Raw genomic sequence first — 71,871 nt, forward strand, 5'->3', positions numbered from 1 at the left:
AGTAGAAGGAGGGAAACTTTGTCTGAACATCTATAAAACACATGCAGTATGCCCACAATCAGACAGCTGAGGGATGGAGATATCTGCTCTCTGTATTGGCCTGATCCTGTCTCTGGGTTTGTGTGATCTAAACTCAGCTCTTGCCTTGAATGGTTCTGAGGATGGTGTTAAACAAAAGGCTGGGCTTACAGAGGATAGGACTGGTGCTGGGGTCAGCACTCAGACTTCATCTGTGAGATGTAAGCTCCAGGGTACCACTCGTCTCCCTGTGTTCTCAATGGATGGTGACTATGTTATTGGGGGTGTTTTGTCCATACACTACTACATGCCCACAGTGAAGCATGACTACGCCACCATGCCTGAGCCACTAAGATGTACAGGAAGGTTAGTAAGAGGGTGAAGTGGGGGATAAGAGGATGTTAGACTGTGTGGCGATATAATTATTGTGATTTGTATCATGTGCTTACAATTGTGTTGCAGGTTTTGTGTTGGACTGACAAAAAAATATATATGTATTTCACATAAAGTGCAAATTCAGTATTTAGTCATATCTATTGCAGGTATTGTATTCACACATTTGAAATTTGAGTTTGATATGAAAAAAAGCATTTTTGAATACTAACTGAAAATGTTTTTGTATTACAACTGGCGTATATATATTTAAGAAGATACAAACAAATTAAGACTATTGACTATAACTATTTTTTAACCGTGTAATAGGATTCTTGTACATTTTGGACTCATATTTACTCTTTTGAATTTTGGTGTTAAGGCACTCTTTGATGCCTGTACAATATTTTGTTCACATATGGGCAACTATCAGGCATTGTCAATAACTATGAATTGCAATTTCCCTTCATTATTACAACTATTTCTCTTTAATTTGTGAATGTCCTTGATTAAGAGACTTGAGTGTCTGTGTGCAGCATTAACACCCGTGAACTGCGCTTCTCACGCGCAATGATCTTTGCCATCGAGGAGATAAACAACAGCACGGAGCTGCTGCCGGGAATCAAACTCGGTTATCACATCTATGATGCGTGCGCCTCGGTGCCCATGGCGGTGCATGTGGCATTCCAGCTTTCAAATGCCCTGGACCCGGTGTTTTACACCGCCGACAATTGCTCACAATCTGGTATGGTGATGGCTGTCGTTGGTGAGTCTGAGTCCACGTCATCCATCAGCATCTCGCGCATCATCGGGCCCTTTAACATACCTCAAGTAAATATTCAGAACTTCTGGGGAAAAAAATTGCAAATAGAGACCATGCAGTGCTTATTTTTTTGTGTGTCCTGTTAAAATTTACCCTGTTATATTCCTTCAGGTGAGCTACTTGGCCACTTGTGCATGTCTGTCTGATAAACAGCAGTACCCGAATTTCTTCAGAACAGTCCCTAGTGATCAGTTCCGGGCTGACGCGCTGGCCAAAGTGGTAAAGCACTTTGGCTGGACTTGGATAGGTGCTGTCCGGTCAGATTCGGATTATGGCAATAGTGGTATGGCGTCTTTTCTGGACGCAGCACGCAAAGAAGGGATCTGTGTGGAATACTCTGAATCTTTCTATCGGACCCACCCACGTAGCAGGATCCAGAAAGTAGCTGACGTTATCCGCAGGTTTGATGTTCCCTGTGTTGACACTAACCTACACACAAAAGCACAACAAAAATGTTCTGTAAATGTAAGATACATGATTTTTTTCATGTTCAGTGGCAAATTGGAAATGTTTCTTTTTTTCATCACGTTTATGCATCACTGATATTGTTATAAAAATGGTCAGTCAGACCAAATAGCCTGCTAAAGTGTCATATAGGCTATCTCATCTTTATTTGTGTTTACTTTCTTGATATGTATTTTAAAACGTATACTGTATTTATTTTAAATGTCTCTTCAGGTCGACAGCTATGGTTGTTGTGGCATTTACATCCCGTAAAGACCTGATGTTCCTGCTGGAAGAGCTGTCACTTGAGCCTTCTCCACCTCGCCAGTGGATAGGCAGTGAATGGGTAACCGACCCAGACCTGCTGAGGTTCAGCTTCTGTGCTGGAACCATCGGATTTGGCATTCAGAAATCTGTCATCCCAGGTCTGAGAGACTTCTTGCTGGATCTCTCTCCTTCTAAAGTGGCTGCCTCTCCAGTGCTTACTGAGTTCTGGGAGGATGCATTCAACTGCAGGCTGGGAAAAAGTGAGATATTTGTATTTATGTTTAACATAAGAGAGGCACCCACAATTGTGTCCTTGTGGTCGTGTTTTTTTTGTTTTTTTTATTGTTTGAGTGGAGCTTCCTGTGTTTCTAGTTATATTAAGGCTATCATACTGTCAGTGATATCAGATGATTTAATTTAATTTATTTTAAAAACGTTAGGCTGATCATGTCAGTATTTAATTAATTTGTTGCCTTTTTTAATTGTCTGATGACTGATTTGTGTTGCCGTGAGCTAGTATAAATAAAGATTTGAAAAAAAAACTAAAATATGTCCAGATACAAACTGAAACAGCAAAAATGAAAAAGACATATCTACAAAACAGTTCTTTGTATTGTATTGTGTGTATTGTAAAATAATGTTTTACTAATAAATTAGAACAATGTAGATATATGGATTTCTGCAAGGCACATTTTGCAGGCTAAAAAAAAATAAATAAATCAAAGACAATTAGAAGGTCACTGACAATATTAACGAAAGGGAAAACTAATTAGCGTATCTGCCCTGTGATTCGGATCTTATCAACAATTTAATGGGGTTTTCCCCAGCCCATGATACAACCTTCTACCAAGTTTCATTAAAAACAGGCCTGTTCTGTACTCCTGTGGACAAACAGATAAACAAACCGAACCAAAAACATAACCCTCCTGCCGGAGTAGACTAATACATAACACATAGGGAAGAAGAATAAAGTAATATCACATATTATTGTCAAGGCCTTTGTCATGTGTTTTAGGGGCAGCCATAGACAAGAGATTATGTGATGGAACTGAAGACATAAAGACACTCCAGAGCCCGTACACTGACACATCTCAGCTCCGGATCACTAACATGGTATATAAGGCTGTTTATTCAATAGCTCATGCCATTCATAAAGCAGTATGTCAGGAAACAAATTCTACAACTCAGTGTGACAAATTCACCAGGACAGAGTCCAAAGAGGTCAGTTTAAAATAAGTGGAAACACCAATCCCCTTTTTTGCCATAATGTACCTTTTCTGACATAAAATATTTGTTTTTTTATGTTATTTCCTTGCTCTCCCTCACTGTTTACCTTTATTTCATCTTTGCAGGTTCTTGCTCACCTGAAAAAAGTAAATTTTTCCCGAAATGGTTATGAAGTGTCATTTGATGCCAATGGTGATCCTGTGGCCAGATATGAACTGGTTAACTGGCAAAAAAGTGAGAGTGGCAGCATTAAGTTTGTGACAGTAGGGCAATACGATGAATCACTGCCAGTGGGCCTGAAGTTCCAAATAATCAGAAACATCACCTGGGTGGACGGTGGCACACAAGTAAGAAACACAAAAGCAATACTTTTACATAAATATGGCAATCTTGTAGGGTCTGATATGTGTACATTGAAAGAATTTTTGTTCACTGTAATTTTTCCTCCAATCACTACCGAGCCTGCTTGTAACCAGTAGGCTACTGACAACGTAATCTACTTTAGAATGGCAGTTTATTCAATATTAAATAAATTAATAAATACATAAATAAATTAAAGCTGCGAGCAGTGATGGACGGGCCCTCGGCATCGGAGTTACCGGTGGACGCCGCTCCTTGTGACCGTGCATTTGCGCAGCACTCAGACACCGCAAATCATCACCAATGAAAAGGGAACTCCCCGCCGAGTACGATACCTCACACAAGATTCTACGTCATGCGGTTAATTAGCTGTGAAAGGGGGCGTGGCCAAAGCATAGGGGGCGGGCCAAGCTATCACCAATTAAAAAGGAAGTCTCTGCTGAGTTCATTGATACCTCACACAAGACTCTACCTTAGATGGGTCAGCATGCATGAAAGGGGGCGTGGCTTAAATATAGGGGGCGGGCCAAACCATCACCAATGAAGGCAAGGCAAGGCAAGGCCAGGCAGCTTTATTTGTATAGCACATTTCAGCAACAGGGCAATTCAAAGTGCTTTACATAAAACATTAAACAGCAGTTAGAAAACAATTAAAAAACAATAATAAACAAATTAAAAACATTAAAAGACAAGAATAAAATTTATAGTGCAGTATAAGAATAAAAGTTACAGTGCAGTATAAGAAATTAAAGTTAATAAAATAGATTATTTAAAGAAAAGCAACATCAAAAAGATAGGTCTTTAGCTTAGATTTAAAAGAACTGAGAGTTGCAGTGGACCTACAGGTTTCTGGGAGTTTGTTCCTAATATGTGGAGCATAAAAACTGAACGCTGCTTCCCCCTGTTTAGTTCTGACTCTGGGGACAACAAGTAGACCTGTCTCAGACGACCTGAGAGGTCTGGGTGGGTCATAATGAAGTAGCAGATCAGAAATGTATTTTGGCCCTAAACCGTTTAGTGATTTATAAACCAGTAAAAGTATTTTGAAATCAATTCTTTGAGGCACTGGAAGCCAGTGTAGAGACTTTAGTACTGGAGTGATGTGATCCACTTTCTTGGTTTTAGTGAGGACTCAAGCAGCAGCGTTCTGAATCAGCTGCAGCCGTCTGATTGATTTTTTAGGGAGACCTGTAAAGACACTGTTACAGTAGTCAAGTCTACTGAAGATAAAAGCATGGAGTTTGAAGTTGAAAGTTTTTCCAGATCCTGCTGAGACATAAGCCCTTTAACCCTTGATATATTTTTAAGGTGATAATAGGCTGATTTTTTTATTATGTTAATGTGGCTTTTAAAATTTAGGTCTGAGTCCATGACTACACCAAGATTTCTTGCTTTGTCTGTTGTTTTTAACATTTTCGTTTGAAGCTGAGCGCTGACTTTCAATCGTTCCTCTTTTGCTCCAAAAACAACCACCTCCCAGAAAGTTCTGGCACATCCAATCATTAATCTGTTCAATGCACATATTTAATTGTTGTATTGGGCTATAGTTCCCTGGCGATAAGGTTATGTAAATTTGTGTGTCATCCGCATAACTATGGTAACTTATTTTGTTGTTTTCCATAATCTGAGCCAATGGAAGCATGTAGATGTTGAACAGAAGAGGCCCCAGAACTGAGCCTTGGGGAACTCCGCATGTCATATTTGTATGCTCAGATGTATAATTACCTATAGACACAAAGTAGTCCCTATTCTTTAAATAGGATTCAAACCACTTTAGTACTGAGCCAGAAAGACCAACCCAGTTTTCCAATCGGTCAATCAATATGTCATGGTCTACCGTATCAAATGCAGCACTGAGATCAAGTAATACTAAGACTGAAATTTTGCCACTATCTGTGTTTAAGTGGATGTCACTAAAGACTTTAACAAGAGCCGTCTCAGTGCTGTGGTGTGGTTGAAAACCTGACTGGAAGGCATCAAAACTGTTGTTTAGCGATAAGAAAAGGTTGAGTTGTTGAAAAAACACTTTTTCTATGATTTTACTTAAAAATGGAAGGTTTGATATTGGCCTATAGTTGCTCATTAGTGTCGTGTCTAGATTGTTCTTTTTTAGGAGTGGCTTGATGACTGCAGTTTTCAGGGCCTGTGGGAAGATACCTGAGAGCAGAGATGTGTTTACAATATGTAGAAGACCAGAAGCCAAACAATTCGAAACATTTTTGAAAACACCCGTTGGTAGAATATCAAGGCAACAGGAGGAGGTTTTCAGATGTTGTATAATGTCCTCCAGGTTTTTAAGGTTGATCGTATGAAATTGTGTCATGTTGGAATTTGTTTTGCGTGCACACTGTGACAACACATATCCTGTACTTGATATGGAAGCACTGACTGTTTGTCTAATTTTCAGAATTTTGTCTGTGAAGAAGGAGGCAAAGTCATTGCAAGCCTTGGTAGACAACAGTTCAGATGCTATTGGTACTGGAGGGTTTGTTAATCTATCAACAGTAGCAAACAAAGCATGTGAATTATTGTTTCTGGCAATAATGTCAGAGAAAAAGGACCACCTTGCATTCCTTAGTTCCATATTATAAATGCGAAGTCTCTCTTTATAAGTGTTATAATGGACCTGGAGATTAGATTTTCGCCAACTGCGTTCAGCTTTTCGACACTCTCTTTTTTCTGTTCTCACAACTATAAAATTTCTCCATGGAGATCTTTCCTTACCAGAGACAGCTTTGACCTTAGTGGGAGCAATAGCATCAATAACATTCGTAATTTTACAGTTGAAATTATCTACAAGCTCAGTGACAGAGGCCCCAGTGAGGGTGGGTGTAGAGGAGAAAAGCTGAATGAATGATTCACTGGTGTTTTCAGTGATATACCGTTTTCTGATTAACTTTGTTTGAACACTTTTGGGCAGAGAGATAGTGCCGTTAAAGAAAACACAGGAATGATCAGAGAGAGCAACATCAGTCACCACAACCTTGGAAATGTTCAGACCCTTGGAGATAATCAAGTCCAGAGTGTGCCCCTTATTGTGCGTGGGCTGTGTCACATGCTGAGTCAGTCCATAGCTCTCAAAAACACAACACAGTTCTTTGGTCCCTCGGTCCTGGGGGTTGTCAACATGAATGTTGAAATCACCCGCAATAATTACATGGTCAAAGTTAATACAGATTATAGACAACAGTTCAGTAAAGTCGTCAAAGAAGTTTCCACAGTATTTAGGTGGCCTGTAGATATTTAGAAGTAGAGCTTGAGGGGAGGATCTTAGCTGAAGAGCCACATATTCAAAAGAAGCAAAATTTCCGTAAGATATTTGCGTACATTGGAATGAGTCATTAAACAAAATGGCGACTCCACCTCCTTTCTTATTCACTCTATTCTCACTCACAAAACTGAAGTTAGGGGGGGGCTGACTCAATGAGAAAAGCAGCACTGTTATTATGGTCCAACCAGGTTTCAGTTAAAAACATAAAATCAAGATTGTGGTTGATAATAAAATCATTGATTAAAAATGATTTTCCCGCCAAAGACCTAACGTTTAGTAGTGCTAGTGTTAGTGCGTTTTCATTTTTTGGGACAGACTGTGGCTGACGAGGAATGGATGCTAAATTTGCAAAGTTTGCAGTTACGTGCTTATTCACCATTCTTTTTCTATTACTTATCACAACATAAATTGTGGAAGAATCTAATACGCAGAGCCCAGGCTTGTCTTGGAAAAAGTCATGAGTGCTACTAGGCATGCAGCCTGGACCTGGCCCATATCATTTAATGCTTCCTGCATTTTGCACACAAGCATCCTTATCAGTTTGGGGAGAAGGAGTTAACTGCCGTCCTTGAGGGGGCAGAGGTGCCTGGCGTTTTACAATGGGAGAAGGAAGGGGGGCATACTTGGTTCCAGCATTTACCAGCTGCTTCATCTGGTCAGTGAACTCCAACATGGGGATGGGGGAAAGAGCGGAGAGCGACGTATCCTTAAAGAGGTCCTCAAAGCTTTTGTGGTTGTCAAAGGGGTTTGAGGAGTGTTGGACGGGTGAGAAGGGGGGTTGAGATTTCTCATCTCGGGTCTTTGGTCTCCCATGGTCAAATCTTTGCTCAGGTGGGGGCTGTGGTGGCTCACTGCCGCACTTTGTTGTGTCTTCCTCTTGTTTTGGGTCATCTTGTCTTGTGTCCTTGGCCAAGGGAGCAGATGTGTGGTGCAGAAAGTAAAGTAGGCTAGAGGTGAACAGCTTTACTCCTGGCTTGTTAAGGAATAGTTCATCTGCTTTAAAAAGATGTCTGCAGCCACAGAAAATGTTAAAATTGTCAATGAACTGCATAGAATGGTTGTTGGTACATGCAGTTGAAAGCCATCTGTTCAGTGCCAACAGTCTGCCAAAACTCTCAGCTCCTCCTCTGACTGGCGGTATAGGGCCACTGACAAACACCTTTGCGTTTAGGGAGCTTCAGCACTTCAGACTTTTGCTTTACAACATCATTTGACCCTATATGCAGTATAATGTTCTTCACAGTTGGGTGTGCTGCTACGATATCTGGGATTCTTTGGGCCAAGTCAGACACTATGTCTTTGGGAAAACAGAGTATTTTGGTGTTTTTACTGCTTTTTATATCTTTCACAGCAGAGTCACCCACAATCAGAGTTTGGGGCCCAGTCATTAGCTTTCCCTGTAGCTTTTTACTTTTAGAATTGCTCTCAGTCCTTACCCTGCTGTGTGACGATGAGACGTAATCCAGGTCATGTCCAGGGTCCTGCAGCAGAGGAGCAAATATGTTCTTCACCTGCACACTCAGTTGTTGGGGAGCCATTTTGTTGCTGATTTTCCCTTTTGCAGCTGTCCACGACCGTGTCCTGCTAAGTACAGGGGTTGAAGAGGCGCTCTGCCTGGGTGATAATGCAGGCCAGCCGGTCGTATCACAAATCTCAGGGCGCTGTGTCGTGCCCGTTAGTCCTCCCATTTCCCAGGAAAATGATTTACTCTTAGGCTTTGCACCAAAAGAGTTCCAGGGAGGACTGCCACTTGTTGATTTATTATCCGATTCCACAGCCCTCCTGTTTCTTAGTGGTCTTGCTAGTTAGCCGTGTGTTAACATGCTTTTGTCCATTGTTTTGGGTCACTGGTAAAGTGGTGTCATTTCCACATGATCCGTTCACTTCCATATTTACTTCTAACCGGTACATTTTGGTTTCCAGAACTGCAATCTTTTGAAGGAGTTTGTAGCAGTCCTCTATGGAGAAGGGTGGCATCTTGCTGCTAATTAGCTTTAGCTACAGTCACTTTAGGACAGGCTTGAGCTATTGGTAGGCCACGCTCACGCAGAAAAATGTTCAAATATGACAATAGCCTACTATGTCTACAAAAAACGTATAGTCCAGTGATTTATAAGTATCGTAGAGCCGCTGCTCATAGTTTCTCTCAGAGGAAAAGCAAGATTATCAGCAGAAATATGCAAGCAGAAGCAGGAGCAAGCAATAGAGCGTCTGCACTGTAAGAAGCAGGAAGTATGAAGTCTCTGCTGAGTTCAATGATACCTCACACAAGGGTCTACATCAAACAGGTCATTAGTTATAAAAGGGGGCGTGGTTAAAGGTTAGGGGGCAGGTCAAACCATCACCAATGAAGAATGAACTCTCTGCTGAGTTCAATGATACCTCACACAAGACTCTACCTTAAACGGTTCAAATGTTATGAAAGAGGGCGTGGCCTGAGTAAGTGGGCATGGTTAAAGTATAGGGGGCGGCATACATATCACATGTAGACCACACATTATAAGTTTCATGTAAATCGGATGATGTTTGTCATAAAAGGCGCATTTTCTGTTGCCAGCATGGGGCGCTATAACCAAAAGTAAATTTTGGCCTGTAGGTGTCCTCAGGCCTGGACCCTTGTCAATGTTGAGAAATTTCGGGCAGATACGACAACGTACACTCAAGTTACAACAACTTCTTTGTTCATCGCTAAACACTCAAAATGGCCGCCACGCTACGCCCACACTGTCTGACGAAAAGTTTTTCTTTTAATAACTTTTCATCGTTAAGGTGTTGGGATGATACAGACCAAATTTGAAGTCCATCGGATGAAATCTCTAGGAGGAGTTCGTTAAAGTATAGCACCTTGACTTTTAGGCCTACTTCCTGTTGCCACTAGGGGGCGCTATGACTTTAAGTAAATACTGGCCTTTATTTGTCCTCAGGGTTGGACTCTTATGAATCCTGAAAAGTTTCGAGCCAGTTGGACAATGTCCACTCAAGTTACAGCCACTTCCTGTTTTGATGGCGAAACACACAAAATGGCCGCCCCGCCAAGGCCACGTCCTATGACGAAACGTTTTTCTTTTAAAACATTTTCATCTTTAACGTCTTAAGATGGCACAGACCAAATTTGAAGTTGATCAGATGAAATCTCTAGGAGGAGTTCGTTAAAGTACGACATGTAGAAATGGCCAAAATCGCACTAATTTCAAACATTGAAATAAAAATGGCGGACTTCCTGTTGGGTTTAGGGTATGGCTCCAATGACGTTTTTTGTACATCTTGACATGTTACATATGTGTATCAAGTGTTGTGAGTCTATGTTACACGCACTGCAGGGGCTCAATTTTTTTTACTTTGTAAGGGGCGCTAGCGAGCAATTTTTTCCCGAAACCCTTAAAATACGTACATTTTCAACAGACTTCATGCGACCGCCAATTTTGATAAGTTTTCAATATGTTAAGCCCCTCAACAAGCCAATTCACTTACAGAAAATAATAATAATTCCTTCAGTTTCAATAGGGCCTTCGCGGCTGTCGGTGCTCGGACCCTAATAAATAAATAAATATAGCTACAGAATACATCCTAAAATTAATAAATGAGGCGATAAATATATAACTAAATGTAAAATAAATATATAAATGTGTCAGTATAGTTCAATAAATAAATATCTATCTTTAACCCTATAGCTTCAGGGCATACATGAATATGTATGAGTTTGTTTCTCTCTATGTGCCAGGTTCCTATGTCAGTGTGCACTGACAGCTGTCCTCCAGGAACTCGTAAATTGCTGCAAAAAGGAAAACCCACCTGCTGTTATGATTGTATACTGTGTCCTGAGGGAGAGATTAGTAATACTACAGGTATTTGTTTTTCTCCTAATCCGTAGCCCATGTACTGTACAAGATCAAAATACAGTACGACTGCTAGAAGGCCTTTTTGTTTTATTTTTTTCAGATTCCCGTGATTGTTTCCCTTGCCCCAAGGAGTTCTGGCCTAATGCAGAGAGAGACACTTGTCTCCCCAAGCCTGTAGAGTTTCTTTCCTACAACGAGGTCCTAGGAATCATCCTGGCTACATTCTCAGTTGGTGGCGCCTGTCTGGCCATTATAACAGCGGCTGTGTTCTATCGTCACAGGACATCCCCGATTGTCAGGGCCAACAACTCTGAGCTGAGCTTCCTGCTGCTCTTCTCCCTGACTCTATGTTTCTTATGTTCATTAACTTTCATTGGAGCACCCTCTGAGTGGTCCTGCATGCTGCGCCACACAGCGTTTGGAATCACCTTCGTCCTCTGTATGTCTTGTGTTCTTGGAAAAACAATAGTAGTGTTAATGGCCTTCAAAGCTACACTCCCAGGTAGTAATGTCATGAAATGGTTTGGTCCTCCACAGCAAAGAATGACTGTAGTGTCTTTTACGCTTATTCAAGTCTTAATATGTACTATTTGGCTGGTTCTTAGTCCCCCTTTTCCAATGAAAAACCTAACCATATACAAAGAGAGAATCATCCTGGAGTGTGCATTAGGCTCAGCTATTGGGTTCTGGGCTGTGATCGGGTACATAGGCCTACTGGCTGTCTTTTGTTTTGTGTTAGCTGTCCTAGCTCGGAAATTACCTGATAATTTTAATGAAGCCAAGTTCATCACTTTCAGCATGCTGATATTCTGTGCAGTCTGGATCACCTTTATTCCTGCATATGTCAGCTCTCCTGGGAAATTTACTGTGGCTGTGGAGATATTTGCCATTCTGGCCTCCAGTTTTGGACTAATACTGTGTATATTTGCGCCAAAGTGTTTTATCATATTGTTTAAGCCCGAGAAGAACACCAAGAAACATGTAATGAACAAAAATCAATCCTAAGACATCTGAGGTTTGGAAATAGCTAAGATGGCAAAATGGAGTATGTAAGCTGTGCACATCCAAGAAAGTCCTCACCTTGTTGTCTAAAATAGGTTATTTTTGCATTGAATATTTTCTTAATTGTCATATTGTGAATGTCCATTTAATGTTGATGTTGTATGTTATAAATATTCTTTCATCATGCGCTGAAAATATAAAAAATTAAGTGAATAAATTAAGTCTAAATTCAAAAGATAAACTTTCATTTATTATAAAATAATTTTCTTTCAAAAATTATTTCTGTATCTGCATTTTTTTAAATGGGATTGAACGTGCGCATTTGTTAGGCTTAATTCTAATATAAGCTAAATCAAAGCCAAATAGATGAAACGGTAGGACTGGACTGGATAAGGCCATCCTCTCTCTGATGTACAGTAAACTGACGTACAGTAGAAGGAGGGAAGCTTTGTCTGAACATCTATAAAACACATGCAGTATGCTCACAATCAGACAGCTGAGGGATGGAGATCTCCGCTCTCTGTATTGGTCTGATCCTGTCTCTGGGTTTGTGTGATCTGAACTCAGCTCTTGCCTTGACTGGTTCTGAGGATGGTGTTAAACAAAAGGCTGGGCTTACAGAAGATAGGACTGGTGCTGGGGTCAGCACTCAGACTTCATCTGTGAAATGTAAGCTCCAGGGTACCACTCGTCTCCCTGTGTTCTCAATGGATGGTGACTATGTTATTGGGGGTGTTTTCTCTATACACAACTACATGCCCACAGTGAAGCATGACTACGCCACCATGCCTGAGCTGCTAAGATGTACAGGAAGGTTAGTAAGAGGGTGAAGTGGAGGATAAGAGGATGTTAGACTGTGTGGCGATATAATTATTGTGATTTGTATCATGTGCTTACAATTGTGTTGCAGGTTTTGTGTTGGACTGACAAAAAATATATATATTTCACATGAAGTGCAAATTCAGTATTTAGTCATATATACTGAAGGTATTATATTCACACATTTACAAATTTGAGTTTAATATGAAAAAAAGCATTTTTGAATACTAACTGAAAATGTTTTTGTATTACAACTGACGTATATATATTTAAGAAGATACAAACAAATTAAGACTATTGACTATAACTATTTTTTAACCATGCAATAGGATTCTTGTACATTTTGGACTAATATTTACTCTTTTGAATTTTGGTGTTAAGGCACTCTTTGATGCCTGTACAATATTTTGTTCACATATGGGCAGCTATCAGGCATTGTCAATAACTATGAATTGCAATTTCCCTTCATTATTACAACTATTTCTCTTTAATTTGTGAATGTCCTTGATTAAGAGACTTGAGTGTCTGTGTGCAGCATTAACACCCGTGAACTGCGCTTCTCACGTGCAATGATCTTCGCCATCGAGGAGATAAACAACAGCACGGAGCTGCTGCCGGGAATCAAACTCGGATATCACATCTATGATGCGTGCGCCTCGGTGCCCGTGGCGGTGCATGTGGCATTCCAGCTTTCAAATGCCCTGGACCCGGTGTTTTACACCGGCGACAATTGCTCAAAATCTGGTATGGTGATGGCTGTCGTTGGTGAGTCTGAGTCCACATCATCCATCAGCATCTCGCGCATCATTGGGCCCTTTAACATTCCTCAAGTAAATATTCGGAACTTCTGGGGAAAAAATTGCAAATAGAGACCATGCAGTGCTTATTTTTTTGTGTGTCCCGTTAACATTTACCCTGTTATTTTCCTTCAGGTGAGCTACTTTGCCGTTTGTGCGTGTCTGTCCGATAAGCAGCAGTACCCAAATTTCTTCAGAACAGTCCCTAGTGATCAGTTCCGGGCTGACCAGCTGGCCAAGTTGGTAAAGCACTTTGGCTGGACTTGGATAGGTGCTGTCCGGTCAGATTCGGATTATGGCAATAGTGGTATGGCGACTTTTCTGGACGCAGCACGCAAAGAGGGGATCTGTGTGGAATACTCTGAATCTTTCTATCGGACAGACCCACATAGCTGGATCCAGAAAGTAGCTGACATTATCCGCAGGTATGATGTTCCCTGTGTTGACGCTGACCTGCACACAAAAGCACAAACATTTTTTTCTGTAAATGTAAGATACATGATTTTTTTCATGTTCAGTGGCAAATTGGAAATGTTTCTTATTTTATCACGTTTAAGCATTACTGATATTGTTATAAAAATGGTCAGTCAGACCAAATAGACTGCTAAAGTGTCATATAGGCTATCTCATCTTTGTTTGTGTTTACTTTCTTGATATGTACTTTAAAACGTATACTGTATTTATTTTAAATGTCTCTTCAGGTCGACAGCTATGGTTGTTGTGGCATATACATCCCGTAAAGACCTGATGTTCCTGCTGGAAGAGCTGTCACTTGAGCCTTCTCCACCTCGCCAGTGGATAGGCAGTGACTGGGTAACCGACCCAGACCTGCTGAGTTTCAGCTTCTGTGCTGGAACCATCGGATTTGGCATTCAGAAATCTGTCATCCCAGGTCTGAGAGACTTCTTGCTGGATCTCTCTCCTTCTAAAGTGGCTGCCTCTCCAATGCTTACTGAGTTCTGGGAGGATGCATTCAACTGCAGGCTGGGAAAAAGTGAGATATTTGTATTTATGTTTAACATAAGAGAGGCACCCACAATTGTGTCCTTGTGGTTGTGTTTTTTTGTTTTTTTTTTATTGTTTGAGTGGAGCTTCCTGTGTTTCTAGTTCTATTAAGGCTATCATATTGTCAGGGATATCAGATGATTTAATTTATTTTAAAAACGTTAGGCCGATCATGTCAGTATTTAATTAATTTGTTGCCTTTTTTAATTGTCTGATGACTGATTTGTGTTGCCATGAGCTAGTATAAATAAAGATTTGAAAAAAAAAAAATGTGTCCAGATACAAACTGAAACAGCAAAAATAAAGAAAAGGCATATCTGCAAAACAGTGCTTTGTATTGTATTGTGTGTATTGTAAAATAATGTTTTACTAATAAATTAGAACAATGTAGATTTTGCAGGTTAAAAAAACAAAAATAAATCAAAGACAATTAGGTGGGTGCTTGGAGAATGCAGACCACCATTTCTCGCAATATTAACGAAAATGAAAACTAATTAGCGTATCTGCCCTGTGATTCGGATCTGATCAACAATTTAATGGGGTTTTCCCCGGCCCATGATACAACCTTCTACCAAGATTCATTAAAAACAGGCCTGTTCTGTACTCCTGTGGACAAACAAACAAACAAACCAAACCAAAAACATAACCCTCCTGTAGGAGTAGACTAATACTAAACACATAGGGAAGAAGAATAAAGTAAAATCACATATTATTGTCAAGGCCTTTGTCATGTGTTTTAGGTGCAGCCATAGACAAGAGATTATGTGACGGAACTGAAGACATAAAGACACTCCAGAGCCCGTACACTGACACATCTCAGCTCCGGATCACTAACATGGTATATAAGGCTGTTTATGCAATAGCTCATGCCATTCATAAAGCAGTGTGTCAGGAAACAAATTCTACAACTCAGTGTGACAAATTCACCAGGACAGAGTCCAAAGAGGTCAGTTTAAAATAAGTGGAAACACCAATCCCCTTTTTTGCCATAATGTACCTTTTCTGACATAAAATATTTATTTTTTTATGTTATTTCCTTGCTATCCCTCACTGTTTACCTTTATTTCATCTTTGCAGGTTCTTACTCAGCTGAAGAAAGTACATTTTTCCCAAAATGGTTATGAAGTGTCGTTTGATGCCAATGGTGATCCTGTGGCCAGATACGAACTCGTTAACTGGCAAAAAAGTGAGAGTGGCAGCATTAAGTTGGTGACAGTAGGGCAATACGATGAATCACTGCCGGTGGGCCAGAAGTTCCAAATAAACAGAAACATCACCTGGGTGGACGGTAGCACACAAGTAAGAAACACAAAAGCAATACTTTGACATAAATATGGCGATCTTGTAGGGTCTGATATGTGTACATTGAAAGAATTTTTGTTCACTGTAATTGTTCCTCCAATCACTACCGAGCCTGCTTGTAACCAGTAGGCTACTGACAATGTAATCTACTTTAGAATGGCAGTTTATTCAATATTAAATAAATTCATAAATACATAAATAAATTAAAGCTGCGAGCAGTGATGGATGGGCCCTCGCGCCTCTGTGCGCGTCGGAGTTACCGGTGGACGCCGCTCCTTGCGACCGTGCATTTGCGCAGCACTCAGACACCGCAAATCGTCACCAATGAAAAGGGAACTCCCCGCTGAGTACAATGATACCTCACACAAGATTCTACATCATGCGGTTCATAAGCTGTGAAAGGGCGCGTGGCCAAAGCATAGGGGGCGGGCCAAACTATCACCAATTAAAAGGGAAGTCTCTGCTGAGTTCATTGATACCTCACACAAGACTCTACCTTAGATGGGTCAGCATGCATGAAAGGGGGCATGGTTTAAACATAGGGGGCGGGTCAACCATCACCAATGAACACGGAAGTCTCTGCTGAGTTCAATGATACCTCACACAAGTGTTTACATCAATCAGGCCATTAGTAATAAAAGGGGCCTGGCTTGAACATAGGGGGCGGGCCAAACCATCACCAATGAAGAAGGAAGTCTCTGCTGAGTTCAATGATACCTCACACAAGGGTATACCTTAAACGGTTCAAATGTTATGAAAGGGGGGGGGTGGCCTGAGTAAGTGGGCGTGGCCATATTATAGGGGGCGGCTCAGTATCACATGTAGACCACACATTCTGAGTTTCATGTAAATCGGATGATGTTTGTCATATAAGGCAGATTTCCTGATGCCAGCGGGGGGCGCTATGACCAAAAGTCAATTTTGGCCTGTAGGTGTCCTCAGGCCTGGACCCTTGTGATTCGTGAGAAATTTCGGGCAGATACGACAACATACACTCAAGTTACAACAACTTCTTTATTCATCGCTAAACACTCAAAATGGCCGCCACGCCACGCCCACACCATCTGACGAAAAGTTTTTCTTTTAATAACTTTTCATCGTTAAGTTGTTGCGATGGTACAGACCAAGTTTGAAGTCCATCGGATGAAATCTCTAGGAGGAGTTCGTTAAAGTATAGCACCTTGACTTTTAGGCCTACTTCCTGTTGTCACTAGGGGGCGCTATGGCTTTAAGTAAATATCGGCCTTTATTTGTCCTCAGGGTTGGACTCTTATGAATCCTGAAAAGTTTCGAGGTAATCGGACAACGTACACTCGAGTTACACCCAATTCCTGTTTTGGCAGAGAAACGCACAAAATGGCCGCCCCGCCACGGCCACGTCTCATGACGAAAAGTTTTTCTTTTAACAACTTTTCATCTTTAACATCTTAAGATGGCACAGACCGAGTTTGAAGTTGATCGGATGAAATCTCTAGGAGGAGTTCGTTAGAGTACGACATATGGAAATGGCCAAAATCGCACTAATTTCGAACATTTCATTCAAAATGGCGGACTTCCTGTTGGGTTTAGGGTATGGCTCTAATGAAGTTGTTTGTACATCTTGACATGTTACATATGTGTACCAAGTTTCGTGAGTCTACGTTAAACGCACTGCAGGGGCTCAATTTTCTTAACTTTCTAGGGGGCGCTAGTGAGCCATTTTTGTGCGCCTATTCCCGAAACCCTTAAAATGCGTAAATGTTCACCAGACTTGATGTGACCGCCAAATATGGTGAGTTTTTGAATATAGTAAGCCCCTCAAAAAGCCAATTCATTTGACGGGAAAATAATAATAATAGAAAGAAAGAAAAAAAAAAAAAAAAAGAAAGAAAGAAAGAAAGAATGAATAATTCCATCAGTTTCAATAGGGCCTTCGCGGCTGTCGGCACTCGGGCCCTAATGAATAAATGAGGCGATAAATATATAACTAAATGTAAAATAAATATATAAATGTGTCAATATAGTTCAATAAATAAATAACTATCTTTAACCCTATAGCTTCAGGGCATACATGAATATGTATGAGTTTGTTTCTCTCTATGTGCCAGGTTCCTATGTCAGTGTGCACTGACAGCTGTCCTCCAGGAACTCGTAAATTGCTGCAAAAAGGAAAACCCATCTGCTGTTACGATTGTATACTGTGTCCTGAGGGAGAGATTAGTAATGCTACAGGTATTTGTTTTTCTCCTAATCCGTAGCCCATGTACTGTACAAGATCAAAATACAGTACGACTGCTAGAAGGCCTTTTTGTTTTATTTTTTTCAGATTCCCCTGATTGTTTCCCTTGCCCCAAGGAGTTCTGGCCTAATGCAGAGAGAGACACTTGTCTCCCCAAGCCTGTAGAGTTTCTTTCCTACAACGAGGTCCTAGGAATCATCCTGGCTACATTCTCAGTTGGTGGTGCCTGTCTGGCCATTATAACAGCGGCTGTGTTCTATCGTAACAGGACATCCCCGATTGTCAGGGCCAACAACTCTGAGCTGAGCTTCCTGCTGCTCTTCTCCCTGACTCTATGTTTCTTATGTTCATTAACTTTCATTGGAGCACCCTCTGAGTGGTCCTGCATGCTGCGCCACACAGCGTTTGGAATCACTTTCGTCCTTTGTATGTCTTGTGTTCTTGGAAAAACAATAGTAGTGTTAATGGCCTTCAAAGCTACACTCCCAGGTAGCAATGTCATGAAATGGTTTGGTCCTCCACAGCAAAGAATGACTGTAGTGTCTTTTACGTTTATTCAAGTCTTAATATGTACTATTTGGTTGGTACTTAGTCCCCCTTTTCCAATGAAAAACCTAACCATATACAAAGAGAGAATCATCCTGGAGTGTGCATTAGGCTCAGCTATTGGGTTCTGGGCTGTGCTCGGGTACATAGGTCTACTGGCTGTCTTTTGCTTTGTGTTAGCTGTCCTAGCTCGGAAATTACCTGATAATTTTAATGAGGCCAAGCTCATCACCTTCAGCATGCTGATATTCTGTGCAGTCTGGATCACCTTTATTCCTGCATATCTCAGCTCTCCTGGGAAATTTACTGTGGCTGTGGAGATATTTGCCATTCTGGCCTCCAGTTTTGGACTAATACTGTGTATATTTGCGCCAAAGTGTTTTATCATATTGTTTAAGCCCGAGAAGAACACCAAGAAACATTTAATGAACAAAAATGAATCCTAAGATTCCAAGGTTTGGAAATAGTTAAGTTGGCAACATACATTATACAGCTTATGCTGTGCATACTCTTTACCTTGTGGATTTAAATATTTATATGTTCATAATGTTTGTTTTTACATTAAATATTTTCCTAATTGTAATGTAATTTTATGAATGTCCTTTTAATATGTCTCCTTTTAGAAATAGGCTTTCATCATTTAACTGAAAAATATATAAAATAAATAAAGTCAAAATGCATGACAAAAATGTGTGGTATTGAGTTTTGTCTCAACATTTTGGTTATATCATTACTATTTCAATATTTTTGTAGGATTATTAAACAAGTTCACTCAAATCTAAGTTTGATTTAGAATGATTAAGCTCAGTTATAGCATCATACAATATAAAATTAATTTTAAAGAATTACACATTGCTAGGTAGCACCAATAAATGGTGGTAGTGGTAAAAAAATGGTAGTCATCCGTGGAACTCTCTTGGTGCAACGCCTAACAGCAAAGCCTAAGAGTAAACCCTGGAAAATGGGAGGTGTAACGAGCAGAGCACAGCACCCTGAGATTACATTACATTACATGTCATTTAGCGGACGCTTTTATCTAAAGCGACTTACAATTGCTACATGTGTCAGAGGCCACACATCTCCGGAGCAACTATGGGTTAAGTGTCTTGCTCAGGGACACATTGGTTGATGTATCGCAGTGGGAATTTAACCCAGATATCCCACCCCAAAGGTATGTGTTGTATCCACTGCGCCACCCAAGATTTGTGACGTGACCAGCTTGCCTTCATTGTCATCAAGGCAGAGCACCTCTTCAACAACTGTACTTAGTAGGACACAGCCGTGAATAGTTGGGAAAGAAAAAATGTGCAACAAAAAACCCTCCCCAACAATTGAGCGTGCAACTGGACAACAGATTTGCGCCACTGCTGCAGAGGATAAGGTTGCCCAGGTTAAGGACTGACAGTAACTAAAAAAGTAAAAGGCTATCAGGAAAGCTAACAACTGGGCCTCAAATTCTGATTGTGGGTGACTCTGCTGTAAGAGATGTAAAAAGCATTTTCAGTAAAAGAAAACAAAACTACTCTGCTTTCCCAAGGATAAAGTCGCTGACTTGGCAGAAACAATCCTGCACATAGTGGCAGCACACCCAACTGTGAAAAACATCATACTGAACATGGTCAAATGATCTTGTGAAGCAAGACTCTCCAGTGCTGAAACAGGACTTTATAGATATGCTGAACAGTTAGCTCTGAATGATGAGGTGTTGGAAATACATAGCCATTAACTTAGATAAACCAAGATTGCACCAGTGAATGTGGCCGGCTGTCTGGTGCAGGGCAAATTGTTTGTGATTTTACTGTTTGTGTCACTGTTTATGCAATATATTGACTCTCTGCTGGTTAATACATTTACACATGTAAAAAAATAAAATGGGCCCTTTTAACATAAAATAAAATAAATTGTCCTTTAAGTTGACTTATTGTGTTTCCTTGGATTTAATTGAAAGTTCCTTTTCCAATCCTTGCTTCAAGTGTAAAGTCAAATTAGTCAAGTCAATAGTCAGTGTGTGGCTATCCAAAGAGTGATGACCAGTGGAGTGACTGGTACAATCCTACCACGAAGCAGATAGGGCATCCGGCTCCTTCAGTGGATAGGATTCAGTGACAGAAATCAAACTGGGTTGGCTCGAAATCTATGGAGATCGATGAATCTTCTTCCAGGACTTTTCAAATCAAACCAAAAACTTGACCTGCATTCACAACCAGGTTATAACCTTTTGTTAAGTTTCATAACTCCTTTCCCTAATGCAGGTTGCTTTTATATTCATCTATCAAATGCTCCTGTGTTCACATGTTGTACAACATTAACTCCTGTGTGTAAAAATAAATATTTACAGAACTGCATATACTTCTACATGCTAAAAAGTAATGAATACCGTTCAGTTAACCAATGCAAAGTAATCAGATAGAATACCTTGAATTCAAATAAGTACTTCAAATTACAACTGCAATAAGCTTACAATCGTACCAAAAGATAATTAGTTTGTTTCAGAATAAAGCATTGGGATAAATACTTCAAATTAACACCTTATATGCATTTCACACATGAAAACATAAACTTAGAATCAGGTTTAACCTTTCAAAACAAAACGAAAGCTTATTTCAAACTAAATATCTTTCCATTCACTTGATAACTATAAATCTACCACTCGTAGTAAAAGTACAATAAAAATATACATCTTTTATCAAGATATTTCCAACTAAAATATGACATGAGGGATTCAGGCTGTTAACTAAAGTAAGGATGAACAGGCTTACTGAGACAGGGTTTTGACAAAAAAAATTGATGAATTCAGCACCTGTCTTCATCAAACACCATTCAAAGTTTACAGTCCTTTTATTAAATGTTCCAAAAAAACTTCATTAACTTATTCATCACTTTTCAAGGTTCAGCGCCTCCAGAAAACAACTGAATATGGCGCTTGCAAAACAAATGACCGTCTTAGGATGCAGCTGACGTGCATTGCGGAGTTTCAAAATAAAAGTACCTAATTGTGACTTCAGACAGTAAAAGTATCTCTTCATCAAAATTATGTTTTTAACAATGACAACTTAATTCCTATGAACTTTCTTATCAAAATTATGATCTATATGAACATTATGACAATGTATTACTTCTCTTCTTCATGTATTTATCATCTGGGTTATACACTTATCTATCGACCTCCTAAATACAACAAGAACTTCATCAGAGATTTTTCTGAATTATTGTCTGAAATCATGCTGAATGATGACCGGATCTTAATCTTAGGAGATATGAACATTCATGTATGCTGTCCTACGAATCTGCTGGCTAAAGATTTTTTAAATCTTATCAACGCTTTTAACCTTACACAGTTTGTAAGTGGTATGACACAGAGCCATGGCCACACCTTGTTTTGTCATGCAATTTGCCTATTTTAAATATCGAAATACACAAAGCTGTCTTTTCTGACCATGCACCTATTTTATTTGTCGTTTCCCTTCCCAGCAATACTGTTAAGCAATTCGCTCCACCTTGTTTTCAGCAGGATGATTAAACCTGCTACTGCTGCCTAATTCTCCGAAATGTTTAATGCTGTTATGGAGACTATAGGGTCCTCCACTTGACTAGTTACAGATGAGTTGATTTCCTCTTTTCCATTCACCTGTAGAAACATTCTCGACAATATTGCACCACTAAAACCCAGGCGTCCCAAACCAAATTCTGAACCTTGGATAAATTACTTTACTCAAGCTGCTAGGCTAAAGTGTAGGAAAGCTGAGCGCCAATAGAAAAAACATAAATTGCAGGTATTTTAAGATATCCTAAAGGATAGCTGGCGTAATTATCAAAGAATTGTTAAAGCTGAAAAGGCTAAATACCGCTTTGATGTTATTGAAAAAAATTGCCTCCTGTTCTTTTTAGCACACTCAACTCTGTTATTCATACCCCCAATCCACAAAGCAGGAAGAGTATTCTGTGGCCTGTGAAAAATTTCTTTTTTAGATCTGCATGGTATCCTTGAGGTTCTCCATTCTGGTTTAAAAGCATTTCAGAGTCTGCACTCTGTTTTTAATGTAGTTTTTAATGATCTTTTAATCTCAACAAACTCTGGAATTTTTGCAATCCTTATGCTTTTAGATCTCACAGCAGCATTCGACACTGTCGACCACAGTGTTCTTATCTCTCGTCTTGAGCACAGCTTGGGGATTAAAGGCACTGCACTAGAATGGTTTAGATCATATTTATCAGAGAGAGTGTTCAAAGTTAGTTTTGGTGGCTCTACTTCACCCACAGCACCACTGACGTGGAGTTCCTCAGGGTTCTTTTTTGGGGCCGATTCTCTTCTCCCTTTATTTGCTTCCCCTTGGATCCATTTTAAAGAAGCATAACATCAGTTTCCATTCCATCTACTTGCCTGGGTGATAATTCCCTAAAAAAAAATGTTAATTGTTTTTATGACATTAAAGCCTGGATGGTTTTAAACTTTTTACATTTTAATGAAAGTAAAACCGAGGTAATGATATTTAGACGCAGCAGTTCTCTTGGCGCCTCCCAATTGGACCTGGGTCCCCTGACACCCTATGTAAAGTCTATGGTAACTAACCTTGGTGTTAAGATGTATAGTGATTTTCAACTAGAGAAGCAGATAAATTATGTTGTAAAAGCTAGTTTCTTTCAACTCAGGCTGCTTACCAAACTGAAGCCATTTTTATCTTTCACTGATTTTGAGAGGGTTATACATGTTTTTATCACAACTCGCCTGGATTACTGTAATGCTTTATATGTAGGTGTTAACCAGGCCTCCCTCTCCAAATTACAAATGGTTCAAAATGCTGCCGCTCGACTCCTTACCGGAAATTGTAAACAAGCTCACATTACACCTGTTCTTGCCTCCCTTCATTGGCTACCGGTTTGCTTTAGAATACATATTAAGATTCTGTTGTTCGTTTTTTAAGCTCTTTATGGTCAAGCCCCATCTTATATCGCTGAACTTCTGAAGCCGCATGCTCCTCTAAGGTGAATAAGGTCTGCTGACCAGCTAGTCTTTGTTGTCCCTAGAACACAGTTCAAAAATAGGGGAGATTGAGCATTTTCAGTCGTGGCCCCAAGGCTGTGGAATGAATTGCCTCTGCATGTCAGATTGGCCCCCAGCCTTCAGATTTTTTAATCACAACTTAAAACTCACTTCTATTCATTGGCCTTTAAACCTGCTTAAGAGTTGTATTCTGCATTTTCTAGTTTGTTACTTGTTTTAAATGTTCGTTTTGTTACTGTTTGTTTGTTTATACTCTGTCCGAAATCTTGTCAATGTCCAGCACTTTGGTCAACCTGGTTGTTTTAAATGTGCTTTACCAATGAAGTTGGATTGGACTGGATTGGATTTATAAGTGGTCATCTAACGCCAGTCAGAAGAAGAGTTGAGACAAATCCAAAACAAGAGGACGACCTAACAGCACAGCAGAAATCCATCTCAGCCCCCACCTGAGGAGAGCCATGACCACCTTGGAGTCGAGACAAGGACTCTCAACCCTTCTTCAACCCCTCTCTACCCCCTCACCAAAGCCAATTCCATTGCGGATCCATCTCCTTCACCATTCCCTATTTCCCCTTACCCCCCTTTCCCCATCCTCCCTGTTTGATTTCCAGATCAAATTAAGGAGCTGGTTACTGTTGGAACTATACTTACCCCCCATAATATGTGCAATGGCCAGGGATAATAGTCCAGGATGTGTTTTAATTCAACGTGTACTGAGGATGGGGGATTAAGAGACTGTCAGATTTGATCAGTGGGGGTTCTATTTCGTATAGGCTAGCCCTCTAAAAGCTGTTGCTATTGAGTTTATCCCTTGCGCATGGCAGTCGTGAAAATTTCTTTTGCGCTCTTGTGCCCTGCATGGTCCTCTCTTACGTTCTCAGTTACTGAATACTACATTTGCGAGAACAGAAATCTGGGGTCGCATTTATAAAACTGTGCGTAGGATCCTTACTAAAAGTGTATGTATGCCCCAAAGTCAAAAATGACGTACGCAAAAAACAATTCAGATTTATAAAACTGTGCATATGCACATCTGTAAGCAATGCTCCCTTTATAAATCACAGATGACCCACAAGTGTGCGTACGTGAATTTTTAACCATAAATAGTTAATGCAAATGTAACCCCTACCTGCACCTGTCACCTGAAGGAAAATGACCATCATAATTCACAGTATACATAACATGAATTCACATAAACGTTTCAAAATAAAGTGTTTCCTTAATATAAAGCTCAAACTGTAACCTATTTACATTAATTTTACACAATTTTACATCACCCCAGGAATTCAAAACACTCATAAGCTTAGCTGCATAACATGACTGCTGGCCTAACACTAGCGCAATACCTAATTAGCCTGCAGCAAGCAGTTATCAAGTGTTTCACACACAGTAATAATTTGAATAACAACACAAGATTAATAAAGCACATAAACACAGGCTTCAGACATTAATTCAAGTTTATCCCGACTGGTTTTAGTGAGAGTACAAGGCTCATCTTTACGTTTTTAGCAGCGTGTAACACTGCTAGCAAGTTAGCATGCAAATGTAGCATAGCAACCATTACTCACCAGGAAATCAATTGTCTACAACTCTTAACAGTTCTATGGCGTCCTAATTGAAGTTGCAGCTTGTCAATCGCCTCTTCTACATCCGTGTTAAACTTATCTGTCAGTTTTCTGACTTCTGACTTACTTTTCTTCATCTACACACACACACAATGCATCAGTCGAGGACAGAGCTGCCAACTCTCACGCATTGGCCGTGAGACACACGCATTTGATTGGTTTCACACGCTCACACGCCACACCCCCGATTTCTCACGCTGAAGTGTCAACCCGGTCGTAAAATTACAAATCCCACTATGGCCACGCCAAGACCCGCCCTACAAAGCAGCTCGATTGGTTGGGGTTAGGCATTTCACCTCGAGTGGTTAAGGTTAGGATAGCTGATTGGTCAGGGGATAGGACGCCTGGCCAATAGTAGTGTGTGAATGCTATTGAAGGGCGGCTCTTGGCGTGGACATAGTGGGAAAACATTTTTGCAACCCGGTCGGTCAAATGCCTGAAAGATGAGTTTATCTACAGATGTATTGAGCCGCTCGTGATCAACTAGTTATGCTTTCAGAGACGGGGAGGGGGTTCAAGAGCGCTCTCTTTCTGGAATTTTTGAAATGTCGCAAATGTGAGAACATTTCTTCACGAGCCATCCCAGGCGCATTTCCCCGGCTTCAGGTATGCTTTGAGTATTATACTGCCCTACAAAGGCAAAGTGCAGTAACTACGCCAACACTGAAACTGATAAAAATGGCTTCAAAGTTTTCATGCAGGCCAGCCAAACATGTTGTAGGTACAATAGTGTTGATACTTTTATGTTATACCTTTACAGGAAGGAAAATGTTATACATAAAAAAAGGACCATTGATATGACCTTTGACCCTAAAAATGTAGATACTGCACTCTGCCTTTGTCTAACCTCAAGCAACTAAAACACTATTACAAAGGCAGAGTGCAGTATCTACAATTGAAATGTGTTAATCCAATTTTTTTTTTTATTCCTTATACATTTTTATTTGTTTTAATTGGTTTTATGTTTTGTTTATGGATGTTTATAGGTTGAGTGTTGAAAGTGCTTGGTAGTAACCTTCATCCAGTGTATTCAAGAATAGTATTTTGTCGTAATGTCCCTGTTACATCAGTCTTAAATGATTAAATTGTCATTCTCATTATTTTCCCTTAAACATCCTTATAATTTTAAACACAATCAAAATGCTGGTATTTTGGTTTGTGTTTGTTTTTATGTTAATTGAAAATTAATTCATTAAATACCAAGGTTACTTATAAAATGGCACTTAAAAATTCATATACATTTAACAACATAACTCAAACAGAATAACAAGTGTGTGTGTGTGTGTGTGTGTGTGTGTGTGTGTGAACACTCCCAAGCTAGACAACATTATATAGCAGATGCGTTAGGCACAGTCACAGTATTAGGGTGACCAGACGTCCCGAAAAATTCGGCACAGTCCCGAAATCCAAGCCGTTGCCCCGAATCCTGCCCTAATTGTCCCGAAAATTAGAGCAAAGTCTCAAAAGCAGACTCTCGAGTATTTCTTTTTTTTGACTCTCGAGTATTTATTTTTTTTATTTTTTTTGACTCTGGAGTAGTTCTGGTCTGATAGAACATTCAAAACTTTTCATGGTGAGTCATCCTGCAGCCAGCTCCCATCGGCTGCAAGTTGCAATGCAAATTTTCCTTCATTCATTTTTGAAATGGAGGGTCAGACTGGTACCGGGACCCGATCAATATCAACACGTAGCTAAAAAGCAAAAACGTCTCTGCAGGTACGGGGAGGACTGGGTAGGGAAATACCCCTGGATTACTGCAGTTTTCCGCGATGCAAACAAAGCGTTTTGCAATGTATGTAGGAAGGAGTTTGGTGTTTCACACGGGGGGGGGGCTCCGACTTCAGGCTCCGCTAGCAGCAAACTACATATAGCCACGTATAGCCACGCTTTCCAAAAAACAATTCTTCATCTTGTTTAACACACAACTTTAATGAAACTGACAACTGAAAATGGATATTGACATATTAATATTATTATTGAGAATGTAGCCTATCTCCATATAAAAGAATACTCATAAAATGAAATGAAATGAAACTAGTGTAACCGAGCGTTTCTTATATTGTCTCACTGTTTGGGCTCTAAAATAAAGACACAAAGACGGCACGTCTCACTTAATTCAACCACTGACAATGGTCAGAAAATACAACGCTTTTTCCCCTTCTCTTTTCCCGTCAAAATAAAAGCTCTATGTTTACAACTTCCTCTTAAGCTTCAACTGAGAGATTACCTAATAAAATACATTACAATAGCGTAAGTAATGAAGACAACAAGAAACAAAACAGTTATGACAGCGTTTCCAGAGTGGATAGATGCTAATGTTACTGCCTTCAAGGGGAGCAGGTAAGCTAAAATAGTTTATATGCTAGCGGCTCGCTAGCTAGTGACGGCAATTTATTGATTTAGGTGTTATTTGCCAGGTTAGGTGTTCATATTTTACCATGTTCCTTACCGCTGTCTGGATACTTGCGTTTCAAAGCTAGAGACACTATAAGTTTTACTCGAGATTGTGCCATGTTTCTCTGGGTTAATGATGTTGGCTTGTTGGTGGTCTGTATCACAGTGTCACCTTGCACACGGCGTTATATCAGACTCTGTGATAAGGATGCTGTGCTCGAGGCGGACAGATTGGTAGATTTGAATGTGGCTACAGAGGCAGACTATCTACCGCGTCAAAGTCAGGTAAACAAAGGCAGAACGCAGTAACTTCACTTACTGCGGTTTGCCTTGGTACTAGCTACCGAGTCAAAGTCAGGTAAACAAAGGCAGAACGCAGTAACTTCACTTACTGCGGTTTGCCTTGGTACTAGCTACCGAGTCAAAGTCGGGTTAACGAAGGCAGAACGCAGTAACTTCACTTACTGCGGTTTACCTTGGTACTAGCTTGGATTTTGTAGTTACTGCAAATTTGACATAGTGATTTCTCTGAAACGGGATACAGTTGAACCAGGAGTTTTTGTCACAAGACGTAGGAGATTTTACAAAGCCCATTTCCAGTCTAAACTCAATTTTGACCAAATGTGTAGTTACTGCGTTTTGGCTTTGTACGGCAGTATAAACCCGTCCGTCGCTTTGTGTCCACTCTCTGTAAAAATAGAGGTGAGCAGCGCGGCTGGTAAGTGTAGTAACTTCAGTTAATTGTAGTGGACTCGCTCTGATGTGGGCAGTGACGCATTGCATCCATGCTCTACCTCTGATGAAGAGCAGCGAACAGCCGCCTCTAAACTTTGTCAGAGACCAGAGACCCAAATGGTCCTCTGTGTCTGTCAGACGGTATGAATGAGATACTACCATATCAGCGGAGAAACAACATGCACAGCAGACTAGGCCTCTATTACAACTCTATTACAATGTGCACAAAGTTGTAAACATGAGCAGAAATCTGATGTAACACATCTGAGCTATTGAAGTCCAGGGTTTATAAATTAATTAAAATTAATGTATGATTTACATGAATAAGTGCCACATGCACATTTAAAGAAATTTAGCCTACTTCCCCAACAAAAGACGCAAAAGAGGAGGGAAGAATAAATTGTTGACTCAGAGTAATAGTAATAGTTGAAAGTAATAAAGAATGCCTGAGGGCCGTATTTTTCTATATTTTCTATTTTTTCCAGCATAGGCTAAATTGATGTAAAAAAGGGTAGAAATAGGTAAAATAAAAATCCAGTGGCGGGGAATACTGGGAAACTTTGGGTAACTATTGTGCATCTCTAACCTATGTGCATCTCTAAATGTAACTGTAAATAATTCATTAAATGTTTCATAAAATGGACGCATGGGCACAGAGGACGAGGGCCAAACATTACTGGGCCTTGGCACAAAATAAGTTTGAGAAAGGCTGTGATATGACACATGCACAAAATGAGCCATGCTGTGTCTTTTGTCTTGCTGGTGGTATTTTTCAGTCTATTTTCTGCTGGATCTTGTGGTGGGGAAAGACCTTGATTGAATCATATGTCATATGCTGCACTGTCTCTTCATGTGGCACATTATGTTTGGCACAATGTATGGGTCACTTCTTATATCATAACAAGGTAATACAATGTGTAATCAAGTGATAACTGATTAACATTAATGTAAAAGCTAAATGCCCTAATACCTGTTGATACTACAACAAGGCAAAGTTTGCAGAAGCAGGGAGGAGCTCACCGAGCTGACAGACGGAGCTTGGAGTTAGATCAGGACTAATATGAGAAAATGCTTTGAGTTTGTGCCTTTCCAAATTGCGGCAACCAAATGAAGAGATATTTGAGCTTGAGTTTTCACCGTCTACAACCTCCGCAGCGGGGAGATTTTACCGTTATGGCTGGTTGCACTTGATGCGGGTACATGGTGGTGCTCGTGTGGATACTGTATCGCAATGACCACCGAGGAAGAAAGCCTGTGCTGTAAGGATACAGCCTGGTCTGGACGGGTCAACGGACATTGTTTCGCCCATACAGAAAGGTTTCCCCATCTGATCTAGAAGGATGATCTAACCGGACAGACCTGATGGCCAGCTGTCTAATGAGTGAGTACAACCTAGCCTAACCTAACCTAACCTTTTGTGACTCTGTCTAGCTTAGGTACATTTGTTTTTAGTTGTAAATACACATTCAAATCACTAATCAAAACACACCTCTTCAGATTAGCTTTCCACATACAATAATCTTACATTTCTCACCAGATAGTTACTGTTTTTATTGTTTTTAATTGCTTCTAAATATGCTTGTTGTATGTGTTGGTTTTATTGCTTATCTGTTTATAATGTGATATATGTGCTGGTTTTTACTGTGAAGTGTCTTTGAGTATGATGAAAAGCCCTCTATAAATGAAATGTATTATTATTTATTATAAATAAATGCCTCACTTCTTTAGTGAAATAACCAAAGCTTGCCCCCCCCCAGCCAATGCAGACTCGTGGCCTACCGGGTGATTCTGGAGTGGGTTCTGAGAGGAAAGCGCCTTGGCCGTGGCACCAGAAGAACATTGCCTACCTGTGTTATAGCAGCAATCAGACAAGAGTACCCACCCCTCCACAACTGGAAGTTACACAGGATTCAAAGAGGCAGAGGACATTTTCTGAGTCAAAAACTATGATTTCTAGTAATACTTGGTATGGCCATTACTAGGAATAAACAAAGCAATTGCACAGTTCTATTAGGAAAACGTAAGAATATGTATATTGTACAAGTAAAGTTGAATAAGTAAATTGTAAGAATAAATAAATTGTAAGAATAAGTACATTGTACAGATCTATACTGCACCTGTCTGTTAGTGGTTTTATAATATAACAATACACATTACATTTGTGCTTTTGTGTCTTTACTTCAACAAAAAAGGAAATAACAATATCACAATCTAGACACAATTAATGTAAAGTATGTACAGTACAGTGTGTGGTTTTATACATAATCATGCTGCAGCATAGTCTGAAGTGTGCAAAGAAAAAATTGTTCAGTCCTCTTTTCCTAGGCCTAGAACATGCTCTTATAATGTGACCTGGCTTGAGCAACCAGTTCACTCTTATCCAACAGAGGAACTGGGGCTATGTTTCAAAGCAGTCGCCTTCTTCTCTGTCCATGACGGGGCAAGGTTTTTTTTTCTTCTGTGGACTTGAAAGAACTATTTTGAAACTGGCTGGATGACCAGCTTGACGCCTTCTTGGGAGTTGACTGTGGCACTGCAGCTAATTCTGTCTCTATGTCACTGGATGGTGTCCCCTAAATAAGTAAGAAGGAGAAAGAGCATTGTAGTCAGACTCAATGGCCAAAACAGTAAAATTGAGGATGCATCTATCATAATCAGTGTTGGGTGTAAGGCAATTACAGTAATATATAAATGTTGGCTGTAACGCAGTAATATAAATCATTACTAATTACATGTCGGTAATAATATCATACACGGGTCTCAGTAACGGGAGTTACAACATTTAGTGTTTTTTTTTTTTTTCAAGAATTCACCAACACCGTGAAACATTTCTTCACAGAAAAAAAAGTGAGAATTACAATAGCCTTGGAAAGTATAAATCATAAAGACGTTACCTCCAATTTGTCTGCAGCTGGTCTTTTCGCTTTAGGAATGGCATTTTCCTTCAGATACCGGGACGCTCTTTTCGGTGAAGTCAATGTTCGCTACAAACACGGTAATCTCTCTCATGTAGCTAATGTTATCAAGGGAGCTGAAGTGCAACCAGCCACCACCGTAAAATCTCCCCGCTGCGGAGGTTGTAGACGGTGAAAACTCAAGCTCAAATATCTCTTCATTTGGTTGCCGCAATTTGGAAAGGCACAAACTCGAAGCATTTTCTCATATTAGTCCTGATCTAACTCCAAGCTCCGTCTGTCAGCTCGGTGAGCTCCTCCCTGCTTCTGCTGGCAGGCAGGCTCCGCCGTTGCTAGGTTACCTATGCAAATGAGCTGCTGAACTCTTGAACTGTAGGTCAGCTCTGCTTCACTGCGGTGTCAGGTTACAGCCTGTTGATACATGCTCATTACTATGGACAGGACCTCGGCAAATCGTTTTTTTGTGGAAAAAATACATTTTGGAATATTGGATTGTATGAGATCGGCACTCGATTGTTGAGGACTTGACCGGAAAGCAGTACATAAACAGAGGTAAGGATTAACACAACTTTTATGCCTTTTTGTCACATCTACTGCCGTCAAATTTGCTGTGTTCCCTCGTAAGGAATAACTGCACATGGCTACCCAGGTGAAAAAAAATTCTATTAAAAATGTACTTTAATAAAGTGTACTAAGTATATTTTCTAAATTTTGTACTATTTTCGTCAAATCCAAGTATAGTTAAGTGTATTCAATTATGTATTAACTTCAACTTAACATCTATTTGACTACACTTCAGTGCAATGTTATTATAGTGTAATAGTTTGAAGTATATTTCATCTGTACTTTTATCCCCATTTTGTTATACTTAAGCATGAATGTTGCTATTACACTACAAGTGTATTATATTACAATTCAGTTCAAGTGCATTACATGAACAGATTAAAAATTGCATTTCAGAAAAGGATCTTTATTATTGACACAAAAGTAAAACACAAAAGCAGATATTGGCAAAAGCAGGAACATTGAACGCAGCGTCAAGAGAAAAAAAAAATAAATGAGCGAAATCCGCCGTGCTCGAACATATACGCCGCTGTGGACGATGTCTTCCAGTTCTAGTGTTAAAAATTCCTTAGAAATAAAAGTTTATTGATCTTTGAAAAAGTGTCCCTGCATTATTATGCCATTATCATTATATTAGATGAAAATGGTCTCAGGACGACAAGATTATGGTTTATCACAATAATTTCTGGGACAATTTATCGTCCAGCAAAACTTGTTATTGTGACAGGCCTACTCGCTTCATACTGGACCAATGTCGAAGATTGTTGTTCCCATCAGTAACAACAACAGAGGAACATAGGGTCCAAGATGAAAAACCCGAAGTTACCCTTTAAATTGTGCACTCTGTTTTCAAAGTAGTTTTTCAAATGACAAAAAATGTTAACCCTGTGTAAAAAAAAAAAAAAGAATTCCATCTGGTATAGCAGTACCAAAGATGCCTGTTGGTCTTTAATGGAGTATGTTTTCTAGAGAGAAAACTTTTGCTTGGTTTGCAAAAGGTTATTTCCATGCAGCTCCATGGAAATCCTGTCCAGTTAATTCAAACAAAAAAAACTAGTCCAAAGAGTACAGCCATACCAACGATGCCTTTAGGGACAACTACGCTGTTTGGTTGACGGCGCAGTCTCTCTGGCCCTTTCACTGGAAGAGCCTGTTTTTTAGAGCAAGTGCTTTGTTGGTAAGTTTCCCTCCATCAAGTTCCATGCAAATCTTTTGGATCGAAGGCGAGCAGGGTAGCTGAAGTTCAGGGCATACTGTACATTAGTCCAAACAGCGTAGCAACAGGTAATGCTACATTATAAAGATCTTGCAACATCTTGATGCCTTCAAGGACAATACCAATGTCCACTGGTTCATCACTTGAAGCATGTTCTTTAAGAACATAAATCCCAACACTGGTTTCTTCAGTGGCCTCGTTGATGGCGTCTTCATCCATGCCCTATTAAAAAAAAAAGAAAAAGGCAGTCAATAAGACCAATTGAGAAACAAATACAGAAATATTAAATCATAAGGGAGTAGTAAGTAGGGCTAACGATTTTGGAAAATAATCTAATTGCGATTTTTTTCCACAAATATTGTGATTGCAATTTAATATGCATTTTTTAAGCTCTTTGTCTTCTGTATTATTCAACAAAGACAAGTAATACATCCTTGTATAGTATGAACAACACAAGATTAGATAGATTAAACAAACTGTTATTTCCTGGAGGCCAGGCCTGTATGTGATGATGAAATTAGGTGATGCATGAATTTATATATATATATATATATATCTTTTATTTAACTACTTCAATCACAGTAGTATATTGAGCACTGACCAAGCCTGGTGTAAACGTTCATATGAAAGTCAGAAACAAATCACACAAACTAAAGTGCAGATTGCAAAAATATGTGGCTTTACCACACTTAGTAGTACTTAGATTATTTAATTATTATTAACTGTAATAAACATATATAAACATGTGGATTGCATTGTTTTTCATATGGGTACATATTTCTCTAAGAATATTACAACATGGTTACTACAAAGGTACTAGCCTTGCTGTCAACTCCAAATCACGTAGGAAAGAGATTGACAGTAAAGACAAAGAAAGATACAAATATGAAGATAAGTAAGAAAATAAATAGAGGAAAGGTTAAAACTGAGACAAAAAGATGAATATAGTAGGAGAAAGATGAAAAATAAGTAGACGTTGGGCGTTACAATTTGTATGCCGTTCTTGCCAATAAATTGTGGTATGTAAAATATAACATATAACATTACATAACCTTTCCACAATTCTAAAATCTTAATGTTTTTCAAAAAAAGAAATAACACTAAACAACCAGTTAGTGTTTTAATGTTTCTGATATTGTTAAAGTTTAAAATGGCGATATCTGTGAGAGTAGGTCCATTTTCATTTGTAAACAATTGAGAAACAAATAAATGTTTCCATCTGTAACTTTCAATTATTTTAGTAAATATACAAAGAAAAAAGAAATATGACAGCACTTACCACTATAAAGCATTTGATTGTATATGCTGTTCAAATAGGATCCTATGAAAGAAAACATTTAGAATCAGTGAGGTGAACCAAGCACATTGATTCAATAATTAAAAGACCACACAAAATAAAGCACACAACAAAGACACAAAGGTGGGCTAAAAATTCAGTTTGAGTCCGACATTAAAAACGCTGCTTCATTTATATGAAAACTTAATGATTTACGGAGGGCTTCTTTAGTGTGCAGGAGTGGAGAGAGATTTAGGAAAATGTGCATGGTAAAAAAAAAAAAAAAAAAAAAAAAAAAAGAGTTCCCATACACTGTGCTAACGTTAGTTGCCCCAATACATGTTCATGTCAGCAGCACCCTCCCGCATATAACTGACACACACACACACACACACACACACACACACACACACACACACACACACACACAAACACACTGTAACTGAATAACTTTAGCTACAACACTTGTTCGTTCTTACCCGACGTTACATTGAACTTGTAAGCCTGTGGTCTTAGCTAGCTAACCTTAGCTATTAGCAAACCAACATATAACGTTATGCCCAAACAACTCGACGGACCTTTTTTTTGTTACATAAAGTAACGTTACAACAGCATCAATGTAATCTAAATGTTGCGAACTAAACCCGACCACTTAACACTCATTCTTATAAGGCTGACTGGCTCCTCTTCACCAGCTGCCATTAACATTACGTTAGCTACATTGAAATACCGTTGTTAGGAGCGGGACCGTCAGGGGGAGAAACACAATTATTAATGCTAAACTAAGTAGTTACTAGTTAGTGATGGTATTAGCTAACTTAGTTACAAGAAAACCGATATATTTATAGAATGCACAAACAAGTGAACGGACTTTTGTAACCGTTACATGCAGTACAAAAACATTATGAACATGAACAAAATCATTTTGATTGATGTTAACTTACTTTTTCGTGAAGGAGACAACACATGGCTGCTGTAGAATTAATCCTGCACGCAGTCAACACATGCTCAACATTCTTCTTCACATTCTTCTTGTTTTGGCGATGTCCTTGTTGAAACAGTTTGGCTGTGTTGGCAGCATAGACAGTATATAAATGGTTGGTGTCAGTGCCCGGGAAGTGCCACCTATTCCTGGCGCCATTTGATTCAAATATACCATTTCCGGTAGTGACCAAACTTAATTCGATCATTTAAAATGTTCAATTCAATCAATTTCAATCAACGCAAAAGGAATCTATACAAAAACAACTTAAGTCTACAAGATTGAACCATGTTCTTGAAAGGAATATAAATTAATTGCGTAGCATATTCTAAATTCATTTTTGTAAATTCAAAGACCTGCTATTTCCCATTTTTTCAGTGTATTTTGATATGCTAATAAAAGTACACAAGTATTTAGCAGGGATGTGATTTTTCCGGATTAATCCGGATTTCCGGATTTTCTGACCTAAAAATATGACCTATGTGAATCATGCAGATCTGTAAAAAAAAAAAAAAAAAAAAGGAGGGGGGGTTGGGAGTTGTGGCGGCGGCGGCATCTCACAGCCGCCACCATGGTAACCCGGGACAGAACCACGATCGCCGTACGTGTGCAACAGGGACACGCCGGGCGGCACGTCACCACAGTTACAGGTGGCAAAGAGATGCATTTTTTCCTTCCTTTCCAAGTATCAACAAGGACGTCACGTATTTGCGTTCAGCTTGTTCACCTGCTCAATTTCACTGCTGCGTAGTAACTTACCTCAGTCGCTCTCACTCGACTTCAGTGACAAGAACATCGCTGGATCGGATGATCTGGGTATGTATTATTGCTTGTGTCTTAATATAACCTATAATTACTAATTTGACTTTGTTGTCGATTGATTAGATGTCGAAAATCGATTTTGATTGATTTCCCACTATGGCAGGATGTTTAACGTTAAGCTTCATTAACATTATTTGTATTTGCTAGCTTTTGTATTTACTAGCTAACTTATATAATAATAAGATAACTAACTTAAATTAGCTACTAACGTTAACTAGCCACCCTTAAAACTTTGCTGTATGAATTGTATTATGTAGCAAGTCGTTTTCAAGGTTTTAGCAACTTATAAATTCATTTCTTGTGAATGTTTGTGATAAAGTTTTTTTTAATGTAACGTTAAAGGCGTTTTAGACGTCTTGGATCTGCGGGGTCGCTCTGTCAGTTAATATTTGCAGTCACGTCACAAACATGGATAACTTAACGTTACCTGGCGGGCGACAAACCCGGAAAAAATGCGGTTAGTGTGCTTCCAATCGCACAACTATTTGGCATGTTGTTTACACCTCAAAACACCAACTATTGTATATTTAAACTGGCGGCGTCCTGGCAAACAATAACCGCATTTTGTCAGCGTTTGTTGCCCGCCAGGTATCCATGGTAGTGACGTGACTGCATTGAATTCTCACACCTTGAGTGTGAGCACAAAATATGTGTGCACACATAAAGAGAGGTATATTATATATATAGTATTGATTGTAGCTCTGCTCTAGTTTTCAACCTTTCTAAAGAGCGGATAGACATAGATAGTCAAAAAATGTAAATATGAATATTTATTTTGATATGGATTCTTACATTCTAATGAAAATTTTATTATTCATCATTATTCTTGATTTCCAGCATACACAGAGTCATGGCCAAGCTAGCACTTAACAGCCCTGAATTAAAGTCTATCAAAGAGGGGGTCAAAAATGGCTTTAAATGGAGCTGGTTGCTGGAGACTGTCGAAGTTGAGGGAAACACTTTATCACTCAATTGCTTTAGCAAACTTAGAGAACCAGGTAAAGCAATTTGCAACATTTGCAACCACCCTATTAACTATGGCACAAGTGGGAAGATTGCACTCCGGAAACATATGATGCATCCAAAACATATGAAACTGTGGAAGATCCAACAACAGAACATGCACATTGAGATCGCACGAGCTGATAACATCATTGTTGCAGCTCCACACAATTCCTCCTCTATGCAACCGTGTTGCTCAGGATCAAGTAAGTGTTTTCTGATTTTGTAGTAACTCTTTTTCAGTCAACTCTTCTTTTCTTTTTTACAATGTTTGAAACAGGTGTTTATTAACTTAGACATAACTAGAGGTGGGCTGAACTTAAATAAATCTACCAATTTGCTAATAAAAAGCAGCAAATAAAATCACTTTCAATGGGGAGAATACTCAAAAACAAATACTCCTTTAAAATAATGGTTTTGACTACATTATAATCAGTGAAGATATTATAAACTATTATAAACTAATCATTATTAAAATTTTATTTAGGATGTATGGTGTTTAATCAAATTCTGTTTTTCAGGCACTTGGATTTATTGCTGAGAATTCTCTTCCCCTCTCAGTCACGTCTGGGATTATTAAATTGGCTCAAGAGTTGGCCAAAGATCCAAAAGCACTTGCTGAACTGTCAATGGACAGGACATCAGCATCATACAAGCTTACCATGGTGTGAAGAAGACTATCCTGGATGAAGTACTTGAGGAAATCAGAAGTGTCCCCTTCTCCCTCAATATTAATGAGGCCGCAAGCAAGACAAACAAAAGAGTATTAGGTGTGCTTGTTAGTGTTAGGCTCCAGTCAGACCCGGAACTGAGAAACAGGCACACAAACACAGATGAGCAGTTTACAGTGTTTATTAGAAACGATGTTTGATAGTGGAGGAGGGAGATGGCCAGGATAGCTCCAGGTAGGGTCGAAGCCGGAGATCAGAAGGCGTGTGGCCAGGCAGCGAAGATGACAGCTGGGTGGAATGGCTGGTTGAGAGCGGACTAGCGAGGAGGCAGATGAAAGCTGATGAGCAGCGGGTCCAGAGACAGAATCTGAGCAGAGAAGGAATGCGTGAGTCAGAGCATAAATGAAGCAACAACCAAACTGAAAACAGGGATAAGTCTCTCAAGCACAGAGTAGAGCCACGTTACCACGAGAATGGTTGCAACGAACTGGCGCTGAAGAGGTGAACAGCCCGGGTTGATAACTGTTGGTTGAGTACTGGAATGATCTGCAGCTGGCTGGAGCAGAGCAGGTGAGAGGGGCCACGCCCCTTGACCTAGATCCTCTTGAGTGACATGGAAGCCGGTGGAGACAGACACAGACAACACACACAAGGGAAAGGGGAACAGGAAAACAGGCAGGGACAGGGAGACAGACACTGATCCACAACAGTTAGCTACTGGTCCGATAAACACGAGAGGATGGTTGTCCAACACCTTGCAGCTTTGGAGCTCATATCTGTAACGGCAGAATATCTCTTCAGTGCACTGGATGGGCTTTTTGAAAGGATGAATCTCCCATGGGATAATCTGGTGTCAATTCTCATGGACTCCTGTGCTGTTATGAGGGGCTCTAAAAATGGCTTGGAAAAGAAGATCAGAGACCGCCGTGCCCCTCATCTCCTCGACATCGATGGTGACTCATGTCACCACCTTCATAATGCCAGCAAGAAGTTGTGCTGTCTTTTTGAGCGTTGGGTTGAGTCTTTGCTGTCAGACCTGCACACAGACCACAAATGGTCAGCTGACATGAAAGATAGCCTCAGAGAAATTTGCCGTATATTTGGAATCCATTTCTCGCGGCCAGAGTGCTATATTCCACATCGGTGGCTCTCAGTCTTGGATGTCAGTCTGGAAACATTGCGAATGTGGGATGCACTGGTCATGTTTTACTATGCCTTCCTCAGCAATGAAGATAAGTGTACATACAAGGACATTGTCAGTGCCATTCTACAGAAGCGTGAAGTACAGGAAACAGGCAGGGCCCGGATCAAGGAGTTGTGAAAGGAGTTGGGGAACAGGTCCAAGACCTTCACAAACGAGGGGAAGATGAGGAAGGTCAGGATTTGAAAGGTCAGAAAAATGCCCTAGACATCAGCGGAAGCTGTGTTGGTGGGGGGAGTGGGCAAAATGTAAAAATTCAAACATTACATTTACTTATTATCATTATTATTAATAAGATTATTATTATTATTATTATTATAGAGAATTGTAGCAATGGAGTAGTGAATATGACACTTGCCTTTGATTCCCACTGGGGACACGTCCACCAATGTGTCCCTGAGCAAGACACAACCCCTAGTTGCTCCAGAGGTGTGCAACTGTTTGCAACTGCAAAGTGTGCAACTGCAAATGTTTACATTACATTTAGCTGACTCTTTAATCCAAAGCGATTTACAATTGCAATAGATGTCAGAGGTTGCATGCCTCTGTAGCAACTAGGGGTTAAGTGTCTTGCTCAGGAACACAATGGTGTCTCACAGTGGCCTCATTTAAAAGTTGCCACATTTAAAAGTAAATATTTATTTATTTATTCAAGGTGCTTGTTAGATGTACATTGCTGTGATTGGTGCAGAGAGAAAATATGTTTCTATGTTTTAGCAGGTGCTAATTGAGGACAAGAAAACCCTCCTTGAGCTCCACTTCTATTCAGCAGTCCTTCCCATGCTGAAACATTACGTCCTGCTTTTTCAGTCCAAGAACCCACAGATTCATAAACTCCATGATGAGCAGGAGAAACTTGTCAGGGAGTTTTTATCTTGCTTTATCAAGCCAGAAGAATTGATAAACAGCAAAGGAAGGAATCTGTCCGGGCCAAAGATGAAGTTGCTTGACCTGACATCGACAGACGCCCATCTCGCAGCACCTTTTGTTGGCTCTGAGGCCTCATCCCTCCTTGACCAACTAGGGAGGGAACACCCTGTTGTGAAGGCTTTCAAAACTAAGGTATGGGATGGCTTTATTTAGGTAAAACATTGAAACATGTCATCGTTAGATGAGAATAGCCTGTGAAAGCGAATTAAACACTTATTTCCAACATGGTCCTCAATATTAGACATGACATAATGACATCACACCATAACAATACACATTTAATTCATTTAAAAGAAAAACACTTCCTAAGCAACTTATCTTGGAGCAGGCTCCACATATACTGTATGTCTTTACTTGTTTCTTAAACTGTACTCTATTTATAAAAGGTAATCCAAGCCTACACCAGCTGTGCAGGTGACCTTCAAACAAAGCTACCTCTTGACAGTCCAACCCTAAGGACTCTGTCATGCTTGGACCCAGATGCACGGGGAAGGCATTCTTCCTCATCTCCAGAAGTTGCCAAACATGTTTCCAGCTGTGAAGCTTAATGAACTGGAGAGAGCTGGATTTCAACATGAAATACACAGGTGTATATAATTGTTGGAATGCCATTTGCACAGATTTTTAATAAGTCAAATGTTTGATATTTTGCTAGTAATTGTATAATGTAGCCTGTTTTTTGTAAGGAATTATTTTGTCAAATAATGAGCTTAAACTGTTGTTTCCCATCCTAGATATGCAAGTGACATGACACTACCTCAGATGACAGAGGGGGCAAGAGTTGATTTATGGTGGAATGTTGTGAGAAAGACTCAGAGGTACCCAGAACTCTGCAAGCTTGCACTGTCTGCACTATGCCTATTTCATGGTCCACAGGTGGAATCAGCATTCAGTGTAATGTCCAACATCCTGCAAGCCAAAGCTGCCAACCTAAGTGTTGAGACATATGAGTCCTATCAAGTGGTCAAATACAACCTGAAGGCCATGCAGGTGTCGGCCATTCAGCACTACTCCCGGAAGACAAAGGAGAGTCCTGTTAATGTACAGCTCTGCAGAAATGTAAAACTATCGAGCCAAAGGTACAGAGCTCTCTGCTCAGAAATAAAAAAGAACTGAACAAAAGGCCTTATCACTCTGAGAAGCCAACGGGCCAGCAATAAAATGTCAAAAGATGCCATTGTGGCAGCAGCTGTGAGTGCCAGGCGCAAATTCCAAAAGAAACGTGTAGAGGCTCTAAAAAAGCTTGCTACAAAGGCTAAAGAGTCATACAAAAATTGAGGCCTTCTTCTAACATCAAAGTTTGCATGTTGCACATTTAACTGTTAAAGTTGGGTAAAAATGTAAAACAAAAATAAGTTAAAATATTTTTTTTTTGTCATGGTTGTTGTTATAGAGAGAGGTGGTGATGGAGCAGTGTTAATAATAAGTTGGATGTTGCTGTAAAATAAAAAATAAAAATGTATTTATTTTTGTTCAAATAAGTTGTTATGGGTCCTGCTTTACTATCCATATAGATCTGCCACCAGTTTGATCAGCGTGTGTGTGTCGGGGGGGGGGCTCTGTATATTTTCCTGCTTTTTTGTCCTTAGCCAATCACATGCCTGATTTAGTGCACTTTGTTTACAGTGTACTAAGATTACACTACTGATGAAGTGAAATTAGTGTACACAAAATTATAATAACTCTGTATTAAAAATAAGTGTACTTACTATAAGTACACTAAGTTACCACTATACATTTTTGTATTTTAACATATTTTATGAAAGTACTCTGATATACCACTAAAAATACACTTATTTTAGAGTGTACTGTATAAAGTGTACAGAAGTCACACTTCTAATGAAGTGAGATCATAGTACACTTTAAAAAAGTATACTAACAATTAATTTCCAAAAAAATATACTTCCCATAAGTACACTGAATTGCCACTCTAAGTATGTCAAATTTAATACACTTAAAAAAAAATAAACTTCTATATAATTTAAAATACATTAACAAAAAAGTACACTTTCAAAAAGTACATTTAAAAAATAATTTGATTACTGGTAAATTAGTATACTTACTTTTTGGACTCTGAAGTTGAACTTAATTACATCTATTTTGAAGTATACTTTTAAAAAGTACATATTAAATACTCTTTAAATAAAGCACAACAAGTAGAAGCATACTTGTTTTATACTTCATGTACTTCATTCATATTTCTAATACACTAAAGTATACAACTTCTTTACCTGGGTAAGCACTAGTAATGGCATTTCGAACATGTTTAGAGGCTAAAAACACGTTTAAAACTTGCCCTGTTTAAGCCTTGTTTAAGACTGTTGGGTGCCAAATCTAGCAGGAGGATAACTAGGTGTAGGCGGCACCGTTTGTTTTCGTTTTTCTCGCTCCTGACAGTACTCCTGATTTACAAACAACAGAGCTACGGCAAAGCCGGTCTACGGAAAGCCGTTCCACTCCCTATCCAGCCCCATTGTACCGGATTTGGTTGCAGTTCCACCAGAGTTCCACTGGGGGTGATCGCGGTCCAGTGCACAATGAATGGGACCCTATGGAGCTAGACGGCTAAATGTGTATCTTTCGTCTGAGTGTCGTTGAGAAACCTCAGATTTGATTGTAGATTTTGCAAGTTCAACATGGGTTATAGGTCGAAAGTTGAATGAATGAGTACTTATGTCCTTTTGATTTCTTACAGGTTGAGTCGTTGTAGCCCATAACAAGCTAGCATTCTGCTAATGAATGCTGATTGGTCAGTGAAGGACTGATTACGATCGGAGATCCAGCTTGACGGCATCCAAAGCAGAGCCAGAATGTCAGAGTGAATATTTCGGCGTGGTCTTTAAAACATCAGCAAACCTCTTTCTAGCATCTGTATTGACAGGGAGAGCCGTACCTGTTAGCTGTGTTGTCGATGCCTCGAGAGAACGAAGGAAGGGACTCCGACATCACTGACATTTTAAAAGGCTTTTTAGAACAGAAAAGCGACTTTAAAAAAATCTAACACCCAGCAGTGTGTATTTTCTTTGCCTCCCCTTTCGAATGCAACATTCAAATTACTAGACAAAAAATTATATCATGAGAAAAGTGGGTTTTGAGGGGTATAGCTCCATAGAGTCCCATTCATTCTGCACTGGCCTGTGAGCGCCCCCTATATGGATTTCTGGTGGAACTGCAACCAGTTCAGAAGCCGGAAGTAACAAGGGAGTGGAACTTCTTCCTATATTAGAAATTCTTTGGCTACGGGTTGTAATCGACCGGAATTCTCCTTTAAAGGTACAGTAACACATCAAGTTGTAATTTGACTTAAGCTTAGGAGAAGCTACTTTTGGTGCTTTCTTCTCATGGAAAATAATACATTTATAATTTTAAATTAGAGAGACACATTTAGAACAGAAATACATTATATACAGTTAAATTCTTAGAACAGATTAGAAATAACCTGGGGTTTAACTAACCACGGTTACACAAAGCATGAATGATGATCAGTACGTTAATGACACTGGCAGTTGTTCTTTCGTTATGTGACTGGGAAAAAGCAAAAAACTTCTTAGACGTTCTGAAATTGCTGCAAATTGAATTATAATTTTGGCCTGTTCTAGCACAGTGTCGGGAAACCTGATCTATAGACTACCTATATTAATAATACGTCCAAAACGGCAGACACAGGGGCGGTTCTACATTGAATGACGCCCCGGGCGAGACCCCCTCCAAGCGCCCCCCAACAATTTTTTTTTGTTAAGGTGCACAATCTCTACCTCCAACATTGCCAAAAGTTGGACACAATATAGAATAAATATTCGAAATAGCACAATCCTTCATCACACAAATGTTAAGACACACTAAAGATAATCTAATGATTATACTATAGCACTAAGAACTGAAAACACAAACTAAAACTAAAACCTGAGCTTTCTGGCCTTCCTTGATGCAAAATCATCAATGATGTCATCGTATGAAATCTGCTCCCCTATTGAGTGATTGATATTGATGACGGCAAGGCCAGTGGACCGTTCCTGGGACATGGTTGACCTCAGGTATGACTTGATCAACTTTAGTTTGGAAAAGCTCCTCCACCTGTTCTGCACCCGCTTACCGATGGAGGAACTGTAGCGGCAGGCGATGGCAGCCGGGCGGACAGTCAGGTAAGGTAAGGATACAACCAGCGGCGACACCCAGACATCCCAGAAGGGGATCTCTTTGGCGGGCACAAGTCCGCTGACTCAGATCCCCACGAAGACGGTTCTCTTGCCGGCTCTCCCGAACTGGAACTCAAGAGAGTCCCACCACTGCGGCTCTCTCCGTCTCCTGAGCGGCCAGGAGCCCCACCGCAGCGGCTCTCTTCTTTGCATCTGGCGGCCTCCCTCCCAACTGCTAAGGCTCTTTTTATGGATCTATCAGACATCATCAAAAAGACGGCAGACCGGAGAGGCATCACGATGCCGGCTGAACAACCAGCACCTGCTCGCGGCCTCCTAAGCGGTGACGTCTACATACAGTAGCCACCATCCAGACACGCTCACCTGTAGCCCTGCTTCTTGGAGCTTCGGCCCGTTCACCAGGGTCCACGGCGACACAGAGACATGTTTCCCATTGGTCCCGCCTCTGGAGCAGAGCCTAGCTTCCATCCTGCTCCCAAAGTCCACTTTTTCCAGCCACCGGAAACCCACACCACCGTCCCCCCGGCACAAGGTCTGTGTCCAGGTCACTGACCGCTCGCACCAGTGTGCAGCCCAAGGGATCGCGGCACAAAACAACATTGCTCTGCTGACATCTGCTGTCTCTGCCATGGCCACTAAGCCTGGGGCGCTGCCCCTTGAGCTGGCGACCACCACTCTGACCCTCACAACAGCTTCCATGGTTGCGCTGTCCAGGATCACGGCATGGCAGACCACAGTACAGCGGAACATCTGGCTGCACATGTCTCAGCTACCTGCTGAGGTCAGGCGTGAGCTATTGGACAGTCCCATAGCCCCCGATGGGCGATTTGGACCGCGCTTTCAGACCGCCACAACCCTCATGCACCAAGCGGCTGAGGATTACAGAAACTTGCCTCCTGGAGAGCGCCGCCTCAGCCACAACACCGGCACCACGACGGCAGCTCGAGGAAAACATTTATGATGGCCTCCTGCAGACATTTGATGACATCATTGCAGCTACGACAATGGAAGATGATACACTGGATTGTGCCAAAGGCTTTGTGAGGAAACTGGAGGATTTTGAGTTTGTGTTCATGTTGTACACATATGAACAAATCTTCTCTGAGACTGATGTGGTCTTTGATATTGTCCAGCAGAGGGCTATGGATGTTATTTACGGCAAGAGAATAATTGAGTCTTTTCTTGCTTTTGTCTAAGAGAAGAGGTCAGAGGGGGTTTTCCAAGCTGTTTATGCCAAAGCAACAGATCTCACATCAGAACCACAAATGAGCCCATGAGAAAGCGCAGTCTGACCAAAATTGCACGATCCCCAAGAGCGCTACAGAAATCTGTACATGGCCATCCTTGGCAACATCTTGGAGCAGATTCCAAGACGTTTTTCCAATTTGGTATGTATGCTCTTCTTAGAATTTCTCAATCCAGGGACATTTTATGACATGATGTTTCCAGAGGAAGCCTTCCAAAGTGTCCTGAAAAGTTATGGCCATCACTTTGATTCAGAGAGACTGAGGTCTGAACTACAAGTCCTGTATTTCGACACTGCAATGCCTCAGCTTTACAAACTGTTCTCATTAGTGGCAACAATTGGAGCCACATCTGCAGGTGTAGAAAGGAGCTTCTCCTGTTTAAAGCGGCTCAAGTCCTACACCCGTAACACAATGGGCCAAGGCTGTTTATGCAGCCTAGCTCTGCTGGCCATTGAGAGGACACTGATCAAGTCACTGGAAAAGATGCCTAGGTGGTACAACAGGGTCACAGAGCATTTTCTTGAAAATGAATGTAGAGCAGAATTTACGTATAAATAATATTTCTATGATGTAGGCCAAAAATGTGCTTCCCTTCTTTGAAAGACAGAGAGTGGCTGTGAGGAATGTGTTTCTGCAGTCATTAAAGTGGGATATTCATTTTTTGCCATTGTAAAGCACGTTCACAGTCCACATGACATGGGCCTTATGATCAGTAACAGGCCAATTCATGGTGATGAAGTTTTTTAACAAAATAATATGTTGTTTGATACATTAAAACTTGTTTGGTGTGAGTAGGAAAAGGAATTAGTCTATGTTCTGATTGTGTACCTTTGTGTTGCAGGTGGCATTGACTACATCAGCTTTGCCCCTAACCCAATAGCAACAGCTCTTAGAGGTCGAGGCCTATATGAAATAGAACGATAGTTACATATTGTAACTCAAGATTCTCTGCGTATAGGCACTATGCCTATACTCATGGAATCTGGAGTTACAATATGTAACTATCGGTTCCAGGCTTTGCTAATGACGTCCACTGCGTCACTGTAGTTGGGAAAAAGCTGGTCTTGTGACAGGAGGTTTTGATGATCTTGTTTTGGTTTCTGATGGACCGCAGCCTCCCGCCAGAGGGGAGAAGTTCAAAAAGTTTGTGACTGGTGTGGGAGGTATTGGCCACAATCTTTCATTTAATCATCATTCAGTCCTGTTATCCTTGTTTTCTTGCGAACGAGGATGATAATGGAGGACTTAAAGCAGGCTGGTATAAGGTATGTCTCCAGTGAGGTGACAGCTGACTAGCACAGTGCTTCAGGGTGGAGGGAGAGACTGCTTTGCAGGGGCTCTGACTTTTAGATATCCTCCATCCATCCATACATCTTCTTCCGCTTATCCGATGTCGGGTCGCGGGGGGAGCAGCTCCAGCAGGGGACCCCAAACTTCCCTTTCCCGAGCCACATTAACCAGCTCTGACTGGGGGATCCCAAGGCGTTCCCAGGCCAGGTTGAAGATATAATCCCTCCACCTAGTCCTGGGTCTTCCCTGAGGCCTCCTCCCAGCTGGACGGGCCTGGAACACCTCCCTAGGGAGGCGCCCAGGGGGCATCCTTACCAAATGCCCGAACCACCTCAACTGGCTCCTTTCGACGCGAAGGAGCAGCGGCTCTACTCCGAGCCCCTCACGGATGACTGAGCTTCTCACCCTATCTCTAAGGGAGACGCCAGCCACCCTCCTGAGGAAACCCATTTCGGCCGCTTGTACCCTGGATCTCGTTCTTTCGGTCATGAACCAGCCTTCATGACCATAGGTGAGGGTAGGAACGAAAACTGACCGGTAGATCGAGAGCTTTGCCTTCTGGCTCAGCTCTCTTTTCTTCACAACGGTGCGATAGATTGAATGTAATACCGCACCCGCTGCGCCGATTCTCCGACCAATCTCCCGCTCCATTGTCCCCTCACTCGCGAACAAAACCCCAAGGTACTTGAACTCCTTCACTTGGGGTAAGGACTCATTCCCTACCTGGAGTAGGCATTCCATTGGTTTAGATAGCCTGTTAATGTCTATTTCATTGATGGAGTGTGCCGTTGTTGGGGAGGACAGGAGGGGGGCTCTAATGTGTTTACACAGTTTCATAGCTTTCTGAGCATGTTTAAGCCCTCAAAATTGCAATTTATTTAGATAAGAATAATAAACAGAACAATTTCAATAGTGCCTTCGCTGACCAAAGTTGTTAGTGCTCAGGCCCTGATTATGACTAATAAAAGCCCTCTTTTATCAGATTTCACTGAATGTTTCCCTTGCCCCAAGGAGTTCTGGCCTATTGCAGAGAGAGACACTTGTCTCCCCAAGCCTGTAGAGTTTCTTTCCTACAACGAGGTCCTAGGAATCATCCTGGCTACATTCTCAGTTGGTGGCGCCTGTCTGGCCATTATAACAGCGGCTGTGTTCTATCGTCACAGGACATCCCCGATTGTCAGGGCCAACAACTCTGAGCTGAACTTCCTGCTGCTCTTCTCCCTGACTCTATGTTTCTTATGTTCATTAACTTTCATTGAAGCAACCTCTGAGTGGTCCTGCATGCTGCGCCACACAGCGTTTGGAATCACCTTTGTCCTCTGTATGTCTTGTGTTCTTGGAAAAACAATAGTAGTGTTAATGGCCTTTAGAGCTACACTCCCAGGTATGAAATGGTTTGGTCCTCCACCGCAAAGAATGACAAGTGTCTTTTATGTTTATTCAAGTTTTAATATGTACTATCTGTCTGGTTCTTGGTCCCCCTTTTCCAATGAAAAACCTAACTACAAAGAGAGAATCATCCTGGAGTGTGCATTAGGCTCAGCTATTGGGTTCTAGGCTGTGCTCAGGTACGTAGGCCTACTGGCTGTCTTTTGCTTTGTGTTAGTTCTCCTAGCTCAGAAATTACCTGATAATTTTAATGAGGCAGAGTTCATCACTTTCAGCATGCTGATATTCTGTGCAGTCTGGATCACCTTCATTTCTGCATTTGTCAGCTCTCCTGGGAAATTTACTGTGGCTGTGGAGATATTTGCCATTCTGGCCTCCAGTTTCAGACTAATACTGTGTATATTTGCTCCAAAGTGTTTTATCATATTGGTTATGCCAGAGAAGAACACCAAGAAACATTTAATGAACAAAAATTAATCCTAAGACATCTGAGGTTTGGAAATAGTTAAGATGGCAACATGCAGTATGTAAGCTGTGCACATCCAAGAAGGTCTTCACCTTGGTGTCTAAAATAGGTTATTTTTGCATTGAATATTTTCTTAATTGTCATATTGTGAATGTCCTTTTAATGTTGATGTTGTATTTTATAAATATTCTTTCATCATGCGCTGAAAAAATAGAAAATTAAGTCTAAATTCAAAAGATAAACTTTCATTAATTATAAAATAATATTCTGTTAAAAATTATTTCTTTATCTGCATTTTTTAAAATGTGATTGAAGGTGCGCATTTGTTAGGCTTAATTCTAATATAAGCTAAATCAAAGTCAAATAGGGTTTAATGGTAGGACTGGACTGGATAAGGCCATCCTCTCTCTGATGTACAGTAAACTGACGTACAATAGAAGGAGGGAAGCTTTGTCTGAACATCTATAAAACACATGCAGTATGCCCACATCCAGATAGTTGAGGGATGGAGATCTCTGCTCTCTGTATTGGTCTGATCCTGTCTCTGGGTTTGTGTGATCTAAACTCAGCTCTTGCCTTGAATGGTTCTGAGGATGGTGTTAAACAAAGGGCTGGCCTTACAGAGGATAGGACTGGTGCTGGGGTCAGCACTCAGACTTCATCTGTGAAATGTAAGCTCCAGGGTACCACTCGTCTCCCTGTGTTCTCAATGGATGGTGACTATGTTATTGGGGGTGTTTTGTCCATACACTACTACATGCCCACAGTGAAGCATGACTACGCCACCATGCCTGAGCCACTAAGATGTACAGGAAGGTTAGTAAGAGGGTGAAATGGAGGATAAGAGGATGTTAGACTGTGTGGCGATATAATTATTGTGATTTGTATCATGTGCTTACAATTGTGTTGCAGGTTTTGTGTTGGACTGACAAAAAAAATATATATATTTCACATGAAGTGCAAATACAGTATTTAGTTATATATATTGCAGGTATTATATTATCACATTTACAAATTTGACAGAAGTTACAAAAGTTTGATATGAAAAAGAGCCTTTTTGAATAATAACTGAAAAGGTTTTTGTATTACAACTGACATATATATATTTAAGAAGATACAAAAAAATTAAGACTATTGACTATAACTATTTTTTAACCGTGCAATAGGAATCTTGTACATTTTGGACTCATATTTACTCTTTTGAATTTTGGTGTTAATTCGATGCCTGTACAATATTTTGTTCACATATGGACAGCTATCCATATCCAGTTATTGTAAATAACTATGAATTGCAATTTCCCTTCATTATTATAACTATTTCTCTTTAATTTGTGAATGTCCTTGATTAAGAGACTTGAGTGTCTGTGTGCAGCATTAACACCCGTGAACTGCGCTTCTCACGCGCAATGATCTTCGCCATCGAGGAGATAAACAACAGCACGGAGCTGCTGCCGGGAATCAAACTCGGTTATCACATCTATGATGCGTGCGCCTCGGTGCCCGTGGCGGTGCATGTGGCATTCCAGCTTTCAAATGCCCTGGACCCGGTGTTTTACACCGGCCACAATTGCTCACAATCTGGTATGGTGATGGCTGTCGTTGGTGAGTCTGAGTCCACATCATCCATCAGCATCTCGCGCATCATCGGGCCCTTTAACATTCCTCAAGTAAATATTCGGAACTTCTGGGAAAAAAGTTGCAAATATAGACCATGCAGTGCTTATTTTTTTGTGTGTCCCGATAAAATTTACCCTGTTATATTCCTTCAGGTGAGCTACTTGGCCACTTGTGCATGTCTGTCTGATAAGCAGCAGTACCCAAGTTTCTTCAGAACAATCCCTAGTGATCAGTTCCGGGCTGACCAGCTGGCCAAGTTGGTAAAGCACTTTGGCTGGACTTGGATAGGTGCTGTCCGGTCAGATTCAGATTATGGCAATAGTGGTATGGCGTCTTTTCTGGACGCAGCACGCAAAGAGGGGATCTGTGTGGAATACTCTGAATCTTTCTATCGGACCCACCCACGTAGCAGGATCCAGAAAGTAGCTGACGTTATCCGCAGGTATGATGTTCCCTGTGTTGACGCTGACCTGCACTCAAAAGCACAACAAAAATGTTCTGTAAATGTAAGATACATGATTTCTTTCATGTTCAGTGGCAAATTGGAAATGTTTCTTTTTTTCATCACGTTTAAGCATTACTGATATTGTTATAAAAATGGTCAGTCAGACCAAATAGCCTGCTAAAGTGTCATATAGGCTATCTCATCTTTGTTTGTGTTTACTTTCTTGATATGTATTTTAAAACGTATACTGTATTTATTTTAAATGTCTCTTCAGGTCGACAGCTATGGTTGTTGTGGCATTTACATCCCGTAAAGACCTGATGTTCCTGCTGGAAGAGCTGTCACTTGAGCCTTCTCCACCTCGCCAGTGGATAGGCACTGACTGGGTAACCGAACCAGACCTGCTGAGGTTCAGCTTCTGTGCTGGAACCATCGGATTTGGCATTCAGAAATCTGTCATCCCAGGTCTGAGAGACTTCTTGCTGGATCTCTCTCCTTCTAAAGTGGCTGCCTCTCCAGTGCTTACTGAGTTCTGGGAGGATGCATTCAACTGCAGGCTGGGAAAAAGTGAGATATTTGTATTTATGTTTAACATAAGAGAGGCACCCACAATTGTGTCCTTGTGGTTGTGTTTTTTGTGTGTTTTTTTTTTATTGTTTGAGTGGAGCTTCCTGTGTTTCTAGTTCTATTAAGGCTATCATACTGTCAGTGATATCAGATGATTTAATTTATTTAAAAAACGTTAGGCCAATCATGTCAGTATTTAATTAATTTGTTGCCTTTTTTAATTGTCTGATGACTGATTTGTGTTGCCGTGAGCTAGTATAAATAAAGATTTGAAAAAAAAAAACTAAAATGTATCCAGATCCAAACCGAAACAGCAAAAATAAAAAAGGCATATCTGCAAAACAGTGCTTTGTATTGCATTGTGTGTATGTAAAATAATGTTTTACTAATAAATTAGAACAATGAAGATATATGGATTTCTGCAAGGCACATTTTGCAGGTTAAAAAAACAAAAATAAATCAAAGACAATTAGAAGGGTGCTTGGAGACCACCATTTCTTGCAATATTAACGAAAGTGAAAACTAATTAGCGTATCTGCCCTGTGATTCGCATCTGATCAACAATTTAATGGGGTTTTCCCCGGCCCATGATACAACCTTCTACCAAGTTTCATTAAAAACAGGCCTGTTGTTTTCCGTACTCCTGTGGACAAACAGAAAAACAAACCAAACCAAAAACATAACCCTCCTGCCGGAGTAGACTAATACTAAACACATAGGGAAGAAGAATAAAGTAATATCACATATTATTGTCAAGGCCTTTGTCATGTGTTTTAGGTGCAGCCATAGACAAGAGATTATGTGACGGAACTGAAGACATAAAGACACTCCGGAGCCCGTACACTGACACATCTCAGCTCCGGATCACTAACATGGTATATAAGGCTGTTTATGCAATAGCTCATGCCATTCATAAAGCAGTGTGTCAGGAAACAAATTCTACAACTCAGTGTGACAAATTCACCAGGATAGAGTCCAAAGAGGTCAGTTTAAAATAAGTGGAAACACCAATCCCCTTTTTTTAAAATAAAGTACCTTTTTTGACATAAAATATTTGTTTTTTTTAATGTTATTTCCTTGCTCTCCCTCACTGTTTACCTTTATTTCATCTTCGCAGGTTCTTACTCAGCTAAAGAAAGTAAATTTTTCCCGAAATGGTTATGAAGTGTCGTTTGATGCCAATGGTGATCCTGTGGCCAGATACGAACTGGTTAACTGGCAAAAAAGTGAGAGTGGCAGCATTAAGTTTGTGACAGTAGGGCAATACGATGAATCACTGCCGGTGGGCCAGAAGTTCAAAATAAACAGAAACATCACCTGGATGGACGGTAGCACACAAGTAAGAAACACAAAAGCAATACTTTTACATAAATATGGCGATCTTGTAGGGTCTGATATGTGTACATTGATAGAATTTTTTTTAACTGTAATTGTTCCTCCAATCACTACCGAGCCTGCTTGTAACCAGTAGGCTACTGACAATGTAATCGACTTTAGAATGGCAGTTTATTAAATATTTAATAAATGCATAAATAAATTAAAGCTGCAAGCAGTGATGGACGGGCCCTCGCGCCTCTGCGACCGTGCATTTGCGCGGCACTCAGACACCGCAAATCGTCACCAATGAAAAGGGAACTCCCCGCTGAGTACAACGATACCTCACACAAGATTCTACGTCATGTGGTTCATTAGCTGTGAAAGGGGGCATGGCAATAGCACAGGGGGCGGGCAAATTTATGGAGCTAAATCAGGGCCAAATGTTTTGTTCATTTGAAAAAAATATATATAGTTGAAAAAATAAAGCTTGAAATTGAAAATTTTTAGTTTTGGTCAAAACTTGGAAAAAATAAAACCATGTATTCAAACTAAAAATAAGTGTACCAATTTTTCTTTCAGTTTGACTGAAATATAGATTAATTCTGGAATTATTTTGAATAAATTATAAATTTTCATTTTTCACTTTTATATTTGTTTTGAGTTCCACATTTCTTGTTTTCAGATTCAAAACTTATTTTTTTACGCCTTCAAATCTGTTTTTTTTCGGTTTCAAATCTTTTTTTTTTTCGTTTTCAGACCTGTTTTTCACTTTCAGATCATTTTTTTCGGTTTCAGACTTTTGGCCCTGATTATGCGTGGGGGGCGTGGCTTCAACTCAGAGGGGCGTGGTATTATGAGTGACAGCCTAACAAAGAAGGCAGAAGACTCCTCTGTCATGTTGCCTTCAGGAAATGGTGTTACTGTGAGAACTATGACTGAATGCTTTCTATCCACTATATACATGTGATATTTACTTAACAAACTGATGCCAGTGACAAAGATCCAGTTAAAAAATTGTTTTGGACAACACATGGTACCAATTACACTATAAGAGCAATAAACTGTGCCAGATTGTGCAGTTCGGCAGGAACAATGACTTCTCCCACTTCCATGTATAACTTTGAATGTAGCACCACAGAATTCACTCGGCAGTCAGCATAGCGTCCTCTCCGCCAAGGCGTGTCATAAAGGGAAAATAGGTGGACAGCTGGAAATGAAGCATCGCTAGCACAAAAGTTAGCATTAACTAACGGCTTCACACTAGCTGGTGTTTTTACACTAATTTTAGTGTCCAGCTCAAATTTTTTTTACTTTAACGTGTAGCAGTCTTTGTTAACCTCTGTTTGTCAGAATGACCATAACTCGACAGTGGCTGTCTGCAGCCGTACAGCCTTATAAATGTAAAACATTATAGATAACTAACATTTCTAGTGTTACCTTTTCATGGTTAGTTTAAACAACATAAATTGTCCTGGTCCGCTTTGTTAATCAATCAATCAAAGCTTTTATTACGGACACACACGGTCCAGAAAACAGACAGTAAGACATACAAATACAAAAAGACAAGTTAGTGTATTCTGATACTTGGCTGTGGTAGAAGCCTTCAAAGTTTGCCCACTTGGCATATTTTGTAAGGCATAACTGTAACGTTATAGTGTAAAACGTAATTTATCAGGCCAGAGCATTAATGTAAAGTTTTATTTGTCTACTCTATAAAAAGAGACCTTCTTCACTGCAGCCACTGTCAAGTTATGGTCATTCTGACAAACAGAGGTTAACAAAGACCAATACACGTTAAAGTAAAAAAAAACTTGAGCTGGACACTGAAATTAGTGTAAAAACACCAGCTAGTGTGAAGCTAACGTTAGTTAATGCTAACTTTAGTGCTAGCGATGCTTGATTGCCAGCTTTGTCCAGCTGTCCACCTATTTTCCCTTTATGTGTTAATCACAAAAAAAATGCCACTGAGGGGATAACGTCGCAAAGTATCTAATAACAAATGCTAATATCTTTCACATGTCTTACCTGTGGGCTGGTACCAGTGAATACTGTGGTGCTATAAGTCATACATGGAAGAGGGAGAAGTCATTGTTCCTGCTGAACTGCACAATCTGGCACAGTTTATTGCTCTTATAGTGTAATTGGTACCCAAATGTGTTGTCCAAAACCTTTTTTTAAATGGAACTTTGTTAGTGGCATCAGTTTGTTAAGTAACAATCACATGTATATAGTGGATAGAAAGCATTCAGTCATAGTTCTCACAGTAACACCATTTCCTGAAGGCAACATGACAGAGGAGTCTTCTGCCTTCTTTGATAGGCTGTCACTCATAATGCCACGCCCCTCTGAGTTGAAGCCACGCCCCCCACGCATAATCAGGGCCAAAAGTGAAAAAATGATCTGAAAGTGAAAAACAGGTCTGAAAAAAAAAAAAAAAAAGATTTGAAACCGAAAAAAAACAGATTTGAAGGCGTAAAAAAAATAAGTTTTGAATCTGAAAATATGAAACGTGGAACTCAAAACAAATATAAAAGTGAAAAATGAAAAAAGAAAATTAATAATTTATTCAAAATAATTCCAGAATTTAATCTATGTTTTATTCAAACTGAAAGAAAAATTTGTACACTTATTTAAAGTTTGAATACATGGTTTTATTTTTTCCAAGTTTTGACCAAAACTTAAATTTTCAATTTCAAGCTTTATTTTTTTATATTTTTCAAATGAACAAAACATTTGGCCCTGATTTAGCTCCATACCAAATTATCACCAATAAAAAAGGAAGTCTCTGCTGAGTTCATTGATACCTCACACAAGACTCAAGGGTCTACATCAAACAGGTCATTAGTTATAAAAGCGGGCGTGGCTAAAGCTTAGGGGGCGGGTCAAACCATCACCAATGAAGAATGAAGTCTCTGCTGAGTTCAATGATACCTCACACAAGGGTATACCTTAAACAGTTGAAATGTTATGAAAGGGGGCGTGGCTTAAGCATAGAGGGCGGGCCAAACCATGACCAATGAAGAATGAACTCTCTGCTGAGTTCAATGACACCTCACACAAGACTCTACCTTAAACGGTTCAAATGTTATGACAGGGGGCGTGGCCTGAGTAAGTGGGCGTGGTTAAAGTATAGGGGGCGGCACAGTATCACATGTAGACCACACATTATAAGTTTCATGTAAATCGGATAATGTTTGTCATATAAGGCGCATTTCCTGTTGCCAGTGGGGGGCGCTATGACCAAAAGTAAATTTTGGCCTGTAGGTGTCCTCAGGCCTGGACCCTTGTCAATGGTGAGAAATTTCGGGCAGATACAACAACATACACTCAAGTTACAACAACTTCTTTGTTCATCGCTAAACACTCAAAATGGCCGCTACGCTACGCCCACACCGTCTGACAAAAAGTTTTTCTTTTAATAAATTTTCATCGTTAAGGTGTCCATCGGATGAAATCTCAAGGAGGAGTTCGTTAAAGTATAGCACCTTGACTTTTAGGCCTACTTCCTGTTGCCACTAGGGGGCGCTATGACTTTAAGTAAATATCGGCCTTTATTTGTCCTCAGGGTTGGACTCTCATGAATCCTGAAAAGTTTCGAGCCAGTTGGACAATGTACACTCAAGTTACAGCCACTTCCTGTTTTGTTGGCGAAACACACAAAATGGCCGCCCCGCCAAGGCCACGTCCTATGACGAAAAGTTTTTCTTTCAACAAATTTTCATCTTTAACGTCTTACGATGGCACAGACCAAATTTGAAGTTGATCGGATGAAATTTCTAGGAGGAGTTCGTTAAAGTACGACATGTAGAAATGGCCAAAATCGCACTAATTTCAAACATTGAAATAAAAATGGCGGACTTCCTGTTGGGTTCAAGGTATGGCTCCAATGACGTTTTTTGTACATGTTGACATGGTACATATGTGTATCAAGTTTTGTAAGTTTTGTAAGTAAGGGGCTCAATTTTTTTAACTTTGTAAGGGGCGCTAGCGAGCCATTTTTGCGCGCCTATTCCCGAATCCCTTAAAATACGTAGATTTTCACCAGACTTGATGCGACCGCCAATTTTGATGAGTTTTTGAATATGTTAAGCCCCTCAAAAAGCCAATTCACTTGCAGAAAATAATAATAATTCCTTCAGTGATGGCCTTCGCCGCTGTCGGTGCTCGGGCCCTAATAAATAAATAAATATAGCTACAGAATACATCCTAAAATGAATAAATGAAGCGATAAATATATAACTATAGCTTCAGGGCATACATGAATATGTATGAGTTTGTTTCTCTCTATGTACCAGGTTCCTGTGTCAGTGTGCACTGACAGCTGTCCTCCAGGAACTCGTAAATTGCTGCAAAAAGGAAAACCCACCTGCTGTTACGATTGTATACTGTGTCCTGAGGGAGAGATTAGTAATGCTACAGGTATTTGTTTTTCTCCTAATCCGTAGCCCATGTACTGTACAAGATCAAAATACAGTACAACTGCTAAAAGGCTTTTTTGTTTTATTTTTCCAGATTCCCCTGATTGTTTCCCTTGCCCCAAGGAGTTCTGGCCTAATGCAGAGAGAGACACTTGTCTCCCCAAGCCTTTAGAGTTTCTTTCCTACAACGAGGTCCTAGGAATCATCCTGGCTACATTCTCAGTTGGTGGTGCCTGTCTGGCCATTATAACAGCGGCTGTGTTCTATCGTCACAGGACATCCCCGATTGTCAGGGCCAACAACTCTGAGCTGAGCTTCCTGCTGCTCTTCTCCCTGACTCTATGTTTCTTATGTTCATTAACTTTCATTGGAGCACCCTCTGAGTGGTCCTGCATGCTGCGCCACACAGCGTTTGGAATCACCTTCGTCCTCTGTATGTCTTGTGTTCTTGGAAAAACAATAGTAGTGTTAATGGCCTTCAAAGCTACACTCCCAGGTAGTAATGTCATGAAATGGTTTGGTCCTCCACAGCAAAGAATGACTGTAGTGTCTTTTACGTTTATTCAAGTCTTAATATGTACTATTTGGCTGGTTCTTAGTCCCCCTTTTCCAATGAAAAACCTAACCATATACAAAGAGAGAATCATCCTAGAGTGTGCATTAGGCTCAGCTATTGGGTTCTGGGCTGTGATCGGGTACATAGGCCTACTGGCTGTCTTTTGCTTTGTGTTAGCTGTCCTAGCTCGGAAATTACCTGATAATTTTAATGAGGCCAAGCTCATCACCTTCAGCATGCTGATATTCTGTGCAGTCTGGATCACCTTTATTCCTGCATATCTCAGCTCTCCTGGGAAATTTACTGTGGCTGTGGAGATATTTGCCATTCTGGCCTCCAGTTTTGGACTAATACTGTGTATATTTGCTCCAAAGTGTTTCATTATATTGTTTAAGCCAGAGAAAAACACCAAGAAACATTTAATGAACAAAAATGAATCCTAAGATTCCAGGGGTTTGGAAATAGTTAAGTTGGCAACATACATTATACAGCTTATGCTGTGCATATTCTTTACCTTGTGGATTTAAATATTTATATGTTTATAATGTTTGTTTTTACATTAAATATTTTCCTAATTGTAATGTAATTTTGTGAATGTCCTTTTAATATGTCTCCTTTTACAAATAGGCTTTCATCATTTAACTGAAAATATAAAATAATGTGAATAAATAAAGTCAAAATGCATGACAAAAATGTGTGTCTCAACATATAGGTTATATCATTACTATTTCAATATTTTTGTAGGATTAATAAACAAGTTCACTCAAATCTAACTTTGATTTAGAATGGCAAGCTTATTTATAGCATCATACAATATAAAATTAATTTTAAAGAATAACACATGGCAAGGAGTTTGCATGTTCTCCCTGTGCTTGCGTGGGTTTCCTCCGGGTGCTCCGGTTTCTTCCCACCATAAAGACATGCATGCAACTAAGACTACAGTTGAAAATTAGCCAACTGGCTAACACTGGAGCATTTACAGAAATGTTGATTAATGTGCATTGTCCTAATATAAATAAATAAAATCTTCTTCTTCTTCTTCTAGGTAGCACCAATAAATGGTGGTAGTGGTAAAAAAATGGTAGTCATCCCTGGAACTCTCTTGGTGCAAAGTCTAACAGCAAAGCCTAAGAGTAAACCCTGGAAAATGGGAGGTGTAACGAGCAAAGCACAGCACCTTGAGATTACATTACAGTCATTTAGCGGACGCTTTCATCTAACGCGACTTACAATTGCTACATGTGTCAGAGGCCACATATCTCTGGAGCAACTATGGGTTAAGTGTCTTGCTCAGGGACACATTGGTTGATGTATCGCAGTGGGAATTTAACCCAGATATCCCACCCCAAAGGTATGTGTTGTATCCACTGCGCCACCCAAGATTTGTGACGTGACCAGCTTGCCTTCATTGTCATCAAGGCAGAGCACCTCTTCAACAACTGTACTTAGTAGGACACAGCCGTGAATAGTTGGGAAAGAAAAAATGTGCAACAAAAAACCCTCCCCAACAATTGAGCGTGCAACTAGACAACAGATTTGTGCCACTGCTGCAGAGGATAAGGTTGCCCAGGTTAAGGACTGACAGTAACTCAAAAAGTAAAAGGCTATCAGGAAAGCTAACAACTGGGCCTCAAATTCTGATTGTGGGTGACTCTGCTGTAAGAGATGTAAAAAGCATTTTCAGTAAAAGAAAACAAAACTACTCTGGTTTCCCAAGGATAAAGTCGTTGACTTGGCGGAACAATCCTGCACATAGTGGCAGCACACCCAACTGTGAAAAACATCATACTGAACATTAAATGGTCAAATGATCTTGTGAAGCAAGAATATCAAGTGCTGAAACAGGACTTTATAGATTTGCTGAACAGTTAGCTCTGAATGATGAGGTGTTGGAAATACATAGCCATTAACTTAGATAAACCAAGATTGCACCAGTGAATGTGGCCGGCTGTCTGGTGCATGGCAAATTGTTTGTGATTTTGTTTGTGTCACTGTTTATGCAATATATTGACTCTCTGCTGGTTTATGATCGGCAAGCGCTGCTCAACTACTGTCTCGCGTTGGAGAAGTCGCCCAAGTATGATTGGGGTGGTCAGAAAACTTTTCTCCCTCCCTTCCTACTGAATAAACCTGCTCACTTTAAACGCAATCCAGCTTCCTTTGTCCGGAGAAGTCGCTCTAGACGCAGTGGGAAACGCAGTGGCCAGCTAGTCAAGCTGAAAGCCTACCTAGCGGATTATCCTGCCCCTGGAACCCGTCGTCACTTTTGTTTGCTTCAAGATCGCTATGTGTCCTAGCGTGCCTTGGATACTGCCCGCACCTGGCTGGTACCGATTATCGGCTCGGATAAGGAGTATCCTCGCCAACGTTTACCTTGTCCTAGTAGAGGCGGCGTTAACCATGGACATCTTTGGTCGTTGAGTCATGTAACCCACATGGCCAGTTCCCCTGCTCTTGTCAGAGCTGCCCTGGTCCATGTTAGATCGCTGGTGAATAAGACCTTTATTTTAAAGGACCTCTTTTCCCGGAATTACTTGGATTTCCTATTCTTGACTGAAACTTGGTTGAATGTTGGTGAGTCAAGCTCTTTTTCTGAACTTTTACCGCTTTACTGCACATATTTTAGTTCCCCGAGGACTACTGGTCGATGAGGAGGACTTGCCGTTATTTTTAAGGATAAGTTCAACTGCAGGCAGTTGTCAATTACTACCTTTTCGAGTTTTGAATTGGGCAAAGCTCAGTTCGTGAGGAGGGGAGTTCAAGTGCAATGAGCGGACACACACCAGGGTTAAAGTTACTTAGACTTTAGTAAGCAAATGTATAATTGAACCAGGTGCAAATACATTTACACATGTAAAAAAATAAAATGGGCTCTTTGAACATAAAATACAATAAATTGTCCTTTAAGTTGACTTATTGTGTTTCCTTGGATTTAATTGTATGTTCCTTTTCCAATCCTCGCTTCAAGTGTAAAGTCAGATTAGTCAAGTCAATAGTCAGTGTGGAGTGACTGGTACATTCCTAACATGAAGCAGATAGGGCATCCGGCTGGGTTGGCTCGAAATCTATGGAGATCTTCTTCCAGGACTTTTCAAATCCAACCAAAAACTTGACCTGCATTCACAACCAGGTTATAATCTTTTGTTAAGTTTCATAACCCCTTTCCCTAATGCAGGTTGCTTTTATATTCATCTATTAAATTCTCCTGTGTTCACATGTTGTACAACACTCCAGTGTGTAAAACTACTACTAACTTCTTCATGCTAAAAAGTAGTATACCGTTCAGTTAACCAATGCAAAGTAATCAGATAGAATACCTTGCATTCAAATAAGTACTTCAAATTACAACTGCAATAAGCTTACAATCGTACCAAAAGATAATTAGTTTGTTTCAGAATAAAGCATTGGGATAAATACTTCAAATTAGCACCTCATATGCATTTCACACATGAAAACATACACTTAGAATCAGGTTTAACCTTTCAAAACAAAACGAAAGCTTATTTCAAACTAAATATCTTTCCATTCACTTGATAACTTTAAATCTACCACTCAGTACAATAAAATATACATCTTTTATCTTTTATCAAGATATTTCTTAGCATAAGTCCAACTAAAATATGACATGAGGGATTCAGGCTGTTAACTAAAGTAAGGATGAACAGGCTAGCTTACCGAGACAGGGTTTTGACAAAAAAACCTGATGAATTCGGCACCTGTCTTCATCACCATTCAAAAGTTTACAGTTCTTTTATTAAATGTTCCAAAAAAAACTTCATTAACTTATTCATCACTTTTCAAGGTTCAGCACCTCCAGAAAACAACTGAATATGGCGCTAGCAAAACAAATGACCGTCTTAGGATGCAGCTGACGTGCATCGCGGAGTTTCAAAATAAAAGTACCTAATTGTGACTTTAGACAGTAAAAGTATCTCTTCATCAAAATGATGTTTTTAACAATGACGACTTAATTCCTATTAACTTTCTTATCAAAATTATGATCTGTAACAATGTATTACTTTTCTTCTTCATGTATTTATCATCTGGGTTATACACTTATCTATCGACCTCTTAAATACAACAAGAACTTCATCAGAGATTTTTCTGAATTATTGTCTGAAATCATGCTGAATGATGACCAGATCTTAATTGTAGGAGATATGAACATTCATGTATGCTGTCATACGAATCTGCTGGCTGAAGATTTTTTAAATCTTATCGACGCTTTTAACCTTATACAGTTTGTAAATGGTCTGACACAGTTCCATGGCCACACCTTGTTTTGTCATTCAGTTTGCCTATTTTAAATATTGAAATACACAAACACAACATTCTCTTCTCCCTTTATTTGCTTCCCCTTGGATCCATTTTAAAGAAGCATAACATCAGTTTCCATTTTTATGCAGATGATTCACAGATCTACTTGCCTGGGTGATAATTCCCTAAAAAAAATGTTAGATTGTTTTTATGACATTAAAGCCTGGATGGTTTTAATGAAAAGTAAAAACCGAGCTCATGATATTTAGACACAGCAGTTCTCTTGGCGCCTCCCAATTGGACCTGGGTCCCCTAACACCCTATGTAAAGTCTATGGTAACTAACCTTGGTGTTAAGATGGATAGTTATTTTCAACTAGAGAAGCAGATAAATTATGTTGTAAAAGCTAGTTTCTTTCAACTCAGGCTGCTTACCAAACTGAAGCCAATTTTATCTTTCGCAGATTTTCAGAGGGTCATACATGTTTTTATTACAACTCGCCTGGATTACTGTAATGCTTTATATGTAGGTGTTAGCCAGGCCTCCCTCTCCAAATTACAAATGGTTCAAAATGCTGCTGCTCGACTCCTTACCGGAAATCGTAAACCAGCTCACATTACACTCACATTCTTGCCTCCCTTCATTGGCTACTGGTTTGCTTTAGAATACATATTAAGATTCTGTTGTTCGTTTTTAAAGCTCTTTATGTGCTCTTTATATCGCTGAACTTCTGAAGCCGCACGCTCAAGTTCAAGTTCAAGTTCATTTATTTATATAGCACATTTAAACAGCCGCTAGACAGAACAAAGTGCTTTACAGAGCTAACATAAAAAAACATAAAACCAGGAAGACAAAGCGTAAAACACAAAATAAAAACAACAAGGCTAAGAGCAACCTTAAAACACTCACTCAAATATACAAAAGAAGGACCAATCAAAGAGGAAATCAATATGCTAATGAGAATAAGTAGGTTTTTACCAACGACTTGAAGATAGCAAGGTTGGGGGCTGTTCTAATCTCTAAAGGTAGGGTGTTCCACAGACGAGGCCCTGCCACCGCAAAAGTGCGCTCCCCTCTCCGCTTTAGTCTGGCACGAGGGGCTACCAGTAGAACCTGGTCGTGTGATCTAAGGCTTCTGGTAGGAGTGTACAGATGAATAAGTTTGGATAGGTAAACGGGAGCTAAGTTATGTAAAGATTTGAAGACAAAGAGCAGGATTTTGAAATCTATTCTCTGTCGAACGGGCAACCAGTGTAGTGATTTGAGGATAGGGGTGATATGGTCATATTTGCGACAGTTAAGAATAAGCCTGGCCGCAGCATTTTGAACTAGCTGAAGACGGGCAATTTGAGAGCTAGATATACCACAGTAAAGTAAATTGCAGTAATCTAGCCGGCACGTGATGAACGCATGAACCGCCATTTCCAGAGTTCTCTCGGTGAGAAAGCCTTTGATTTTAGACAATAGGCGAACTTGGAAGAAACCGGAGCTGATTACCGATGAAATATGTTTATCAAATTTTAAGGACTGGTCCACATGAACACCCAGGTTCCGCACTCCTGCAGAATTAAAAGCAGAAAGACTCCCCAAGTCTAGGCTTGCACACTGGGACCTTTCACTCGGGCTAAAAACAATGACCTCGGTCTTATTGTCATTTAAATAGAGGAAATTTTGAGCCAGCCATGCCTTCACCTCCTCTAAGAATAGCAGGAGAGAGTTTAACGCGGCTGGGTTATTTCTACTGATTGGCATGTAAAATTGAGTGTCATCCGCATAAAAATGAAATGATACATCATATTTCCTTAAAATAGCGCCCAAGGGCAGCATATAAAGAGAAAATAGAGAGGGAGCCAGAATGGAGCCCTGTGGAAGACCACAGAACAAAGGTGCTATAGAGCTGGAGAAATTGCCCATCTTTACTGAGAACCTTCTATCAGAAAGGTAAGACTGAAACCAATTCAGAACTGAGGCTTTGAGGCCTACCCAGGTCTCAAGTCTAGCTAACAGAGTAGGGTGGTCAATGGTGTCAAAAGCTGCCGAAAGATCTAGAAGAACTAGAACAACAGTATCTCCAGAATCAGTAGAGATGTAAACATCATTTAGCACTCGCAGGAGAGCGGACTCAGTGCTGTGTGCAGTCCTAAATCCAGATTGAAAAACCTCATAAATACAGTTGGTAGACAAGAAGCGTTGAAGTTGATCCAACACAATTTTCTCCAACAATTTAGAAATGAAAGGTAAGACTGAGATGGGCCGGTAATTATTTAAAACAAGAGGATCCAATGAAGGCTTCTTAAGTAGGGGGGTGACCGTAGCCACTTTAAAATCGGCTTGAACGGAGCCCGTATTAATGCACTTGTTAATGAAAGATACCATACCTGGACCCACAGAGTCAATGATTAATTTGAGAAATCTCGGCTGAATGATATCATTAGGGCAAAATGAAGGTTTTACCTTAATGCTCACATCCTTCAGTGTCTGGAGGTTGATAGGATCAAAAACCTCCCAAATGCCAGCAGCAAGGGACATAATTGGGGGGAGAGTTAGACTAGAACTGACACTAAGTCTTAATTTAGTGATTTTGTTAGAAAAAATCACTGGAAGTCTTCACATAGATCATCTGAGGCAATTTAACAGGTGGATTTACAACAGACTGAATGACTGAAAACAGGACCTTTGGATTAAAGTGATTAGATTCAATTAAATTCGAAAAATATGCAGCTTTAGCTAACTTAGCAGCATTCTGATATGCTGTAAGAGAGTCTTTGAACATATGGAAGGAGACAGGTAACCTATCCCGTTTCCATTTACGTTCGGCCTTTCTACAAATTTGTCTTTGGTGACGAGTGTCAGAGTTTTGCCAAAGAACAGATTTTGGTTTTGATTTGTAAGGCTTGAGAGGAGCAGTCACATTAGCTACCCTAAGCCAGGCAGAGTTAAGGAGGCTAAAATGTTGATCTGCATCCAGGTCAGATAATGGTTGATCCAAGTGTAAATGTGAGCATAGTTCAGCAAAGCACAAGTCAAAGTTTGTGCTGAACTGAGGAGAGTAGCACCGCGTGATAACAGGTGCGATAGTGGGTTGAGAGAGCTCCAGAAGAGGCAGTGAAAATAGAATGGGCTTGTGGTCAGAGAGCAGAAAATCAGAGAGTACAATATCAGTGACATCGATCCCATAGGATAACACAAGGTCCAATGTGTGGCCCTGAGTGTGGGTAGAGTTTCTGACCCACTGCAATATATTAAAAGCATCCATTAAATCTAGAAATTCCTGTGACAACGAATTTGAATGGCAGCAGACATGAATATTAAAATCGCCCACCAATAGGAAGCGATCATAATTTGTGGCGATATTGCCAATGAACTCGGTAAATTGCTGTATAAAATCCTTTGTAGAGTGTGGGGGGCGGTATACCACCCCTAGACAGACAGGGCCATTCCAGTCTAGGTGAAGCAGCTGGGATTCAAAACTGGGGAAGGCCGTTTCAGGGATCAGCCGGCAGCGTGAGGAGAAAGAGTTATTTAAAAATAGTTATAATCCCGCCCCCGCGTCCACAATGACGAGGTGAGTTAAAAAATGTACAATTTGCTGGGACCAGATCTGAGAAGGGAGTTAAGTCACCGACCTCTATCCAGGATTCTGTGATGAACATGAAATCCAAATTATGTGATGAATAGAAGTCATTTAATATAAAGGTCTTATTCATCACAGAACGGGCGTTTATTAGTGCCATCTTGGGTGGGGGAGTAGTCACGAGAGATGAAGGCGCTTTTCTGAATGAGCGCAGATTTCCGTGATTGACTCCGTTGCGCCGGGAACAGGGTCCAACAATGCGGAAATCAGCCTGGGTGGTATGACTCAGGTGCCGGGGAAAAACAGGACGAAGACCACGGTGGACCGCATCATGCGGAAGCCAGGCAGCAGAGCATCGCCGAGACGAAGCGCCAGCTTGTAAATAAGCCTTCAGTTTCGTGATGTAACCTCCGCGGGTTTCTTGTTTCCTCCTTTGCTTTCTCCGCGGGGTGTTTAGTGGCCACCAGCAGACATCGTGCAGAGCGATCGCTCAGGGAGGTTCGCACGGTTTGTGAAGGAGGCAGTCCACATCTAAGGTGTAAAAGTTCATGAATGGATCCACAACAGAGAATCCATCGTTTGTGAATGAATCCATCACAGAGGCACGGATGTCTAGGAGAGCTTGACAGGCGTATACTAGCCGCGTACAGCAGGTAAGCGATACATGAGACAAGCCGAGAAGGAGCACAAGAGCAACAGATGGCATGCCAAACACACAGGTGCCATCATCAATCAATCTGTCGGTACCTCTTTAAATATCCTATAGTGGCATAGCGTGCACACCTCCTCTAAGGTCATTAAGGTCTGCTGACCAGCGACTCTTTGTTGTCCCTAGAACACAGTTCAAAAATAGGGGAGATCAAGCATTTTCAGTTGTGGCCCCAAGGCTGTGGAATGAATTGCCTCTGCATGTCAGACTGGCCCCCAGCCTTCACATTTTTTAATCACAACTTAAAACTCACTTTTATTCATTGGCCTTTAAACCTGCTTGAGAGTTGTATTCTGCATTTTCATTTTCTAGTTTGTTACTTGTTTTAAATGTTTGTTTTGTTACTCGTTTGTTTATACTCTGTCCGAAATCTTGTCAATGTCCAGCACTTTGGTCAACCTGGTTGTTTTAAATGTGCTTTACAAAGGAAGTTAGATTGGACTGGATTGGATTTATAAGTGGTCATCTACCGCCAGTCAGAAGAAGAGTTGAGACGAATGCAAACAAGAGGAAGACCTAACAGCACAGCAGAAATCCATCTCAGCCCCCATCTGAGGAGAGCCATAACCACCTTGGAGTCGAGACAAGGACTCTCAACCCTTCTTCAAACCCTCTCTACCCCCTCACCAAAGCCAATTCCTTGCAGATCCATCTCCTTCACCATTCCCTATTCCCCCTTTCCCCCCTTTCCCCATCCTCCCTGTTTGATTTCCAGATCAAATTAAAGACAGATATTTAGTTATTTACACTGTGTTCCGCAGTTATCTAATGCTAGGGCATTTAAATGCTATCCTGTATTCCATGCAGTTGGGCCATCTCCTCCTCCTGCGCTCCGTAGCGGACTCTGTGACAGTGAGATTAAATATTGAAAACGAATGGATTTACGATTTGAGTTGGATTTTACACGGTGTTTATGGAACAATTATCACTCAGTACAAGCGCAAATAACACTGCTGGATTTAATTTTCATGATAATGTGGATGATATGGAAAGAATATATGTGCATGAGACATCAATACTTGAAAATATTACATGTAATCGTTATTCCCACATTTACTTTCTGCAGTCTGACTTCAGTTCACCACCTCACCATTTGTGTTGCCAAAATGTGCATATGCATGGGTCAGAGTTTGCGTGGAGAACCGCACATTCTCCCATCAACTTAGTTTTTTATGAATCACAACTTTTGCATGGGAAGTGGCGTATGCACATTGTCAGCCCCATTTTGTGCTTAAGCCACGTTTATAAATGAGACCCCTGCTCCCTGTTTTTCTTCAGCGACAAGCAGTTTGAAGACTTCAAAGAACTGCGGTGTCCACCAGTGTAACGATTGACAGACTGGCTACATCCTGCCGCCATATCTCCACCCGAGCTGCAAGGCATACCTCAGCCCCGCTCGCCGGGCTAGCACCCTGCCAGCCACCAGCTGTTCTGCACCCTCTTACCGATGGAGGAACTGTAGCGGCAGGCGATGGCAGCCGGGCGGAGAGTCAGGTAAGGTAAGGATACCACCAGCGGCGGTACCCAGACATCCCAGAAGGGGATCTCTTTGGCGGGCACGAGTCCGCTGACTCAGATCCCCCCGAAGATGGTTCTCTTCCCAGCTCTCCCGAACTGGAACTCAAGAGAGAAAGTGAGGGAGAGGGAAGATGGAGTCCCACCACTGCGGCTCTCTCCGTCTCCTGAGCGGCCAGGAGCCCCACCGTGGCGGGTCTCTCATCTGCATCAGGCGGCCTCCTCCCCACTGCTAAGGCTCTTTTTATGGCTCTACCAGACATCATCAAAAAGACGGCAAACCAGAGAGGCATCGCGATGCCGGCTGAACAACCAGCACCTGCTTATGGCCTCCTAAGCGGTGACATCTACATACAGGAGCCGCCATCCAGACACGCTCGCCTGTGGCCGTGCTTCTTGGAGCTTCGGCCCGTTCACCAGGGTCCACAGCCACACAGAGACATGTTTCCCATCGGTCCCGCCTCTGGAGCAGAGCCTAGCTTCCATCCTGCTCCCAAAGTCTTTTTTCAGCCACCGGAAACCCACACCACCATCCCCCGGCACAGGGTCTGTAATAATTGAGTCTCTTCTTGCTTTTGTCTAAGAGAAGAGGTCAGAGGGGGTTTTCCAAGCTGTTTATGCCAAAGCAGCAGGTCTCACATACGACCCGCAAGACGATCCCGTGAGAAAGCGCCGTCTGACCCAATTGCACGATCGCCAAGAGCGCTACAGAAATCAGTACATGGCCATCCTTGGTATCATCTTCGAGCAGATTCCAAGATGTTTTTCAAATATGGAAAATATGCTCTTCTTAGAATTTGTCAATCCAGGGAAATTTGATGACATGATGTTTCCAGAGGAGGCCTTCCAAAGTGTCCTGAAAAGTTATGGACATCACTTTGATTCAGGGAGACTGAGGTCTGAACTTCAAGTCCTGTATTCAGATCAGGACTTGCAGGGTAACAGTGGAAAGCTGTGTGTTACTTGGTGTTCCTTAAAGAAATGGAGTTGGACAGTGCAATGCCTCAGTTTTGCACTGCCAAACTGTTCTAATTAGTGGCAACAATTGGAGCTACATCTGCAGGTGTAAAAAGGAGCTTCTCCTGTTTAAAGCGGCTCAAGTCCTACACCCGTAACACAATGGGCCAAGGCCGTTTATGCAGCCTAGCTCTGCTGGCCATTGAGAGGACACTGGTCAAGTCACTGGAAAAGACGCCTAGGTGGTACAACAGGGTCACAGAGCATTTTCTTGAAAAGAAACGTAGAGTAGAATTTACGTTTTTATAAATGGACAATTTCTATGATGCAGGCCGAAAATGAGCTTCCCCTCTTTGAAAGACCAGCAGTGCACTGCCTCCTGCACTGAGTGGCTGTGAGGAATGTGTTTCTGCAGTTGTTATATGTGATATACATTTTTTGTCATTGTATAGCACCTTCACAGTCCACATGACATGGGCCTTATGATTTTGAACATGGGGATTTCTTATTTGAATTATTCATAATAATTTTGGTAGATTGTGCTGAGAAGTACATGTCCTTATTTATTCATTTTAATTTTATATATGTATGTATGTATATATATATATATATATATATATATATATATATATATTTTTTTTTTTTTTTTTTATTTGTGTTACATGTTCAAATAAACTAGTACTAAACTACTACTAAAATGATCAGTAACAGGCCAATTCATGGTGAAGTTTTTTAACAAAATAATATGTTTGATACATTAAAACTTGTTTGATGTGAGTAAGAAGAGGAATTAGTCTATATTCTGCTTGTGGACCTTTGTGTCGCAGGTGGCATTGATTACATCAGCTTCGCCCTTAACCCAATAGCAACAGCTCTTAGAGGGCGAAGCCTACACCTACCTAAGTAAGGCATTTGACACAATAAATTATATTTTAGTTAATAAGCTAGAACGATATGGGATTAGAGGGGTAGCACTACAGTGGGTTACCAGTTATTTAAAAAAAAGAAAATAAATAGGAGATTATCAGTCAAGTTATCAAGAAATTGTGTGTGGCTTACCTCAAGGTTCCATTTTGGGTCCAAAATTGTTTAACATGTATATAAACAATATTTGTAAAACATCTCAAATACTTAGATTTATTTTGTTTGCAGATGATACAAATATTTTGGTATTTGGAAACGATTTACAACAACTGTGTCAAATTGTAAGCTTGGAACTCAAACGTGTTAATAAGTGGTTCAAACTAAATAAATTATCATTAAATCTGAGTAAAAGCAAAATGATGATATTTGGAAACGGTAATTCCAATGCTCAGGAAGCAATTGAGATAGAGGGTGTTGTTATAGAGCTGGTGCATGAAATCAAATTTCTAGGAGTTATTATAGATGATAAAATTACTTGGAACTCTCATATTAAATATTTAATCACTAAAATATCAAGAAGCATTGCAGTAATTGCAAAAGTAAAGCATATTTTAAACATCAAAGCTCTGCATACTTTATACTGTTCTCTAATCTTGCCCTATTTACATTATTGTTCTGTGGTATTGGGTAGTACTTATATAAGCACATTAAAACCAATAGTAATGGTGCAAAAAAGAGCTATCCGACTAATTTATAAAGTTGCGTTTTTGGACCACACAAACTCATTATTTTTAAAATCTAAGTCATGAAGTTTTATGACATTGTTGAGTTCCAATCGATCCAGATGCTATATAAAGCAAGGCACAAATTGTTACCAAGCCAAATACAAGGAAGGTTCCAAGAACGTACTGGTGGTTATGAATTACGTGATGATTTAAACTTTAGGACGCAGAAACATAGTACAACTTTGAAAAGTTTTAGCCTTACAGTTAATGGGGTGCATTTGTGGAATACGTTGGAGATGGAGATGAAACGATGTCCAAATATCAACCTTTTTAAATATAGACTCAAACTAAAGATTTTTGAAAAGTATAAAGAAGAAGAAATTATTTGCCATTAGGAGTATTTCTACCATGATCAGATATTGGACCTTTTTAAATATAAACACAAACAAATGATTTTTGAAAAGTATAAAGAAGAAGAAATGATTTGCCATTAGGAGTATTTCTACTATGATCAGATATTGGAAGTGTATATAATCCATTTTTGTTCTGTTTTGTATTTGTTTTGATCATTATATTGTTTTTCTGATGTTGTTTTCATTGTGTTGTTTTGTTGTTATGTTTTTTTGTACTATTGTGAAATGAGAAATTGTATTGTATTATTTTTGTGGGGGGGCGCTTATAAGCTCTTTTGCTTCTGCCCACTCCCTTTGAGCTGAATGGTTACTGCTCAAATAAACAAATAAACTAAACTAAACTACACAAAATAGAACGATAGTTACGTATTGTAACTCCAGATTCTAGCCTCTCATAGCCCTCTAAGATCCAGGCCACTTGCTTCACTAACTAGCATGTTTAGCCCCTCAAAATTGCGATATATTTAAGTTAAGAATAATAAACAGAACAATTTCAATAGTGCCTTCGCTGACCGAAGTTGTTAGTGCTCAGGCCCTGATTATGACTGCTAAAAGCCCTCTTTTGTTTCAGATTTCACTGAATGTTTCCTTTGCCCCATGGTTGTCTTTTTTGCTTTGTGTTGGCTGTCCTAGCTTGGAAATTACCTGATAATTTTAATGAGGTCAAGCTCATCACCTTCTGCATGCTGATATTCTGTGCAGTCGGGGTCACCTTTATCCCTGCATATCTTAGCTCTCCTGGGAAATTTACTGTGGCTGTGGAGATATTTGCCATTCTGGCCTCCAGTTTCGGATTAATACTGTGTAAATTTGCTCCAAAGTGTTTTATCCTATTGGTTAAGCCAGAGAGGAACACCAAGAAACATTTAATGAACAAAAATCAATCCTAAGACATCTGAGGTTTGGAAATAGTTAAAATCGCAACATACAGTATGTAAACTGTGCACATCCAACAAAGTCTTCACCTTGTTGTCTAAAATGTTTGTGTTCAATATTTTCTTAATTGTCATTTTGTGAATGTCCTTTAATTAACGTTAATGTTTTATTTTATAAATATACTTTCATCATGGGCTGAAAATATAAAAAAAAACTAATAATAAATAATTTTCTTTTACAAATTATTTCTGTATTTGCATTTTTTTTAAATTGGATTGAAGGTGCACATTTGTTAGGCTTAACTCTAATATAAGCTAAATCAAAGCCAAATAGATGAAACGATAGGACTGGATGAGGCCATCCTCTCTCTGATGTAAAGTTAACTGACGTACAGTAGAAGGAGGGAAGGTTTTGTCTGAAAATTTATAAAACACACATGCCCACATGTTCACAGTTGAGGGATGGAGATCTCTGCTCTCTGTATTGGTCTGATCCTGTCTCTGGGTTTGTGTGAGCTGAACTCAGCTCTTGCCTTGAATGGTTCTGAGGATGATGTTAAACAAAGGACTGGGTTTACAGAGGATAGGACTGGTGCTGGGGTCAGCACTCAGACTTCATCTGTGAAATGTAAGCTCCAGGGTACCACTCGTCTCCCTGTGTTCTCAATGGATGGTGACTATGTTATTGGGGGTGTTTTCTCTATACACCACTACATGCACACAGTGAAGCATAACTACACCACCATGCCTGAGCCACTAAGATGTACCAGGTTAGTAAGAGGGAGAACTGGGGGATAAGAGGATGTTAGACTGTGTGGCAATAGAATTGTTCTGATTTGTATCATGTGCTTACAATTGTGTTGCAGGT

At 40.3% G+C, this 71,871-nt stretch overlaps 4 protein-coding genes and 1 long non-coding RNA gene across 5 annotated transcripts in view; 4 read left to right on the forward strand and 1 right to left on the reverse strand.

Moving 5' to 3' along the window:
* Positions 1 to 286: 286 nt before the first annotated feature.
* LOC114552267 (extracellular calcium-sensing receptor-like) lies at positions 287 to 11,626 on the forward strand. The gene is made up of 8 exons (XM_028572933.1): positions 287 to 384; positions 927 to 1,221; positions 1,325 to 1,614; positions 1,892 to 2,184; positions 2,940 to 3,145; positions 3,277 to 3,498; positions 10,504 to 10,627; positions 10,722 to 11,626. The coding sequence occupies exons 1-8, from the start codon at positions 326 to 328 to the stop codon at positions 11,624 to 11,626; spliced, it is 2,394 nt and encodes a 797-aa protein (XP_028428734.1). The 5' UTR covers positions 287 to 325.
* A 689-nt stretch (positions 11,627 to 12,315) lies between these two features.
* Positions 12,316 to 18,756, forward strand: LOC114552268 (extracellular calcium-sensing receptor-like). Its single transcript, XM_028572935.1, has 8 exons — positions 12,316 to 12,437; positions 12,978 to 13,272; positions 13,375 to 13,664; positions 13,941 to 14,233; positions 14,985 to 15,190; positions 15,322 to 15,543; positions 17,634 to 17,757; positions 17,852 to 18,756. The coding sequence occupies exons 1-8, from the start codon at positions 12,331 to 12,333 to the stop codon at positions 18,754 to 18,756; spliced, it is 2,442 nt and encodes an 813-aa protein (XP_028428736.1). The 5' UTR covers positions 12,316 to 12,330.
* A 13,692-nt stretch (positions 18,757 to 32,448) lies between these two features.
* LOC114553387 (uncharacterized) lies at positions 32,449 to 35,098 on the reverse strand. The gene is made up of 3 exons (XR_003692303.1): positions 34,982 to 35,098; positions 34,041 to 34,082; positions 32,449 to 32,983 (listed from the first exon to the last, which is right to left on the reverse strand). It is a non-coding gene; the product is annotated as an uncharacterized LOC114553387 (long non-coding RNA).
* A 13,814-nt stretch (positions 35,099 to 48,912) lies between these two features.
* LOC114552269 (extracellular calcium-sensing receptor) lies at positions 48,913 to 57,557 on the forward strand. The gene is made up of 8 exons (XM_028572936.1): positions 48,913 to 49,010; positions 49,567 to 49,861; positions 49,964 to 50,253; positions 50,531 to 50,823; positions 51,601 to 51,806; positions 51,941 to 52,162; positions 56,436 to 56,559; positions 56,653 to 57,557. The coding sequence occupies exons 1-8, from the start codon at positions 48,952 to 48,954 to the stop codon at positions 57,555 to 57,557; spliced, it is 2,394 nt and encodes a 797-aa protein (XP_028428737.1). The 5' UTR covers positions 48,913 to 48,951.
* A 14,079-nt stretch (positions 57,558 to 71,636) lies between these two features.
* Positions 71,637 to 71,871, forward strand: part of LOC114552714 (extracellular calcium-sensing receptor) — a 4,665-nt gene continuing 4,430 nt past the window's right edge. Inside the window, exon 1 of the mRNA XM_028573722.1 lies at positions 71,637 to 71,773. Coding sequence (XP_028429523.1) covers positions 71,670 to 71,773 — 104 coding nt within the window. The 5' untranslated portion in view covers positions 71,637 to 71,669. The remainder of the gene's footprint in view (positions 71,774 to 71,871) is intronic.

Source organism: Perca flavescens, chromosome 3, assembly GCF_004354835.1.
Source record: "Perca flavescens isolate YP-PL-M2 chromosome 3, PFLA_1.0, whole genome shotgun sequence".
NCBI classification, from domain to species: Eukaryota; Metazoa; Chordata; class Actinopteri; order Perciformes; family Percidae; genus Perca; species Perca flavescens.

What these genes read in the sequence shown, in the direction of transcription:
- LOC114552267 (XM_028572933.1), top strand. Translation starts at nt 326, where the DNA reads ATGCCCACAGTGAAGCATGACTACGCCACCATGCCTGAGCCACTAAGA. An exon ending in CAACTGCAGGCTGGGAAAAA is followed by an intron (nt 2,185 to 2,939) that starts GTGAGATATTTG and finishes CATGTGTTTTAG; the next exon opens with GGGCAGCCATAGACAAGAGA. An exon ending in GGGTGGACGGTGGCACACAA is followed by an intron (nt 3,499 to 10,503) that starts GTAAGAAACACA and finishes TCTATGTGCCAG; the next exon opens with GTTCCTATGTCAGTGTGCAC.
- LOC114552268 (XM_028572935.1), top strand. Translation starts at nt 12,331, where the DNA reads ATGGATGGTGACTATGTTATTGGGGGTGTTTTCTCTATACACAACTAC. An exon ending in CTGCTAAGATGTACAGGAAG is followed by an intron (nt 12,438 to 12,977) that starts GTTAGTAAGAGG and finishes GTCTGTGTGCAG; the next exon opens with CATTAACACCCGTGAACTGC. An exon ending in GGGTGGACGGTAGCACACAA is followed by an intron (nt 15,544 to 17,633) that starts GTAAGAAACACA and finishes TCTATGTGCCAG; the next exon opens with GTTCCTATGTCAGTGTGCAC.
- LOC114552269 (XM_028572936.1), top strand. Translation starts at nt 48,952, where the DNA reads ATGCCCACAGTGAAGCATGACTACGCCACCATGCCTGAGCCACTAAGA. An exon ending in CCACTAAGATGTACAGGAAG is followed by an intron (nt 49,011 to 49,566) that starts GTTAGTAAGAGG and finishes GTCTGTGTGCAG; the next exon opens with CATTAACACCCGTGAACTGC. An exon ending in GTAGCTGACGTTATCCGCAG is followed by an intron (nt 50,254 to 50,530) that starts GTATGATGTTCC and finishes ATGTCTCTTCAG; the next exon opens with GTCGACAGCTATGGTTGTTG.